This window comes from Colobus angolensis, unplaced genomic scaffold (genome assembly GCF_000951035.1).
Source record: "Colobus angolensis palliatus isolate OR3802 unplaced genomic scaffold, Cang.pa_1.0 Scaffold517, whole genome shotgun sequence".
NCBI classification, from domain to species: Eukaryota; Metazoa; Chordata; class Mammalia; order Primates; family Cercopithecidae; genus Colobus; species Colobus angolensis.
The window spans coordinates 1,574,669-1,646,757 of NW_012118677.1; the positions used below are offsets into that span (position 1 = coordinate 1,574,669).

Genomic DNA, 72,089 nt, shown 5'->3' on the forward strand with positions numbered 1-72,089 from the left:
ACTCAGCATAAACTGTTTTTAAATGACAAGGGAAAGTAATTCTGTCACGTATTTCAGGAATTCTGTCATAACTGCCATGGCTTGATAGGGTGAGTTTCTGCTTCCAAAAAAGGGCTTCCAGAGTAGGACCTAACATATAAATCTATAAATCCTTATAATATAAATCATGAACTACCCTGGGGGTTGCTTTTCTAACTTTGCTAAACAATACAGCCAAATTGAAGTGAAGCTGGTTTTGCTCACGACAAAAGTGACTGAAATTAATCTTCTAAAATCATTTTTAAAGTATATTCTGCAAGATTGTGGAGTGTGGGTACAGTGCTGGTATCTATTATTTTGTATTCTAAAGTAGGAGACAAGAAAAATGAACTACAAGCTTCTGTTAGTCTATCTTAGTTAATCATTAAATAAACGTCCAAATTCTACATGCAGGTACATAGAGTAAAGTGAACTGACAATAACCCAATAACCAGCCTGGGGCTGGAGAATAACATCTATAGGGAGAACCCGCACCAGCCATTGGACTAGCCATCTTCCTCCCACCAATTCCATGAAGTAGGTACTATTAAAATGAACAAAAAGAAAAAAAATAAAAGACTCAGTGGGATTCAATAACTCAACCAAGGGAGATTGCATCCCTGGCATGTGAAAGTGTTAAGTAATGATTAAAAGCACAAAATCAGGGCCGGGCATGGTGGCTCAAGCCTATAATTTCAGAACTTTGGGAAGCTGAGGCGGGTAGTTCACTTGAGGCCAAGAGTTCAAGACCAGCCTGGCCAACATGGTGAAACTCCATCTCTACTAAAAATACAAAAATTAGCCAGGCATGGTGGCCAGCACCTATAATCCCAGCTACGCTGGAGGCTGAGACAGGAGAATCGCTTGAACCCGGGAGGCGGAAGTTACAGTGAGCCAAGATCGCACCATGGCACTCCAGCCCGGGCAACAGAGCCAGACTCTGTCTCAAAAAATAAAAATAAAAATGGTGACTGGGGAGGGCTGTGGCCTGAGCTGACCTCACGGTGCTGCAAAATGCAGCCTCTCAGTCAGTACGCAGGCTTAGGACGATGAGTACATTGGTGATGCCACCCTGTTCGCACTCCAGGCAACATCTTCTGTATCTTGTTTCCTCCATCCAGTAAACACAAGTACCATCGCTCCCACATGCATTGTAATACATGTATTACAAGGATGAGGGAGAAGGGTTTGAAGAGCTACTGCCTCCTGCAACAGCTCCATTATGTCACTGTAGATACAGACTAATAAACTTAGTCTCTATTTTCTTAAAAAGGAAAGTAAAACCAGGTCAATGAAGTGATAACAAGAACTAATGACCACGAAGGTGTTTCTTGCTCATATCCCAAAGCAATAAGGGCAATTAAACTGATTTATGGCAACAATAATGATGCTACTGTTATCACAACTGACTTTGTCAGCAATGTCTTTATTTTTAAAAGACTAAGTCCTTTAGGTCCTACAAGTCTGCCTAGATTTCTGGGTGAAGGAACTCCGGGCGGGGGGGTGCGGAGCTGTTCCCTAAAACAAAGAAAGAACAAACTTGACTTTCAAGTTTTCTTAATAAAATATACTATCTCTATATTTGCACGACTTCCCGTTTGCCTCCTTTGAATTGTTTTGGAGAAGAATCAATAGTCATTAAAAGAAATCCTTGCTATTTGTGACCTTAGAGCTGTCGGTTGAGCACATAAGTAGAAGCTCGTTAACATTCCAATACCTAAAATTTGAAGCACCTGTGTATTTGAACGCTCTGCTGTTTCTCCCAATATCTAGGGCATCTGTTTGCTTATTGCAGAAATTGTCAACCTGTGCTATTCAGTAGAATCACATAGGGAGTTTTTAAAAACCATTAGTCCCCAGGTTATGCCCCTAGAGACTCTGATTCCATTGATCTGGAATGCAATCTGGGCATCAGGAATTTCAAAGACTCCGGAGTTATAGACAACCAAATATGGAAGTTGGTACTTAGTTGGCAGTCACATGGGTCTCTGGTCCTTCCTCAGTTTCAGCAGTTCTGGAGGATGGCTCCTTTATTTTGATGTCTCACTTGAGGTCCCTTCACTACCAAGTAAATTTTAATTTTCAATATGGCCCATGGTCCATATTTTATGTCAGACCATGCCAACCTGAGCCTTCAGGACAGGTCTCCTAAGTGGGCATGAATTAGTGAGAGTTACCTTTCTCACAATCTCAACAGAAATAAACCCTGATAGATACCCAAGTGTATCAGTTCATACTACATCAAATTACCATAGACTGGGTGGCTTAAACAGCGAAGTTTTATTTCTCACAGTTCTAAAGACTGGGAAGTCCAAGTCTGGTGAGGTCTCACTTTCCAGTTTCCAGATAGCCATTTTCTTCTTGTACCCTCACATGCTGAGAGAGAAAGCTCTGGTCCCTTCATCACCTTATAACAGCATTGATCCCATCCACGAGGGCTCCATCCCTTGACGCAATTACCTCTCAAAGACCTCACCTCCCAGTACCATCACATTAGGTGTTAAGATGTTAATATATGAATTTGGTTGGGGGGTCATTTGGGGAACATTTGGTCATAACACCCAGTAACAGAAATTAGCTGAATGAAGAAATAGTTTGAGTATAAACTTACAAAAAAAAAACATATTTCTGGTAGTGTATCTGTTTAAAAATTAAAATTATGTTCAATTCTGTTGTTTTTCTTTTGTATGGAATAAGCTAGAATTGTTACTTCAGTATAGTATGAAATACATAGTATGATTAAAGTTTATAATTTAGCTATAAAGCGGTGTACCTTTTTACTGTCACAGGAAAATTGAAATCAAATGGAAACTACCAACCAAAAAGAATATCTTATAAGATGATTGGACCAATGAGAAAGAATACTGAATTTAGCATTAAATTATTTTCACTTCACATAGACATTTATGAAGCATCTACTAGGTGGCTGGCACTGTGCTAAGGACTCAAGATTCAAAAATGCACCTTTTAGGGCTGACCATCTAGTGAGAGAACAGATCATTTCAATATATTGTGGTCAGTGCTCCACTAGAAAGAACAACAGAGCAGGAGCCTTGACCTCAAGCAGGAGAATAGTGAAGGGGTAGGGAAACCTAATGGAGGAAATGTCTTTGCTATATTTTAAAAGATTGTTATCCACATGCAGTGAAATGCTGGTGTTTAGGGGATAGAGCCTCAGTTAAAGAATGCTCCACCTTCCTCCAGGTTCTGAACTAACTCAGAAATGGACTCAGCTAGGGACTAAATTAGAAATCAAAATCTCAGCTTTATTATCGTTACCTTTGCATTAATCTAAGAGGAAGGATGGCTTTGCCAGGAGAGGAGGAAACAGTGATAGGGGAATCCTGTGATTTTCGGCTCCCTATCACAGTGTGCTTTCTGGAATCTACAGTTATATAAACAGAGGAGTTTGCTAAATATGTTCAAATTACTCATTATTGTTCACTGAGTGAGGCAGCTGCATCAGCGTCCTTAAAAGACCTATAAGGAGAATATACTTTTAGTTGTCACAAACTGTAATCGGGAAAAAAAAAAAAAACTGCTTTGTTTTTATTTGAACTTATATCAGAGTCAGTTCTAAGTTGTATAATCTATTTGGCATAGACTGATTTATGGACATTCATATTTATTATCAAATTTGGTCCTAAAAGCTAAATGGGAGATGTCCAGACTAGCTTCTTTTAGAGCCTAGAGTCCACAGTCATGCAATAAATTTTTTAAAACAATATTCCTGCAGGATTTATTTATACACACACACACACACATATATATATATAATATTGATCTCTATCAACCACCATGTAAATTTTTGTGGAGGGCAAGTTAGACTCAAAGGTAATAAAAGCCACAGTAAAGCCACCTCTACTAGAGTATCTAAAATTAGGAGCCATGAAATGTAGTCCCTTTTCCTGATTTCTACCTGGGAAGAAACAGTCACACAAAGCATTCATGTTTATAGTAGATTTTACTTAAAGTCTTGTGAGATAAATGTGGTATACATCACAATCCAACAGGTAATTTAAAACTGAGAAATGTATGTCCATGCCATTGAAATGACCTTCTGTCATGTATTGAAGTTGTCATTTCATAAAACTTTCAAACCTCCCCCCAGGTTTCTCAGTGCTCCTCTCCTTTCCCCTACCCTCCTCATAATGTGAGTATCCTAAAGTTATCTATACAAGCTGATGGCCTTCCAGAAAGCATTTTTCATGCTGTTTACTTTTTTATTAGTACAGATAATAACATTACATCTTACAAAATGGGTTTTCTAACCTTTACTAGTTATGTTATAATCAGTAGATACTAAAAATTTCAAGAAATAAACAACTTTTTTCTCCTTTCTATAACCTCTCTGATCTTTAAAACTTAACCTGATGGTTAATGTGCTGTAAATAGTTCCAACATCATCAGATTGTTTTTGTGTTTTGGATTTGCATGAAAGAACAATAATGATGAAACTCATTCCATTCATAATGTTTATGTTTAATACTGTGAAAAGTTGTACTTTTTATCAGCCCATTGAGCACTGAAGCTCAATTTTAGTGTACAGATCATACTATCAGACAAAATCATAACCTTTTAAATGTATTGCTATATACTATTAATGGCATTCTATTAAAATAACTTTGAACATCAGAGTAGATCAATCTACTTTGGAAGTATGGGCTGAAAATGTTTATAAAATGCTTTATTAAAATGATTAATAATGAAATATAAATAATTACAAATATTTTCATCGTTCTTTTTATACAGAAGATACACAGAAACTATGATGTAGATTGACTTAGATCAAGGCCATGCTATGTGTGTAATACAATGGTATTATGATATGGATATAAATAACTGTACTTAGTTTTGGTAGAGTGGTTGCCACGGAAATGTTTATCATTTTGTCAATGAAGGTCAACACATGAAGTTCTCATTTTTTAAATGGAGGTTGAGGTAATGTTATAAATGTGAATTTAAAAGACAACTTGATGGTCTGATAGGTTTAGATTGGGGAAGAAGATGTATCCAGCAGAGAACAAGCATAAGGAAAGCACAAGGCACATACTGGGAATTAGGTTTAATAGTTCAGGATACCTGTCCATTGGTAAATAGTGAAATGCAAGGCTAGAATTCTGGGGTAACCTGGCTTGATAACAAGATACAGATATATATAGATATAGATATAGATTTTTTTTTTTTGAGATGGAGTCTTGCTCTGTTGCCCAGGCTGGAGTGCAGTGGCACTCTCTCCACTCATTGCAACCTCCACCTCCCAGGTTCAAGTGGTTCTCCTGCCTCAGACTCCCGAGTAGCTGGGATTACAGGCACACACCACCATGCTCAGCTAATTTTTATATTTTTAGTTAGAGACGAAGTTTCACTCTGTCGGCCAAGCTGGTCTTGAACTCCTGACCTCAAGTGATCCGCCCACCTCGGCCTCCCAAAGTGCTGGGATTACAGACATGAGCCACGCACCCAGCCAATAATGATAATTATAAGGAGAAATGAACCTTTTAAAGGTTAAGAAAGAGTCACTGAAATATATGATAAATGAAACAAGGAGTCATTGGTTTGTTTCCAGTTTACCAGATTGGAAGTCAATAGGACTGTTGACATTGAGAAAAGGCCTAGTTATCTCATTACTAGTAGCATCAAAACACAGGGACTGCAGTTACTATAAGGAGAACTGGGGATCTTAATAGGAAGATAGGAGGTGATAAGTACAGAGCCTTTCTCTCTTCTCCCTCCTGCCCTTATGCCACTGCCAACCTTGTATACTAAATAACATCTCAACCTACCCGAGCAAGAATACATTGCTTTGGATATGGCACATTAAGAAAATGAGCACGCTTTTACAGCATGGGACACAATTCTTAACAGCATATATTAATTGCTGATGAATTTAATCACAGTTGAGAATTTTGTGTGTATTGCATTCCTTTTCAGTGATTGCATTCCTTTTCAGTAAACAAAACATTTCTCATTGATACAACCTCTATGACATCCAGGAACACACCCCATAGAACATCTTGTACATAAACCATAATGTTTCATTTCATTTTACATAAGCTTGAAGTATTTAAATGGATTCCACAACTTCTTTATAGTAAGAAAGTCTTTGTTTTCAACAAAAGAACAAAGGATTCAATAAATTCAACAATTCAGTAAACAGATTAAATATTTTAAAATAAAAATTTGTATAGTTACGTTAAACTCTCTATTAGCTCCTTTTTGTATTTTAAAACAATTTGCAATAAGCACTACTCAGGAACTTGTGGCATGTATTTGTTGATTGTCTTCACGTAGAAGTTAAGGAATAGGTCAGAGGTAAGGTTCAGATCAAACGCTTGGAATAGCTTAAAATAACTAATTCTCCCTTTAAAGACTTTTTGCTTAGTATCAATTTTCTAAAGTTAGACTTGGAAAGTTGTTCCTAAATGCAGTAATTTTGTCTTTAGATAGAAATACATTTCAAAAAACAAAAGCTAACAAGTGTTGGTGAGGTTGTGGAGAAATTGGAACCCTTGTACACTGCTGATGGAAATGTAAAATGGTGCAGCCTCTATGAAAAACAGTATGGAGCCTCCTCAAAAAGATTACAAAATAGAGCTGCCATATGATCCCGCAATCCTACCTCTGGTATATATTCAAAAGAATTGAAATCAGGATCTTTAAGAGGTGTCTGCATTCCCATGTTCATTGCAGCATTATTCACAATAGCCAAGATATGGCAACAACCCAATTGTTCATCAACAAATGAATGAATGAAGAAAATGTATATACAGTCATATGGCACTTAATGGGGATACATTTTGAGAAGTGCATTGTGAGGCGATTTTGTCATGTAAACATCATAGAGTATACTTACACAAACCTAGATGGTACAACCTTCCTATATTAAATGATATAGCCTATTGCTCCTGGATTACAAACCTGTACAGCATGTGACTGTACTGAATAATGTAGGCAATTGTAAGTATTTATATAACTAAACATAGAAAAGATACAGTAAAAATACGATATAATCTTATGGGACCACAGTCATATATGCAGTCTGTGGTTGACCAAAACATTGTTATGTGGCACATGACTGTACATACAATGAAATATTATTCAGCCCTAAAAAAGAAAAAAATCCTTCCATTTGCAACAACATCATGGACCTGGAAGACATTATGCTAAGTAAAATAAGTTACAAATACTGCATGATTCCTCTTACATGAAGCATCTAAAATAATCAAACATGTACTATAGAGGGAGACAATAGAATGGTAGTTACCCAGGGCTGTGAGGAAGAACATACGGGAGTTGTTCAATGGGTACAAAGTTATAGTTAAACAAGATGAGCTAGTTCCAGAGATATGCAGTACAACATAGTGTTTATAGTTAACAATAAGGTACTGTGCACTTAGAGTTGGGCATGGTGGCACATGCCTGTAGTCCCAGCTACTTAGGAGGCTGAGATAGGAGGATCACTTGAGCCCAGGAGTTCAAAACTAGATTGGACAACATAGAGAGATCCTGATTCAAAAATATATATATATCTCTTGTTGTGCGCTCTCCACACACAAAAAAAATAAAAATAAAAATAAACAAAAACCACAAAGCAACCTAAGGAAACTTTTGGAAGTGAGGGATATGTATATTGTCTTGGATGTAATGTTGGTAACAGAAGTATATACATATGTCCAAACTCACCAAATTGTATACCTTAATTACTTGCAGTTTGTTGTATACCAATTATATCTCAATAAAACTAGAAAAAAGAAATATATTTCAGTCAACGCTGACTGCCAAGTTACTGAACAAAGAGCAAAATATTTGCACCGAAGGGCATTTTATGTTATATAAACTCTAGATTGTAGATTATTTTTAGTCTTGAGGTTGTAAAATAGATTTTGGCTTACTGAATGTCTTCTAATAAGGCATGTCTGCTTGGAAGAAAGAATAGCAATCACCGGGGCATCCAACATATGGTGGGAACCCAATGAAAGGTGAAAGCTGACACCTTGGAGGAAAGGTTGTTACTATTATCTGTGAACTCTCAACATTAATAAAGAAGATATCATTTTTATTTTGTTTTTCTTTTTCTAGTTTTTTAAGCCCTCATCCATACGTGTTGTCAAGGTTGATCATTTTTTAAAGGAGATGGATGCAGTAGGGAGAAGAAGAAATGACTCGGTGACATAAGGCTAATAACCAGCTTTTATTCTTGTTTTGACTTCACTTTGTTTCTCTGCTATCCAGGCTATGCACTCAGTGAAATGTCTTTCACTGAGATATAAACTCCATGAGCGTAGATGCCATGTCTGGTTTGTTCAGGAGCATTACTCCAACATTGAGCACAGAACCAGGCACATAACTGACCTTCAATAAATATCTCCAGAAGTATATAAATGAACCATGCTGTTCAAAGATATTTTTAAAATGTAGTTTTCCTTGAAATTTTAAAGTAAAAATTTTGCCTTACACATATTATATATTTTGACCCAAAACATCTTAAGAAACAAGTTTGTTTTATTTGTAGAGAACAAATCAGTGTAACTGGGATATCCATGACTTTAAATATTTGTCTTTTCTTTGTGTTGGAACCATCCAAATTCTTTACATTTAGCTGTTGAAATATACAATAGGCCAGGCATGGTGCCTCATGTCTATAATCCCAGCACTTTGGGAGGCTGAGGTGGGAGGATCACTTGAGGCCAGAAGTTCAAGACCAACCTGCCCAACATAGCAAGATCCCATCTCTATTTTAAAAAAAGAAGAAGAAATATACAACGGGTTATTGTAAACTATAGTCACCCTACTGATCTATCAAACACTGAGCCTTATGTCATCCATCAAACTGTATCTCCCACCCATTTTCAACCAAAATGTTCAGATGATTTAAAGTGATCATTTATTAGGTCTGAATGATCTGCATAATGCCACAGGTTTTTATTTTTGTAGCCCCAGTATTGTTCTGAGATAGGCGCAAAGTGTTACTAAACACTTAAAAACAAAGCAGAATTTGGGAAGTAATTTTTTTATAAATATCTTCTAATTGCTTGTTGAAATTCTTTCTTCATGAGTCCTATGTAAGTCATTCATTTATTCACTAATTCAACAAATATTTATTGATACTCCATTAGGTCCCAGATGCTGTGCTAGATACTGGGAATACAGTTGGTAGTTTTAAATATATACCTATCACATGACCCAGCAATTTCACTTGTAGATGTTTACCCAAAACAAGTGAAAATCTATATCCCAAAAAGACTTATGCATTCATGCTCTTGGCAATTTTATAATTTTATCAAGTTGTGCATGAATGTCCTTGACAACCTCCAGCAGAAAACTGGAAACAACCGAAATGTCCAAAAGGTGAAACAAATTGTGGTATATCCATAGAATACAATACAAGACAACAATAAAAAGAAATGAACTATTGATGCATGTAACAAGATGTATAAATGTCAAAAACTTGCCAAATGAAACAAGTCAGATACAAAACAATACCTACAGTACATAATTTATTGTACCACTTATATGAAATTCTAAAACACTCAAAACTATGGTATGGCAAATTTATGTTATATATGTTTTACCACAATTTAAAATACGAAAAAAGTCTATAGTGATATTAATAAAAAGCAAACAAGTGGTTTCCTGGGGCCTAGAATTGACTGCAGAGGAACATGAGGAAAGTTTTTGGGGTGACAGAACTGTTCTATATCTTGATTATGGGATTGATTACATAGATGCATACACTTGTCAAAACTCATCAAAGTATACACTTAAAATAGGTACATTTTATTGTATGTAAATTATACCTCAGTAAAGGTACTTGGTGAGGGGAGAGTTGAAAACCTACCAATGGGTACCATGCTCAGTGCCCAAGTGATGGGTTCAATTGTACACCATACCTCAGCATCACACAATATATCCTTGTAAGAAACCTACACATGTACCCCCAAATCTAAAATAAAAGATGAATTTTTTTAAAAAAGAAATGCACTATCAAGACTTGAAAAGACATGGAAGAACCTTAAATGCGTATCACTAAGTGAAAGGAGCCCATCTGGAAAGGTAACATACTATATGATTCCAACCATATGACATTCTGTAGAAGGCAAAACTGAGGAGGCAGTAAAAAGATCTGTGGTTTCCACAAGTCTAGGGGGCAGAAGGCAGGGATGGATAGGTGGGGCACAGGGGATATTTTAAGACAGTGAAACTATTCTGTACAATGCAGTGGTGGTGGACACATGTCATGTCATTATGCATTTGTCAAAATCCATAGACTGTAAGAGAGAAAAATGTGAACCCTAATGCAAACTATGGATCTTGGTTAATAACTTATCTATATTAGTTCATAAACTATATAAAATGTACCCCACATTGCAAGATGCAAGATGCTAAGCATAGAGGAGAAACTGGGGTAGAAGAGGGGATACATGGAACTCTGTACTTTCTACTCAATTTTTATGTAAACCTAACACTTACCTAAAAAATAAAGTTATTTATTTATTTATTTAGAGTCAGAATCTTGCCCTTTCACCCAGGCTGGAGTGCAGTGACACAATCTCGGCTCTCTGCAACCTCTGTCTCCCAGGTTCAAATGATTCTTGTGCCTCAGCCTCCCAAGTAGCTGGAATTACAGGCATGAACCACCATGCCTGACTAAATTTTTTTTTATTATTTTTAGTAGAGACGGGGATTTGCCATGTTGGCCGGGCTGGTCTTGAACTCCTGACCTCAAATGATCCACCCACCTCGGCCTCCCAAAGTGCTGGAATTACAGGCGTGAGCCACCTTACCCATAAAGTATATTAATTTTTTTAAGTATGTGAAAGTCAGTTATATGCATATTGGTGAGTAATAGGTTGTCATTGTCTTCCCCTAGTCATTTCAAAAGTTCTACTGTGATGCTAGTATATTAACATTGCTGCACAGTAAATTATCACAATCTTAGAAGTTTAAAATACACAAACGTATCACCTCACAGTTTTTGTGGGTCAGGAGTACAGACTGGGTCTCTGCTCAAAGTCTCACCCAAAGTCAAGATTCAGCCAAGAATGTGATCTCATTAAACCCATTCAGGTTGCTGGCAGAATTCAGTTGCTTGTGGGTAAATGACTGGAGTTTCCGTTTTCTTGCAGTCTCTCAGCTCCTAGAGGCCACTCTCAGTTCCTAGCCATGTGACTCTCTCATAACATGGTTTCTATTTCATCAAAGCCAGCAGGAGACTCTCTTTTAAAGGCTCACCTGATAAGCTCAGGCCAGCAAGGATAATCTTTCTTTTGACTGCTTTAAAGGATATTAATCACATCTGCAAAACTACTTCATCTGTCACAAAACATAACCTAATCAGAGGACTGACATCCTATCATATTCACAGATTCTTCTGCACTCAAGAAGAGGGGATTATATAAGCCATGTACACCAGGAAATCAAGAATCTTAGGGGCTATTTAGAATTCTGCCTACCACAGTAGGCCCTTTGGCCTCCAACAATTTGTGTTTCTTCCAAAGGGAAAAAACTTCCTCCTTCCTGAGGTTTCCCCCATCTTCTTACAGCATCAGCTCAAAATCCAAACTCTCATCATCTGAATTATCTATATCTGGTGAAGATGAGGCTGGGTGTGATCCACTAAGCTCAGTTCTTCAAAGTACAATTCCTTTCTGTGGACCTGTGAAACTAGAGACAAGTCTGCTCCCAACACTCCATCATACAATGGTGGGACTGACATAGAATAACAGTTACAGACATATCAATACAAAAATGGGGAAAGGGAATAAGGAAATGGAAGGTAAAAATGAGTCACTGGTGTATAACAATTCTGTCATTCATCTGGACAAATGTTGGATTTTTATTGACTAAGTTTTAAGATCTGGGAATAATCTTCCTTGACTTTCAACCTACGCTTTGGGCTCTTGGTTCCATTGTGAGTCATTCTTGCTTTTTCATGGAAGGTAGCACATGTTTGATTAAGCTTATCAGCCTGCTTCCTACCAATAGGATTTTGCTAGCTCTAAAAGCTCCTGCTTGCTCACAAGTTCCAAAGCCAATTCCATGATTTGTCCTCCCCAAAGACAGGGTCTCTCTCTGTCACCCAGGCTGGATTGTGGTGGTGAAATCAATAGCTGACTGCAGCCTCAAAGTCCTGTGCTCAAGTGATCCTCCTGACTCAGCCTCCCAAGTACCTGGGACTACAGGTGCACACCAGCGCAACTGGCCCACATTTGTATTAGTGTTTTATTGCTCCAAATAACCACAAATTTAGCAGCTTAAAACAAAACAGTTATTATCTTATCATTTCTGTAGGCCAGAAGTCCAGGTGCAGCTTACCTGGGTTCTCTGCTTCAGGGTCTCACCAGACTGCAATTCAGATATTTCCTAAGGTTACATACAGCCTCATCAGAAGCTCAACCTGGAAAAGATCCACTTCCAAGTTCATTCAGATTGTTGGCAAATTTCAGTTCTTTGGACCTACAGGACGAAGGACAAATGTCTCTGTTATTAATTCATATCATAGCAGCTGGTTTTTTTTTTTTTTTTTTTTTTGAGACGGAGTTTCACTCTTGTCACCCAGGCTGGAGTGCAATGGCGCAAGCTCCACTCACTGCAACCTTCACCTCCTGTGTTAAAGCAATTATCCTGTCTCAGCCTCCTGAGTAGCTGGGATTACAGGCGCCTGCCACCACACCTGGCTAATTTTTATATTTTTCGAGGAGACAGGGTTTCACCATGTTGGCCAGGCTGATCTCGAACTGCTGACCTCAGGTGATCCGCCTGCCTTGCCCTCCCAAAGTGCTGGGATTACAGGCATGACCCACTGCACCCAGCCTAACAGCTGCCTTTTTCAAGGCAAGCGGGAAGGTCTTTCTCACTCCAGTTCGCTGAGACCAAGTCTTTTATAACATAATAGTCGTGGGAATGACATTTCATCACCTTTGCTATATTCTATCCACTAGAAGCAAATTCACAGGTTCCAACCACACTCATGGGGAGGAGATTATACAAGGACATGATTCATTGGAGTCCACCTTAGTATGTGTACACTCATTTTCCTTTGTCTCCATTACCCTCTTCAATCTGAGAAAAACACCTCGTGGCCTTTCACATTAGTATCCCTAGTATTTGGCATATAGCCTGACATACAGGAGCTCTAAGTAATAATTCAAAGCTGCAGTTATCAAAGTTTTGGTTTGGGGACCCCAGTATCCTCTTAAAAACATTATTGAGGACCTAAAAGAGCTTTTGTGTACATAGATTATATCTATTAATACTGAGGATTTTAAAACTTATTCATTCAAAAGTAACAATAACTCATTATGTGTTAACAGATATAGCATTTTTTAAAATAATTATATTTCCCAGAAAATTTGTAAGAACATTGCTTTACATTTTTGCAATTTTTTTTAATGCCTGGCTTGGTAAAAGGCAGCGGGATTCTCATACCTGCTTCCACATTCAATCATCATACCTGGGTATGGTGTCTCATGCCTATAATCCCAGTGCTTTGGGAGGCTAAAGCAGGAGGATCACTTGAGGCTACGAGTTCGAGACCAACCAGGGAAACACAGAGAGACCCTGTCTCTACAAATAAAAGGAAATAAAAAATTATCTAGGACTATGCCTGTAGTCCCAGCTACTCGGGAGGCTGAGGTGGGAGTATCACTGAAGCCCAGGAGCTTGAGATTACAGGGGGCTATGATCGCGCTACTGTACTCCAGCCTGGGTGACAGAATGAGCCCCTTTAAGACGACAACAACAACAAATCTCATATAGCCTCCGGAAAACTACTATACGCGAATGAGAGTTAAAAAGGCAAATAATGTCTTCACATTATTATGAATATAGTTTGACCTTGTGGGCCCCCTGTAGGGATCCAGATCAGTCTTTGTGAACCACTAATTTAAATACTTGTCATGCATTGAGAAAAGGGACTTTGATTCATTCAAGAAGTATTTACTGGGTCCTACTGTGTGCTGGGCATTGTTGAAAGCAGTCAACTAGATAGATCAGGTGTCTGTCCTCAGGTTGTTCACAGCAGGTGGTGTAGAAGGATCAGGGACAGCTGGAGTTGACATTTGAGCTGAGATTTTATTTGATTGGACTTTTTTTTAGAGCCAGAGTTTCGCTCTTGTTGCCCAGGCTGGAGTGCAGTGGTGTGATCTCGGCTCACTGCAACCTCCGCCTCCCGGGTTCAAGTGATTCTCCTGCCTCAGGCTCCCGAGTATGTGAGATTACAGACATTCGCCACTACGCCCAGTTAATTTTTTGTGTTTTTAGTAGAGATGGGGTTTCACCATGTTGGCCAGGCTGGTCTCGAAGTCCTGACCTCAGGTGATCCGCCCACCTCTGCTTCCCAAAGTGCTGGGATTACAGGTGTGAGCCACAGCGCCCAGCCTAAGCAGAGATTTAAGAGACAAAGGGCAGGCCTATGCAGAGGTCTGGGGAACCAGTGTTCCAGGCAAAGAAAGGAGGCCCTCCAAAGTCTCTGAGCCCTGTCTGGCAAGAAAGCAGCCAGAAGTGAGGGTGGTTTGAGGTTGCAGAAGTGGGTAGGGCCACATTGAGGGAGGCCCAGGTAAGGAATGTGAAGTTTTAACTCTAAATTTCTTTTTTTACCCTCATTCTAAAACCATCCCAATAAACTTTATAAAAGTAATCAGGGAAGAAAGTGTGGGGGAGGGGACAAAATAAACCAACGTGCTGCCAATTAGGCATTACTCATGAGGTCAGCTTCCTCTCTGACCTCCTTGCCCACAGCTGTTTGGTGCCTATTGTCCTAAAATCATGCAGGCCCTGTCACAAGATTATAGTTCTCTTCGATTGCTCTATAGAGAACAACTTGAACATTATGAAATACTAAGTTTTCCCTTTGAGATAGTCTTTCAGATCCTGCATACCAATGAAACTACTGCCTCAGCTGGCCTGAAGGATCCCACTGATGCCAGCTGGTCTGAGGAACCCCATAAGAAACTGATTCAGCAAAGAATGCAGTTTCCCTATCCTCATGATTTCATCTCCCTTACTCCGACCAATCAACGACCCCAATTTTCCAGCCCCTCGCCCTCTGTGATCCCCTTAAAAACCTCAGCCCAGAACTCTTGGGAAGATGGATCTGAGGATCTCTTCCCACCTCTTTGCTAGGTGCCCCGCAATCATGAAACCCGCGTTCCCTGCTGCAAACTCTGCTGTCTTCGTGTAATGGGTTTGTTACTGCACAGCAGGCATACGAACCTGTTGATCCTGTATCTCTATCACCAGGATGGAGGGCAGAGGCACGATCAGAGCTCCCAGCAGCCTCCACCTCTTGGGCTCAAGAGATCCTCCTGCCTCAGCCTCCTGAGTAGTTGAGACTACAGGCGTGCACCACCACCCCTGGTTAATTTTGGGTTTGTTTGTTTGTTTGTGTTCGTTGAGATGAAGTTTCACTATGTTGCTCAGACTAGTCTCGAATTCCTAGTCTCAAGTGATCCTCCAGCCTCGGCCTCCGAAAGTGCGGGGATTATAGGCAGAAGCCACCATGCCCGGCTAAAAACTGAAATCTCTTGAAGGCGAAGAGAAATAAGAAGAGGGGTATAATGACTAAAGGATGTCTGTTTGGAGGCAAGGAAGGTCGCCCATAGATCAGGCACGCTCCCTCCGCGGACACAGCTGGGCTTCTCAGAGCCTCCTAAACCCTACCTCGCATCTCAAATCGGCTTAAGTATGCGCAAGAGCTGGGCGACGCGCGCGCACTCTCGAGGAAGCTTGAGTCTCGGCGCCCGCCGTAGACGTCGTGACAGAGGCGGCCCGTTGCCTTGGAGCCAGAGGGACGCGGCTGGGCCTCCACGGCTGCGGAGACGGCCCGCCGCGGGCCTTGTTCACCATGTCGGTGCTGGATGCGCTTTGGGAGGACCGAGATGTCCGCTTCGACCTGTCCTCGCAGTGAGTCTCCAAGATTCCCTAGGGGTCTGCAACCCTGTAGAGGGCGCCGCGGTGCACGTTAGGGACCCGCGGGCGGAGTCTGCACCTCCTCAGCTCGCGGCCCTGGCGAGGGTGGGAGGGTTGCGCCGGTAGTCCGCGCTTCGAGGGACCCTAGGCTCTGGTTGGGCCACTGTGGCCCTCCCGAGGCGGGCGCCGCGGCAAGAGCGCGTCTGGATTACACAGTTTTGGTCCCATGCGACCTCCGGTCCCTCATCCTGGCCTGCGGGACGGATCAGGAATGTGAACCTGAGCACGACCGGGGCCACGCAGGGCTTGGCGTCCCGTATACACCCACGTGAGCTTGGAATTTCAGTTTCATGGAAGGAACGTAGGTCAGGAGCTCAGGAAACGAGGGTTCTAAAACTAGATGTGTAATATCGACACACAGTGTGGGCCCTTGGACGGAGGTCTTCATCATTCAAGCTAGAATCCTCAAGTCTGTAAAATAAGGGAGGTGGGAGTAGGCAGTCTTCAAAAATTCCTAACCACGCAAACTTTATGTCCTTGGTAAGCTTTCACTAGTTATTCATGTAAATCACCAACAAGAAGGAGCCTTCTTCTGCGGCCTGTTCTTAGAAATTATACTTTAAATAGAAGCCCTGTTTTTGTAAAGTATGGTTAAAGAGAAAGTGGATAGAAACCTCCTGCCCCAAAATCCAGGGCGGGAAATGGCGGTTGGAATACTAAGTGTTGAGAAACGCTAAAGCTAAGATTTCTGGATTAATTACATGGAGCTTCTTAGCTGCTGCTTATAGCTCCTTATCATGGACCTCCCCTCCTTAGATGGAATCGTCCCCTTATCATGGACCTCACCTCCTAAGATGGAAAAATGAAATATTGATACATTTTCCAGGTTAAATAGAGGCTAGATATCTAATGCTAACATGTGAGGCCTTGTAAGAAGAAGAAACAGAAAGGAATTCGTAAAATTACGGACTATAGTAACATTGCGCACATTCTATGACATTTTTGGTCTTTCTTGTAGGGTTCTTAATCCAAACAAAAGTCCGTTTCGTTAACATTAGTAAACATTTATCAGTGCTTACTATGTGCTAGTTACTGTGCCGATAGTTAGAGACAGAAAATAATGGGAAATGATACTCATATCCCCCCATTCTCGTGCAGGAGATACATATAGACAACTACTATAATAAATGTGGTAAGTACCATTCTGAAAAAAAAAAATGAACGAAAAACTGAGACTGATAGAAACAGAACAATTTATTCTGCCAGGTGAAGTCCTTGAAGAATAAATATTCATACTATTTAAGCTGGTCCCTGAAGAATGGGCAGAGCCTTGTCAGGGTAGACAGGAAGCGAGTATTCCAGAAAAGAAGAAAAGAATTAAGCGTTAGAAGCAGAGTCTTGGAGCTGTAACCTCATCGGGTAAAGGCAGGGTCTGCTGCAGAGAGAGGTTGGAGGTACAAATAGAGAGATAAATTAGCCAGATTGTGACATTTTTAGCCCAGGATTTTGGACTTAACAACTTCTAGGCACCGGGAGGATATAGAAGGCATTTAAGCAGGGAAATGATATGGTCATATGTGTATTTTCAATAGGTAATTGAGTTGACTCTATGAAGAATGTATTAGAAGGCTCTTTTAGATAGTTTGCTAGGTTTTTTGGACACTGTAGAATCTATTCTATCCGTCAGCAAGCTGCTCTTGTTTCCTTTTGTCACCTGTATCTATTTGCTAAGTTCCGAAGATGCCTTTCATACAGTTTTTTTCTTTTTTTTTTTTTTTTTTTGGAGATGGAGTCTCCCTCTATTGCCCAGGCTGGAGTGCAGTGGCATAATCTTGGCTCACTGCAACCTCTGCCTCCTGGGTTCAAGCGATTCTCCTGCCTCAGCCTCCTGAGTAGCTGGGACTACAGGTGCATGCCACCACACCTGGCTAATTTTTTTTTTTTTTGTATTTTTAGTAGAGACAGGGTTTCACCATACTGGCCAGGCTGGTCTCAAACTCCTGACCTCATGATCCGCCCGCCTTGGCCTCCCAAAGTGCTGGGACTACAGGCATGAACCACCACACCCAGCCCATACAAAATTAACCATTCCTTCCATAATTTTCTGATGTCCTTTCCTCTACTGAGAAACCTCTGAAGGTTCTCTCCTGTCCACAGGATAAGGCCTAAATCTATCAGACTGCCATTCTGAGTTCTCCATAGTCTGGTTCTTCCTTAGTTATCCAACAGTATTTCTCTCACTACCTCCCAATATGGTCCTTCTTTCCTAGCTTGACTAGCCTTCTCCCATGTCCTTACCATTTCTTATTCCTGGTCTTTAATCAGGACTCTCTTTTCTTTTCCTTTTATTTTTCAAAATTCAACACCTCCTGCCAATCTGGCTTACTCCAGATGGCTCTAATCACTCCAGGCCCCACTGATCTGCAGGTTCTTGAAGTTCTTGAAGACCTTATTTCTAAATGCATGAACGTTTGGTACAGTATTATTTATGCTGTTAGCTGTTTTATGTACATATGTCTTTTTTCTCCCTAAATAGATTGTAAGCAGGTATAGTTGTAGCCATAAAATTCAAACCTTTATATTCACCTTAGGCAAATGAAAACAAGATCTGGAGAAGTCCTTATTGATTGTTTAGATTCAGTTGAAGACACCAAAGGAAATAATGGAGATAGAGGTGAGTATATTTTTAAATGTATTTTATATTCCTGATTTAATTTACAAATGTTGAATCATATTAGCTGGAGAATATATGAAACAGCATCATTTGTCAGTGTAATTGTGAGAAGGGGAGAGTTAAATTCATATAAGACTTTTCTCAGATTTAAACAGAAGAAAGGATAGGTATTAAACATGTAGTTTGGTCATTCAGTAAGTCCCGGTTCTAACATCACGTTTATCCAACGTAACTGTTAAAACTCAAGTAGACCTGTTTGCAAGGGGCATTAGTTCTGACCATTGGATCTGTCTTTCCAAAAAAAGGATATAGGGTAGTGAAATATAAGTAGGTCATAGCTGTAGTACCTGGAGCCATGCTTCCTTTTTAAAAATTCAGGAGTAATGCACCATCAGTCACCTCTGGTTGTCACCTAGACATGGATATGTGGGGAGCAAATTTAGTCCTGCACTGTGAAATCTATTTGTAGGTCAAGTACTAGAAAATCCTGTGAGATTTCTCTGACTGTCACCAAGGACCAGCACAGCTGGACCCTAGAGCCCCTCCCAAACCAAATCTCCCCAAGGTTGGAACTTTTAAAAGTCCAGCCTGCCCATAGCAGCTGTCTGGAGCCAGTGACCAGTAGGTCTTGGAAGCATCATTACTTCCAAGGAAAAAAAAATAGAAGATGTGGAATGGCAGCTTAATGTATCCAGCATATGTTTTCGGGGGAGAAGTTTAGAGGGAGGGATGTAAACCTCTTATTAGAAAGGGGTAGGTGGGGAAATAGAGCAGACTTCATTCAGGAAAGGAGGAATCAATAAATCATAGAGAAGGAACGATAACCATTATTGGCAGAACATGCTTACTGTAGCCCTTTGAGTGGCTGCTTGCTTCCTGAGACTTTCTTCTGATCTGCTCTGGGGTGGCGTGTAGGCAGCAGGCCCTGTTATAAGCCTTTCTTCTCTGAGGGTGGTTTCCCTCAGAGACCTTATTTTTAAATGCATGAACTTTTGGTACAGTATTATTTATGCTGCTGGCTCTTTTATGTACATATGTCTCGAACTCCTGACTTCAAGTAACCCACCTACTTCAGCCTCCCAAAGTGCTGAGATTACAGGCATGAGCCACTGCTCCCGGCTAATGTACATATGTCTCTTAATAGAGACATGTTAGATAGTAAATATGTCCCTAATAGATGGTAAGCAGGTATAGTGGTAGGTATAAAATTCAGACCTTTATATTCATTTTAGGCAAATGAAAACAAGACCTGGAGATTTTATTGATTGTTTAGATTCAGTTGAAGACACCAAAGGAAATAATGGAGATAGAGGTGAGGGTGGTTCCCCTCAGAGAAGAAAGGCTTAGAAAGGGGCCTGCTGCCCACTTGCCACCACCTACAGGCAGATCCTTTTAGTGATTAGGACCTATCCTTAAAGTAATGCTTAGATCATACTTCTGAAATGCTTCCTGGTGTCTGTCGGGCTCAGATGAGAGTGGAGTATGAAGATCTAGCAGCAAACAAGAAGTCTTAGTTTGTGCTTTTGAGGGTGGAATAATAATCCCAGCTATCAAGATGGCTGTATTTTGACGAAATCTGAATTAACTTGAGAAAGCCAAGAGAAAGTCTCATACAGATTGGCAGGAACTCTTAATAGAACATTTTTTGATTCTTCAGATACTCATTGAGTGCGGAATCCTGTACTAATACTTTAGAGTAGGAAGGGCAGAAAGCCCGCCTGACCAGAAATCTCCAGTGCCTGAAATCCTACTATTAATAAAAATAGGCCAACTACACTGGCTCTTGCCTGTAATTCCAGTACTTTGGGAGGCCAAGATGGGAGGACTACTTAAGGCCAGGAGTTAGAGACCAGCCTGGGCAACATAAGAAGACCCTGTCTCTACAGAAAATAAAAAGAATTAGCCAGGTGTGGTGGCGTGTGCCTGTGACCTCAGCTACTGGGGAGGCTGAGGTGGGAGGATCACTTGAGCCCAGAAGGTTGAGGCTACAGTAAGCCATGTTCATGCCACTGCACTCCAACCTGGGTGATAGTGCAAGACCCTGTCTCAAAATAAAAGTAGAAATAACTGTGTGTGTGTGTGTGTGTGTGTGCGTGCGCGTGCGCGCGCCAGACTTCAAAAACCTTTAGAAATTTTACAGGAGTACGCAGCGCTTCTGGTCATTAAGGAGTTAAAAAATGGAAGGGGAATACTGCCTTCTAGCCATCTCCTTCCCCTCCCTTTCAGCAGTTTGAAAATGACCAAGTTAAGACATTGCCAAGGTCAAGAGCCCCCTATGTTAAAACTGTATCCCAGAAGATTAGCACATTTAATCCATTTTCAACTGTTAGTACCCTGACTTGAATTTATCAGATTAGCTTTGTATACTGCCCATAGCTCATAGCCCAGTTGTAGAGATAAAATGTTGCTTAGGTGTAAAATGGCATAAGGCAAACATAATGTATCATAATGTATCTATGATCAGAAAGTCAGTTATAGAAATGAGTTTGTAAAGGATTAAAATATTGTATTAAAAGGCTGTGTGAGAATAAAAGGGACAGCCATATTTCAGTGTTTGGGAGATTAGCAGAAACAGGGACAACTATATTTTGGTGTTAGGCAGGATAGAGAGGAAAGTCCATGTCTGGAACACTGGGTTTGGAGCTGTAGGCTGGGGTTCTTCAGCAGAAAAGAGGTAGCATTAAAAATCCTAGAGATTGTAGGAGATATACCAAGAGCAAAGAAAAAGGCAAACAGGTGGTTGGTGGTTTTATATGGCAAACCCTTCCCACTCCATAATTTCTCCTGGGACTGACATAAAAATGTAAAAGAATCCATAGATGTCCTGAGCCCATAGCACATTTGTAGAGATAAAATGTTGCCTAGGTAAAATGGCATAAGGAAAACCGGTGTATCTATATTTAAAAAAAAAAAAAAAAAGTCAAAAATGAGTTTGCAAAGGATTATTTTTTAAATAGCTGTTATTTAGGGAATGTTTATTGACAGTCACTGTTCTGAATCTTTTATATAAACATAATCTCATTTAACAATAATGAAAACAATAAAACAAAAAATTTAAAGTAGATGCAGTCATATTTATTTTCAAATGAGGAAACTGAGGAATAGAGAGATGAGTTTACTTTTCCAAGGTCACGTAGCTAGGTGATGAACCTAACTGCCTACATTGATTTCTAAACTGGTAGGGTCATTATTCTCTTCTCAAAAATTTTTAGTCCTCCGTAATTCCAATCCTCAACCTCACCCCCAACTCTACTACCTCCATTCCTAATAGATCTAAGTCTGAACTTATTTGTCTAGCATTGAAGAACTTCTAGTATATCCAAAAACAACTTTTATCACCTGTGCTGCTGTCTTCCATTTGTCCATCCAGGTCCAGCATTCTTCTCCACCCTGTTCCCCTTGCCCTGGAAAGATAACTGGTATAGAGTACATCTAAGGGTTCCTTGTACACTCTTGCTTCCAGTGGGAAGAGCCATGGCAGAAGATCAAAAGGAGGCAGGAGTATGAGGTCTGGGTATTTATTGCCCTGGTTCCTTCCCAATGAAGGGCTGGCTGTGTTTCTCCTCTCAAAGCAGTCAGCTCCATAGGACTCTTGTTTCTTCCAGATTTCATGAACTGCTGCTCCCTCTTTTGTAAATAAACCTCAGTTATCCTAACTTGAGTGTGCCATCTGTTTTCCACTGGACCAATAACTGAAGGATACTATACCTAGTCTTCTGTGATCTTGTGTGAACTTTATAATCCAGCTATGCTGGGTTACTTATTGTTTGTCAAACATATTCTGTAATTTTCCACAATCTCCCTTGAGAATGTGTTCATCTTTTTTAGAGCCACATTTGCTATCCAGTTTCACTCAAGTATTCATACAGACCTAGTTTCTCTGATTTTAGACATTGTAGAGGTTTTCAGAAATAGTATAATCTGGCTGGCTGTAGATTACTCATAAAAAGAATTTTATGATTGTAATTTGTTGGTGAAATAATCTGTTTAAACAAAGTGAGTCTTATTATTTCAGAATATCTCAAAGCTATGATAATATGCTAATTGTGTTGTACATCTCTAATACACCTAGTATGCCATTCTCAAATTTATTGTTTTTTTCTTGGAGCATCAGTAAGGGATCACTATTGTACAGGACACATTTTGAGAAATGAAGTATCTAACTTTGTACTTCAGTATATGAATATCAGTCTGATGCTAAGATCAAAAAGTATAAAACCTTAAATAGACTTCAGCCTGACCATAACTTCTTAGGAACAAAATAGTTTGCTCACAGCAAAATTATGTGTATAAATATATGGTTCATTTAAATGAGAACTGCTAAGAAAGTACTCATATAGCAAGGATTAGCATGTGTGTGAGAGTTCTTTGAAAAGTGTGATTTCAGTGAATAGCTGTGTAATTATCCTATATTCATTCTCAGTTGTACACATATGACTTGCTGGACCCCAGAACAGCTTCTACCAAGACAAAAAAACTAGTACACAATTCTTTCCTCAGTCAGTTTGAGTTAGAGCAAAGCTATTGGCAGAGAACATCTGTATCCCTCATATAACTGTCAAATTTTGTTTCTCTGGGATTCCAAATCATGTATTTTATACCTTATATAGGTTGGATGTACACAATATTTTCAGTTAATAAATACATGAAAAATATCTGAGTGTTGCTTCTGGTACTAGGCCAGAAGTTCCATAACCACCTCATTCAGTGCTGCAAAAATGAGTTCTTATTTAAGTTAACCTATTTTTTGTCTGTGTGCTTTTAGGTAGACTCTTGGTAACAAATTTAAGAATTCTCTGGCACTCTTTGGCATTATCAAGAGTCAATGTTTGTAAGTATCTTTGTTAGACAAGTCTGAAGAAAAAAAATCCTTTGTCAGGTGAATTTGCATGGTGCCTTTGATACCAAAGAAGTATGTAAAAATCTTAAGTTGATAAAAATAAAACACCTTCAGAAATCCTAGACATCATAATGCAAACGAAATTATCCATTATTATTTTTGTCCATTTTGTGTCTTGGACATATGTGAGATTAGGGCTTTGACCCTGGTTCTTGTTTTTTGATTATTTTTGAGAACATGCTATCCCTTGTTTTGATTAATCCCAAAGAAGGAAGAAGCTGTAATAAAAGTATAAGCTCTTCATTGTGTTAAATTTTGTTTCACTTATTTTTTAAAAGTATTTTAGATAATCCAGCTAGACTTGTTCTTTTTTAGTAGTAGTGCTAAAACTTTCAGTAAAGAATGCTGCAGAAGCTTTTAGGGATGAAGACTTCCTTTTTCCTGTGTTATATTTTTGTGTGTTCAAAGAGACAGAATTGACCCTCTAGTTTTTTTAATTATTTAAATTTATAGTTATTTCTGTAAAACTTTTAAAAGTTTATTTCTATATATGTTTAATTTTTTAAACTGTTAAAAGTTCTGTATATACCTATTTTTTTTTTTTTTAGAAAAGTATTTTTTCTCAGTGTGCCGTATCATGCTCTTTACATTCTTTGCTTTTGGATTTTAGCTGTCGGTTACAATTGCATATTGAATATTACAACAAGGACTGCTAACTCTGTAAGTCTAAAAAATCTTATTGAAATATATATATATTAAAGAAACTAGGTATTTGAGGTTGATGTTTGTTTTCACTATAAAGGAGAAATTGCTCTTAAAATCTGAACTTTTAAATAAATTTGTCCTTACAGAAATTACGAGGCCAAACTGAAGCTCTTTATATACTAACAAAATGTAACAGCACTCGTTTTGAATTTATATTTACAAATTTGGTTCCTGGAAGCCCTAGACTTTTTACTTCTGTGATGGCAGTACACAGGTATAGTAATACTTTATGGATTATTGAATATTTTTAGTTTATGGTTTTAGACTGCAACAGTCCCCAACCTTTTTGGCACCAGGGACCAGTTTCATGGAAGACAGTTTTTCCACGAATTGGGTGAGGGTATAGTTTCGAGATGATTCAAGTGTATTACATTTATTGTACTTTATTTATATCATTATTATGTACTCACCATAATGTAGAATCAGTGGGAGCCCTAAGCTTGTTTTCCTGCAACTAGATGGTCCCATCTGGGGTGATGGGAGACAGTGACAGATCATCAGGCATTAGATTCTCATAAGGAGGGCACAGTCTAGATCCCTCGCATGTGCAGTGCACAGTAGGGTTCGCATTCCTATGAAAATCTAATGCCGCAGCTGATCTGACAGGAGGCAGAGCTCAGCTTTCCTTGCTCACTCACTCCCTAACCACTCACCTCCTGCTGGGCAGCCTGGTTCCTAACAGGCCACTGACCAGTACCCCTTTATTGGTGGCCCGGGGGTTCGGGACCCCTGTTGTAGAGAATAAAGCTTAGAAGTGTGGTACCATCTTCCTCCAAGCTCTGTTGTAAACATCAGAAAGATATTGAGAAGAACATGTTTTATTATCATTTAATAAACACTTTGAAGGTATTTATAAAACACATAAAACTACTGAAGATTCATTAAAAACTTCTACCAGATTAAATTAGCTACCAAGGTAGGTAAAGTGAAATAAAGAATTCATTCAATATAGCTAAACAAGTTGCATAATTAATTAATTTAAAAGATTATTTTTCTAATCGGTAGAGTGTTTCTAATAGGTAGCATGTTTGAGTGTTTTCCCTGAAGAGTTTTATTGGTATTTTGGTTTGTTTTAGGTTTGTAGCCTTTTTTTTTTTTTAATAGAGGTAGTGTCCTGCTTTGTCACCCAGGCTGGAGTATAGTGGTGCAATCATAACTCACTGAAGCCTCAAACTCCTGAGCTCAAACGATCTTCCTGCACTAGCCTCCTGAGTAGCTAGAACTACAGGTGTGCACCACCCTGTTCTGCTAATTTTTTAAATGTTTTTCTAAAGCCGGACGTGGTGGCACATGCCCGTAATCCCACCACTTTGGGAGGCTCAGGCGGGTGAATCATTTGACGTCAGGAGTTAAAGACCAGCCCCACCAACGTGGTGAAACCCTGCCTCTACTAAAAATACAAAAAAATTAGCTGGGCATGGTGGTGCATGCCTGTAATCCCAGCTACTCAGGAGGCTGAGGCAGGAAAATCGCTTGAACCAGGGAGATGGAGGTTGCAGTGAGTTGAGATCACTGTACTGCACTCCAGCCTGGGCAACAGAGCGAGATTCTATCTCAAAAAAAGAAAAATTTTTTTTTTGTAGAGACCAGGTCTCACTTTGTTGTCTAGGCTGGTTTCCAACTCCTGGGCTCAAGTGATTCTCCTTTCTTGGTCTACCAGAGTGCTGGGATTACACATGTGAGCCACTTCACCCAGTCTGTTTTGTTTTTATATTTTTTCTTCTTCTTGTTTGCTAAATTCTTTTTACTACCTCGGCTTCTTTTCTTTTTTAAACCAGCCCTAAGTGCTATGTTTTTTTTTTTTCAAGCTTTGCTAAGATGACAGGATATACACACATATGTATGTGTATATATGTGTGTATATAATTGTGTATGTATGTGTATATATGTGTGTATTTGTTTAATTTGTATTTGCCAGTGAAGTTGACATTTTTCATATATTTTATGTATTTTTGGCTTCTTATAAATTTCTTAATTATGCCCTTAGCTGTCATATATATTGCAAATATTTAGTTTCCTAGTTTGTTATTTGATTTTTAATTTTATTGATGTTTTGATCTATATAATGGTTTAATTTTTAATTAAGATATAATTCACATAAAGTTTTACATAAAATTTACAATTTTAAAGTATACAGTTTGATAGTTTTAGTATATTCACAGTACTGTTCAACTATTGCCAAGATCCAATTCCAGAACATTGTCATCACTCCCAAAATGAGCCCCTTACCCATAGCAATCATTCCCCATTCCCTCCCCTCCACAGCCCCTGACAACCTCTAATTTATTTTGTGTCTCTTTGGATTTGCCTATTCTGGAAATTTCATTTACATGGAATCATATAACATGTGGCCTTTTATGTCTGACCTCTTTCACTTAGACAGTGTGTTCAAGGTCCATCCATGTTGTAGCATGTATCAGTAGTAGTAATAGTTCATTCCTTTTTGTAGCTAAAGAATATTCCATTGTATGGGCATACCACATTTTGTTTATCTGTTCATGAGTTGATGGACATTTGGGTTTTTTACTTTTTAGCCATTATGAATAATGTTACTATGAACATTTGTGTATAAGTTTTATGTCAGTGTATGTTTTCAGTTTTCTTGGGCATATACCTAAACCTTAGCTCTTTATTTCACTTAAAGAAGTACTGTGAAATGAAAAGTGCTAAATGGAATATGAAGGGAACAGAAGCTGCTTGTCTTTAATAGTATTAAAAACACTATGTGCTTCTCCAAAAATATAATTTATAGCATAAATAGTTTCCATTTCTTCCACTGGTTAAGTATTGAAGATAACAGCACTAAAGAAAATTAAGATTTACAAGCAGAGTGCTAAAATTCTGCTCTTTCACAATTTATATATTAAAAGATTAATTAAAATAAAAATTAGAAGTTCAACATTGAATATATGAATCTGTTGTTATTAAGGCTAAGAAAACTTTACTTTTGTTAAATAGGTAACTTAGCCTGTTTATGTGAAATATTAAAATTAATCAAAAGTTAATCAGGGTTTCTCTATTTATTATCAATAGACATTGAAAAAATTATAGGGATTTAATTCTCTTTCTCTCCCTCCCCCTCTCCTTTTTCCTCCCTCTTTCTCCCCCTCTCTCTCCCCGTTCTTCTCTTCCTCCTTCCCCCTTCTCCCTTTAGGGTCCCTTTTGGAATCAGTACAGATTCATTCTAGTTTTCTGTATAGAGGTAGATATGAGCATGTTTTCAGGTTGCAGTGAGAAAAAGTAATTGTTTTTGTTTTTGTTTTTGTTTTTGTTTTTGTTTTGAGACAGTGTCTCACTCTGTGGCCCAGGCTGGAGCGCAGTGGCGCAATCTCAGCTCACTGCAACGTCCGCCTCCTGGTTTCAAGCAATTCTTCTGCCTCAGCCTCCCAAGTAGATGGGACTACAAGTGCGCACCACCACGCCTGGCTAATTTTTGTATTTTTACTAGAGACAGGGTTTCACCATGTTGGCCAGGCTGTTCTCAAGCTCCTGACTTCAAGTGATCTGCCCAGCTCAGCCTCCCCAAGTGCTAGGATTACAGGTATGAACCACTGTGCCTGGCTGAGAAAAAGCATTAATAATTGGACACTTGTTTATGTCCTTTGAAAAACAAGGAAATGAAGAAAAGGTAGCATTTTGATAGAAAAAGCAATTTCCATATGTATTGAAAAATAGGGGCCAGGTGCGGTGGCTCATGCCTGTAATCCCAGCATTTTGGGAGGCTGAGGCGGGCAGATCACGAGGTCAAGAGATCGAGACCATCCTAGCCAACATGGTGAAACCCCATCTCTACTAAAAATACAAAAATTAGCCTGGCATGGTGGCATGCACCTGTCGTCCCAGCTACTCGGGAGGCTGAGGCAGGAGAATCACTTGAACCTAGAAGGCAGAGGTTGCAGTGAGCCAAGATTGCACCACTGCACTCCAGCCTGATGACAGAGTGAGACTCCATCTCAAAAAAAAAAAAAATAGGTTATTGAGATAAAATATGTAAATAATACACTAAAATGACAAATTCTACAAAAAACTGTAATTGCCAGACCTTATTAAAAAGAAAAACATAGCTGGGTGCAGTGGCACATGCCTATAGTCCCAGCTACTCTGGAAGCTGAGCCAGGAGTATCACTTGAGCCCAGGAGTTTGTGCCTGGCTTGGGCAAGGTATTGAGACTTTGTCTCTATAAAAACAATTTTTAAAAAGAAATAAAAATATTAAATTTATCATAATTATTTGAGTAATGTTCATAAATACTAACAACTGTATATTTTAGTAAGTAAGTAAACATAACCCAAGAAAATCACATTTTCAGTTCGGATTGTCTTTTGTTTGTTCTTTTTCACAGAGCGTATGAAACTTCTAAAATGTATCGTGATTTTAAATTAAGAAGTGCACTAATTCAGAACAAGCAACTAAGACTGTTACCACAAGAACATGTATATGATAAGATAAATGGAGTATGGAATTTATCCAGTGATCAGGTACTGTGTAAAGAACTCGTGAACCTTTTGGGAGAGTGTTTTGGTAATCATTTTTCCATTCATCGTTGGATTTATGTAGTCAGTTCTAATTGTTAAAATTAGCATTATAGGAAAGCATATTATTTTTCGATAAGTACAAGTTAGGCTGACAATAACATCCCTATTTTCAATTCAATACAATGAAATACCTGATAATCCTGGAATGTCTCCTTAATTAATGAATCAAAAACTCCTGGTGCTATGCTAGGTGGTAAAGATCTAACTATGGAACAGAGTAACTCCACTCCTACCCTTATAAAGAACACAATCTAATGTGGATTGTTGGGGGCTGTTACATATGTTTTGTTTCTCTCTCTTGCCACAACTCCTTTGCCTTAACCTGTCCAAGGTTTTGATTGATAATTTTAGTAAGGTCTAACATTTAGGCACTGTGCTAAGGGATTGATTTACATGGGATATTTAATCAGATCTCCATTTTACATTTGACAAAATACATCAAGAAGAAATTTCCCTGTGGTCAGACAGTTGGTAGGTACTAATAGTTTAATGATTAGGCAGCCTGACTTTAAGAGTCCAGGCTGTCAGTCATCTAATTGTACTGCCATCGATGAATGATGAAGTCATTGATACTCAATTTTGGTATTTCTTGCTGCTGTAAAAATAAGTTATTCTGGTGATTAGAAAATTAAGAACAGGTATTTTAAAAAATGATCATTTCTGTATCTCATTGCCGTCTTTTACAGGGCAATTTAGGAACCTTTTTTATTACCAATGTGAGAATTGTATGGCATGCAAATATGAATGACAGTTTTAATGTCAGTATACCATATCTGCAAATTGTAAGTACATACATTTTGATGACCTTATTTTAACATAAAATAAATATTTTTGTTCAATAGTTAATTGGACTTTTAGGATTAGATGAGTTCTCTCTCCCTTTTTTCAGTGGTAGCAGTTATTAGCTGAGAGCATATTTTAAAGATGTTGATAATTTACTATGAAATATTTCAATGTAGAAAAGATCCAATTGTACTACATTCCAGAGAAGCAGCACCATTATCAACTTGCTATTAGAATAGAAATATACTGGATTCTAAAAATTTAATAGTTATACAGAGTAAGGTGTCTTAGATTCCATCCAGAGGGCTTTAATTATTAAAGTTTTCTGTAACTTTTTCATGAGACAGGTGTGTGGTGCTTCCTTGGCATAGCTTTAGCACACTGATCCACAGTTTTTCTTGGCTCTCTTGTCACTTTCTGCTCTAAAGCTTTTAAAAGCCAGAAGGAATTTATTAATTCTGCAAATGAACTGCTTTCATTGTATTTAGATACAGAATGTAATACAAGCTGGATTCATACCACAGCTTTAGTGAAAGGAATCAAGATGATTTTTTGTGATAATACTTTCAGCTTAAGTTCAGTTAAAACTGTTAAAATCAGGCTAAGCATGGTGGCTCATTCCTGTAATCTCAGTACTTTGAGAGGCTGAGGCGGGAGGATTGCTCGAGGTCAGGAGTTCGAGACCAGCATGAGCAACATAGCTAGACCCCTTCTCTATTTTTTTAAAAAAAACAAAACTGTTAAAATTCAAAATAAGAACTGACTGTATCTGAGACCAGTTTGTTTGGGGAGTAGAGCTAAAGATAGTTCTTTGTACTCTGCTGCTGCTATGATAAATAAGTGACTCAGTGAAACGAACTGTAAACTTCAATCCACTAAATAATTTCATTTTATGTGAAGAAACTACTTACAGAATTCTAGAACAAATTAGATGGAACATAAAAATAGTTAATGAAAATCTCATGAGGTTATCCTGTGATAATTGCCCTTATTGTAGGATATATAGTCTTAAGACTAAAGAGTTTTATTAATATTTATTGAGTAGACAGAATGTATGTGATACCTGGAAAATACTATTTTTTTTTTTTTTTTTTTTGAGGCGGAGTCTCGATCTGTCGCCCAGACTGGAGTGCAGCGGCCGGATCTCAGCTCACTGCAAGCTCCGCCTCCCGGGTTTACGCCATTCTCCTGCCTCAGCCTCAGGAGTAGCTGGGACTACAGGCGCCCGCCACCTCGCCCGGCTAGTTTTTTTTTTGTATTTTTAGTAGAGACGGGGTTTCACCGTGTTAGCCAGGATGGTCTCGATCTCCTGACCTCGTGATCCGCCCGTCTCGGCCTCCCAAAGTGCTGGGATTACAGGCTTGAGCCACCGCGCCCGGCGCGGAAAATACTATTTTTAAGAAAAGAATTCCTGGTCCATGAGAAGACTAATTCTTTACAAAATATTCCCAGCCCTATCTTTGGCTAAATTATTTGATTTCTGAGTTTCTTTAAAATTTCTGATCATTCATTCATTTTTATGCCAAATTTTGAGTACCTACTCTGTGCCAGGTGCTAGAGACACAATCATGAAAATCATGAACCAGTATACAGTTCCTGCCATCAAGGGACTTTCAGTCTGATGGAGAAAAGCAACATATTAAACAGAAAGCCATAGAATCTCATAGGAAGAAAATTATTTCTTGCTATAAAAAGAAACATAAGAATTTATAATCAAGGCTGGGACAATGTAACAAAATCTACATAGGTATTTGACAAATTGGTGTTTGTATTTCTATTGCTTTTTTATATTGCATTAACGTGTTATAGCTTGCCTAACCTAACTTCTATTATGCTGAATAATTACTGAGTAGTAAACAACCTTGTGCTTTCTGTTCTTTTTGTTATTTAAGAATAGAATTGCCAAATATGGCCTCTGGAATGAATTCAAGCGGCCCAAACAACTTGCAATCTGATATCATCACAGTCTGTCACTGCAGCAGTCAGTCTAACTTCAGCTCTACACCTCAGCCATTACCCTGACCCCACTCCTATAGATATTTATATCAGCCTCTTGCCAGTTTCTGTCTTACCAGCCTGTGTCACCCACAGACACCTGGTTAGATTACCTATTGAAAGCCAGAATGCCAGTGTTCTGTGATTCTTTTTTTCTTTTTATAGACAGGGGTCTCCCTGTGTCACCCAGGCTAGAGTATAGTGGCATGGTCTTGGCTCACTGCAACCGCCACCTCCCAGGTTCAGGTGATCCTCTCACCTCAGCCTCCCGAACAGCTGGGATCACAGGCATGCACCGCCATACCTGGCTAATTTTTTTGTAATTTTTGTAGAGACGGGGTTTCGCCATGTTTCCCAGGCTGGTCTCAAACTCCTGGACTTAAGCAGTCTGCCCACCTCAGCCTTCCAAAGTGCTGGGATTATAGGCATGAGCCACCGCCCCTAGCCAGTGTCCTATGATTCTTACCTGGGATTGTATATACTCTTGGTGGGGTGTAAAGTAGCCCGGGTGAAAGGCCAGGTTTTCATAACAATTATCATCAAAGCCTTTCTTCTTTTTCTCAGTCTGTTTCTCAAAGTTGCCTGTCTGTCTAGAAGCATGGCATCCCATCATCACCTGCCAGATTAACCTTCTCTGGGCTTTCGGTCTCCTGGTCATAGTGTTAGGTCCTCCGTGGTTCTCCCGTACCCTGCCAGCAGGTACATTTTCTGTCACTTCTACAGGCCCTACCTGCCATTCTGTGTCTACTCTCCCCTTCTCCCAGGCCACTGGTGTCACCGCCTATCTTCCGCTGACCAAGCTTAGTCCTCACATCACATTTACCAGTTGATGTTAATGACACTTGATCTATCCCAACCTTCCTTGATGTCTAGTGATAAATAGTCAAACTTATTTTTAAAACTTAAATAGAATGGAGGTTCTTTTAAGAATGTAGCCACCTATGATGGAAGAAACAGAAGGCACATGTGACTTTAACAAACTCATCTAGCCTTAGGAGCTACAAAAGACACTGGCTTACCAAAACTGAAAGATTCCTAGTCTTTTGTTTGAAAGTTCAGACTGGGCACCGTGGCTTATGCTTATAACCCCAGCACTTCGGGAGACTGAGAAAGAAGGATTGCTTGGCTGGGCGCGGTGGCTCAAGCCTGTAATCCCAGCACTTTGGGAGGCCGAGACGGGCGGATCACGAGGTCAGGAGATCGAGACCATCCTGGCTAACATGGTGAAACCCCGTCTCTACTAAAAAATACAAAAAACTAGCCGGGCGAGGTGGCGGGCGACTGTAGTCCCAGCTACTCGTGAGGCTGAGGCAGGAGAATGGCGTAAACCCGGGAGGCGGAGCTTGCAGTGAGCTGAGATCTGGCTACTGCACTACATACAGCCTGGGCGACAGAGCGAGACTCCGTCTCAACAAAATAAAAAGGATTGCTTGAAGCCAGGAGTTCCAGACCAGCCTGGGCAGTGTAGTGAGACCCCTGTCTCTACAAAAAATTAAAAAGTAGCTGGGCATGGTGGCACATGCCTGTAGTCCTAGCTAATCGGGAGGCTGAGGTAGGAGGAGGATCCCTCAGCCCAGGAGTTTGAGGCTGTGGTGTGCTATGGTCACACCATTGCACTGTGGCCTGGGTGGCTGAATGAGACCTAATTAATTTAATTGTCTCTAATTTTAAAAAATGTTCACTCCCTGGAAGTGAGAAATATTTGAGTCAGGGAACTTTGTGCCTATTTCAGAGATGTCTTTCTTGTGTTGCCTCTTAAAAGTTTGCCACCTATTTTCAGTCTTGTTTCTTTTATTTGATCTCTGCGGGAGTTTAATGAAGGAAAGAGGAGAATTCTGTTTTTTAGATTATGAAAAGTAAATACTGTGTAAAGTTTAAAAACTGAGTTAAAGAGTCACTATTCAATTAATAAAAACTTGCATGTTTTTCTTTTTCATTTTGTATCTAGCGTTCAATAAAGATTAGAGATTCAAAATTTGGTTTAGCTCTTGTCATAGAAAGCTCTCAGCAGGTAAGATCTTGTTTATTTTTATTAATCTTTGATTTTTAAAACTATGTGACAGTCTAGATTTTTAGTTTTATTTGTATAGTAATCAGTTTACATCTGAGAAGAATATTAGCTTTAATATGAAGTTATATATGAAGTGTTTGAAGTCATACAGAAATTGTCCCCAGAGGAAGATGTCCCCAGAGGAAGAATCCTGCTTATGTTTTTTTGTTGGACAGACATGATAATTTGTGATCATCACTTATTAATGACAGAATCAAGTCATTGTGCTGAGGGCTTTTCATGCATTATCTCAATCTTTACACAACCCTACAATACAGCTACTATTTCTCCTCCATTTTATAGTCAAGGAACTGAGGCTTTGAGAAGTTAGGAACCTTACCCATGATCTCACAGCTAGTAAGTGATGGGGCTAAGCTGTGATCTCAAGTCTGACTGATTTACCAAGACTGTCTTTGAGAAACACAAACATATATTTGTGTACACACACACGATTTGAGGTCTTATATTCTCACACACACATTATATGCTATTTATAACCTGCTGTGCTCCATTATGCCAGGTTTTTGCAGAAATGCATTTAAATAAAACATGCTGGTCTCATGGTAGTAGTTTTGACTGGCTAAAATTTTAAATACATTCTTAAAAAGTGATTTATAAAATTACTTATCTACCTTCTAAATTTAAACATGAATGTCTGCTTATTCCTTTCCCCTGGCCTACAGCTGCCATTTATTGAGTATTTACTCTGTTCCAAGAACTGTACCAAATGTCATATATGTTTCTCTTATTTAATATGACAACTTGATAACCATTTTATGGTTAGAAAATTGAGGCTTAGAAAGGTTAAGGAAAGTTTCTAAGTATCCTACAGCTAGTGAATTAGTGGTAGAACCAGAATTTGAACATAAAAGCATGTGCTCTTAACCCAGAACATATACTCTCACCTATTACGGTATGCTACTTAGTTTTTTAACACTCCTCTCAAAACACTGTATCATGGCCCCGTTTCTTTCCTAATTCTTCAAGGAGATAGCCTCAGATGGCCCGTTTCCTTTCTTCTTTTCATGTAGTCTGTTCCTTTTCAAGGCCTAGTTCAAGAAAAACATAGTTCCCTTGGCCTTCACAGTCTACAGTGTATTTTTTAAATCTTGAAAGGTTACCTTTGATATTTCAGATGAACTTATATTTGGATATACTTCAAAATAAGCCTGTGTTGGGGGAAGAGGGGTTCAGGTGAGAGCGGGGTTACAGATGAAACAGAGTTGGCCACGTGTTGCTGCTTCTTGAAGCTGGATGATGGCTCCGTGGAGGCTCCCTTGTGCTCTTCTGTTTTTGTACATGTTTGAAATTTTTCGTAATAAAAAGTGTAATTGAAAAAGTGAACTTATGTATTATGCTCTAAAATAAGGACAATTTGAGCTATAATTTATCTTATACTGTGAATACTGTTCTTCAGACTTGTTGGGTTTTTTATTATTTTATCTTGTAGAGTGGTGGATATGTTCTTGGCTTTAAAATAGATCCTGTGGAAAAACTACAAGAATCAGTTAAGGAAATCAATTCACTTCACAAAGTCTATTCTGCCAGTCCCATATTTGGAGTTGATTATGAGATGGAAGAAAAGGTAATTTGTTGAGTATGTGAAATAAAGTTTGCATTGCTTTTATGCAATCTATAAAATTCAGTTGTAAATACCACTGTGCACCATTTAATTTTGAACTGTGTTTAAAATGGTGAATATACAGATTCTGCCCAAGTGGGCACAGCTCCTGGATTATCACTAATTGGTACCTACCACCTGTCTTCTAATTGGCTGCTTCATCATTCATTCCTGCCCTCCATACCTGCCCTTGTAGGTGGGCAGCCACCTAAGTAAATTTCCATGTGCAATGCTCCTCTGATACAGACAGACTTGAGTCTCTCACTCTGTCAGATTTTTATTTTACTTCAGCCCCCTGTGAGCATGGACAAACCTTATAGGCCTCATGAATACCATCTTCTTCCTTAGTACTCCATAATATAGCAACTCCAGGAGTAGGCTACATCAACACGGCCTGCATCCATTCCTGTTGATCTGGACTTCTGCCATATCAGTTATGAAATATGTTGCATCTCCTGCCCACATGTCTGCTCTTTGTCTTCTTCATGATTTCTTTCCCGGTTGCTGCTAGTATTCCCTGCTCTCCAGGTGCATGAGCTCTCTTTTGCCTTCACTTGTCTCTCCAGCTGGAACCCTCATCATCCAGTCTATCAGTTGTGTCCTCACTACCCACTCCATTAGAGGTGTCTTTTGTTACTTATGTTACTGTCCACTCTAGTACCCTTGCTAGAGGCGCTAGCTCTGATGTACTTGCTGTCCCCTCTATTGTTGGTGCCCCCCACTGTCTGCTCTATCACTGGGACAGTCACTGTCCAGTCTGTCAGAGGTGCCCTTGCCATTTGCTCCACTGCCATTGCCCTTGCTGTCCTCTCTGTCCTGGTCCCGTCACTGATCACTCGATTGTAGACTCCCTTGCTGTCTGTTCTTTTACTGGCACCCTCATTATGCACTCTATTGTTGGTGCCCTTGCCGCTTACTTTATGATCAGTGCCCCTGCTGGGGCTTCTTTGCATGCTGAGCCATGTCACAGCCATTAGTTGTATCTCTCCTTCTGCTCTTGGACTACAGCATGTGACTTTAGTGAGGCCTTTGTTGCCTGGTAGTGCTCCTTGTACTTAATTTTTTCCCTCCCTGTCAAATTCTATATATTTGTCCTTCTAGCTAAAACGTGCATCTGGGTTTCTGACATTGTATTACATACACTATGTATTTCATCATCTGAACCATCCTTTCTTTTTCTTCCCAACATGCTCTTCTTTGAGCAGTCTCCCTTTCACTCTGCCTTCTCTGTATATTCCTTGGTAATATCACCTGCTTATTCAGCTTCTTCAACTTGTACTTTTGTGGATGACTCTAGATCTTTCCTTCTGACCTTGACATATTCTTTCAGCTTATGGTTCCAAATACCCTTGAATATTTTCATATAGATGAGCATCCCAAATGATATTAGTGAAATTTCTTATTTCAGATTTATCTTAGTAATTTAAATAATTATGCAAGTCAATAAGATACACTAGGACTTGGATGAGCATCTCAAACTTGGCACACCTAAAACTGGCCTCCTCATCTTTTTCTCAAAAACAGCAACCTGCTTATTGATTTGTTTACTTATGTTTTTGGCACTGTCAAAGTCAGCTGCACTCAAAACTTTGAAGTATTCCTTCATTTTTCCCATTATCTTATTTTACACTTTCAGTTATACCAGTCTCTTCCCTGTTTCTAGCTATTATTCTTCTTTGTAAAATAATGTTGCAGAACAGGCATGGTCCTTAGAACCTGACTTTCAATCCCAGTTTCATCATTTATTTGTGATCCTAAGCAAATGTGAGCTTCGGTTTTCTCAGAATTGATATAGGGCTAGCCACAGTGGCTTAAGCTTATAATCCCAGCACTTTTGAGCAGCTAGGGGGGAGAATCACGTGAGGCCAGGAGTTTGAGACCAGCCTCAACATAGTAAGACAACATAGTGACACCCTGTCTCTAATTTTTTTTAAATTTTTAAATTTTTAAAATTTAATTTAAAATTTTAAAATTTTAGATTTTAAATTTAAAATTAAATTTAAAATAAAATTTAAATTTTAGATTTTAAATTTAAAATTAAATTTAAAATAAAATTTAAATTTTAAATTTTAAACTTAAAAAAAATTAAATTTTAAATTTTAAAAATTAACCAGGTGTGGTGGTGGCCCGCCTGTAGTCTTAAGTACTCAGGAGGCTGAGACGGGAGGACTGCTTGAGGTCCGGAGTTTGAGGCTGCAGTGAGCTATGATCATGCCATTGCACTGCAGCAGTGACCTATCTCTTAAAGCAAGACCCTCTCTCTTAAAAAAATAAAAGTGAAAAACAGACATAATCTTTCTTAGAAAGTTATTGATCATGTCCATTAAATGCCTGGCACATGGGAGATGCTTGTCAGGTTAGTTCCCCTACCCATTCTCTAAGTTTCATTTGTTCTCTTCCCCTGTTCTTTGACCCCAGTACGTAATAGCAGCTAGCCATAATAGCTCACTGTCTCACCCCATGTGACTCCCTGCTCAAGTGCCATCTCTTCAGGATCTTCCCTGACTGTTCTTCTAAAACAGTAATTCCCATCACTTTATTCTGCTTGCTTACTTTCTCTCTCTCTCCTTCCTCCCTTCCTTTCAGAATTAATCAGTCTCCTCCACTATAAGTGATCTCCATGAAGTCAGCAGTTTTTGTCTGTTTAATGGCTATATCTCCACCAGTCAAAACTAGCACATAATAGTGAATATTCATAGTTGTTGGATGACTGTGTTAAACATCTGCTGTTTGTCATTCACTGCCCTAAGCACTTTATATGCACCATCACATTTAATCTTCCCAACGATACTGTGAGGCGTATTATTATTATCTTTATCCCGCAGTTAAGGAGACTGAGGCTTAGTTAATTTACTTGCACATAGTCACACAACTCTGAACGTGGTTGAAACACTAAGGCTATCCTCAGCTTTGTTATAACTGCTTTTTGTAGGTTGAATCATATAATAGTGTTGATATTTTATCATTTTGATATAAAAAAGGGTAGTTTCTTACGGTTCAACATAATATTTAGTTATCGGTCATTGTGTTTTATCTTTTTCTCTACTCAGTAATTTATAAACCCTTTGTGTTTAAGGGTAGGATTTTATAACCCTTGTTAGTACTGGCATAGTACCTAATATAACAAAGGGGACATTCAAATATTTGAAAAATGAACAAATAAATAAGTATTAGTTCTACATTTTATTCTTTACCTTTAGAATATTCCATAAAAATATTAGTTCTTTTACTTTTCACAAATTCTATATAATGACTATTCTGAGGAAAATTGAACATTTGCTATTATGCAAAACTTAGTTTTTCTAAACAATGTGAAAGAAACTGAAAGTCAACTCAGAGTTTTTTCTTTAAAGATATCTGAGTATTAAGTATGTGTAAATTTCTCTCTCTAGTTCTTTTCATGATACTGACTTCAGATATGAAAGCTTAGGTTTACTTGATTAGTTTTATTACTCAAGTTAGTTTTTTAATAAAACAATGTGAATTATACCATGATTTTTATAGACTTTAGTAGTTTGTAACTGTTATTTTAAAAGTATTTACAGTTCTTATGGTACATTTAATATTGTCTCTGATGCATTTTAACATCTGCTGATTTTCAGCCCCAGCCACTTGAAGCTCTGACAGTCGAACAAATTCAAGATGATGTAGAAATAGACTCTGATGATCACACGGATGCTTTTGTGGTGAGCATCACAAAGGAGAGCATTAAATTTCTTAAGGATTTTATCTCAGTCTTGTTTAATAAAATAATAGTGTAAGTGTGTGAAACACCATATAACTTGAGATTTTGATGGTACTTATACCTGAGTTTGAAGATAATATTTTTAGTGAGGGATTTCTTTTGTGACAATAACTTTTAAATTACCAAAATCAGAAATACTTTGAGGCCAGGCACTGTGGCTTACACACGTGTAAGCCCAGCACTTTGGGAGGCCGAGGCAAGCGGATTGCTTGAGGATAGGAGTTCAAGAGCAGCCTGGCCAACACGGCAACATGGCAACATGGCAAAAATCCATTTCTATAAAAAAAGAAAAAAAAAAGGAAAGAAATACTTTGAAAACTTAGTTATTCAGAGGATTTTAGGATTTTAGATATGTAAAGTTTTTTCATACTGTGAATAGAACATGTTAAATATTGTTAATTAAATTAATTTAAAATCTATACTTTCATTAATTTTTGTGAAACGTTCATCTGTTATTTTATAGGGATCTTGTTTTGAAAAGGACATATATTTGAACAATAGCCTTCCTATTTCCAAATTGGTATCATTTAACTTATAGCCAAAATAATAGTGCTTTCTCCCTTCTATGGCTGTTAATCTGACTAGAATACCTGTCTGGTAACAAATACTTTGAAACAAAGGTGTGAAATTAGTATAAAATAATTATACTACTACCTCAAACTATATTCATTTGCTGACACATTGAAGTACTTGTTTTGCCAGTATCATCTTCTAAACCAAATGTAGGGAAGAAATTGTATAGCTTCTAAGTCATTCTTTTTTCTTTTCTTTTTTTCTCTTTTTTACCTGTTTCTTGCCATATGATGGTTAAGTCATTCTTTTTTATCTCCTTTCAAGTTAACAGTGCTAATCATACATTACAAAGCACATTTTTTACAACTTAAGGTATAACTCTTGTAAACGTTAACAGAGTGAATTCTGCTACTAGCATTGTAGAGATAGATGAAAAAAAATTACACAGTAACAGAATGTGAAATACATTTAGTTATAAAATCATTCTGCAAATTAAGTACCTTAGCCCACTGATCTATTAGAATATTATATGTCCAGTTTGTGAAATAGAATTTTCTTTGTCTTATAGGCTTATTTTGCTGATGGCAATAAGGTAAGGACATTTATTTTACCTACAGTATATGAAAAAAGTTTCTAAATTCCAACATTTCACATTCACAAACTTATGTGAAACCTATTTTTTTGTTTTTTTCCTCTTCCTTGCCCACCTTCTCTATTCCCATCTTATCCTCCTGTCTCCCAAAAAGCAACAAGATCGTGAACCAGTATTTTCAGAAGAACTGGGGCTTGCAATAGAGAAATTGAAGGATGGATTCACCCTACAGGGACTTTGGGAAGTAATGAGTTGATTGATCTTGAGTTGAGATGGATTTCTATTAAAGATATCTCTAGTTTAAAGATACTAGTCACCTGCCACAAGTCATGGAATAGTTTTTATATTTACAGCTTTTATATTTAAAACTTGTAAGAGTTTTTTTAATGATTGAGGAAAAAGTCATTTGGAAAACTTCAGTTTTCTAAAAATTATATTTAAAATTGTCATCAAAATGTACCTAGTTTATAAATGTTTATTTTGTACTTAATACCTGTAAAGTCTTAGTTTTCAGATATTAAGTGACTGTATCATGTTCAGTTTAATAAAGAATTTATGCAGCACCATTTAACGTTTTGAAAGTATTATTTAAAAGAAAAAGACTATTCTTATGGAATAATCAAAATTCTGCTTTCTTAATTGTAAAAATCTGGTTTAAATATCCCATGGCTCCTGGCCAGGTGTGGTGGCTTATGCCTGTAATCTCAACACTTTGGGAGGCCGAGGCAGGCAGATCACTTGAGTTCAGAAGTTTGAGACTAGCCTGGCCAACATGGTGAGACCTGTCTCTACTAAAAATATAAAAATTAGCTGGGCGTGTGGTGGGCACCTGTAGTCCCAGCTGCCTGGGAGGCTGAGGCACGAGAATCACTTGGACCTGGGAGGTGGAGGCTGCAGTGAGCTGAGGATTGCACCACTGCACTCCAGCTTGGGCAACAGAGCAAGACTCCGTCTCAATAAATAAATAAATAAATAAATAAATAGATAGATAGATAATCACATAGCTCCAAATGTAAACCAACTCTACCAACTCTAATACAAATTGTAATCCTTAAACTTGTCATTTTTGTAAAAACTAAAAATTACAACTAACTCTGGAATACATCAACACCCCTTTAAAGTGTTTTGGATGCTATTTTGTAAGAATTTCGATGTAGTTTTGGCAAGAATACATTTACTCTGTAAGAAAATAGTTTTGTTTATTAGCTTTCTCTTTGTATTTATTGAAACTTCTTTGAATTTTCAAGAATAGGATATTATTTTTCTCATTTCTTGGTTAGCTAAGACTTGCTGACCTCTAGCATCATTCATTGTTTTTGACCACTGTTTCCATGTAAAACACATTGTAAGGAATCTTTTTCAAATAATTGAAATTAGCCAAAGGAGCCCTCTTCTTCCAGAGGGAAAAGTTTGTAAAAACATTTAAAATAAGATGCAACTCTGTATACAACCATAGACATACAGTACAACCAAGTACTAACCTAAGTTTATTAAAAATCAACAAAAGCTACAAACTGGTTTCTTCAATTAAATGGAGAAGGATTTCTACATTTTAAGGGTTGGAATTATAATAAACTACCTTTGTGACGGGGGGGAAAGAGTGTATGAAAAAATTTGTACTGGTCACAGATAAAATGCTGCCATAACTATTGTTTAAATATTTTTTTTCAAGCAAAAGAGACTATAAAATTGCCAACTAGTAAGGAATAATCTCAGATGTCATATGATGTTTGTATCTGACTCATTAATCTTTTCAAATGTTAGATTTTACGTGTAGAGAGAAATGAGTCATTTATTGTTTAAACAAGGAAGCAGCTGTTAGTTTTTTCTAGTGTGTTAAAACCTTTAGTGGCATCTATAAATGGAAAAAGAGTCAATGAGCTCTTCTTTCAGCTGTTGTTTTAGCAGCTGACAGTACCATTGATTTCACTGTGATGTAAAATAAAAGGCCTTAACTCATGGATAGAAACCTTGAAGTTTAAAAACACATAATTCCTTGATCTGGGGCATTCATTCATTCAACAAATATTTATAAAGCACTCACAAAACCCCTAGGCTATAGCATTTGAAAAGAACAGACACTACTCCCACAATCCCTGTCTTCATGGAATTTGTTTTGGGGGACATGTGTAAGAATACCAACTTTTGAAATTACAGTTATTTCTACAGCCCTACTTGAGTTCAGATAATGTGACAATATGACTATGTAATAAAGTATTTAATGGGACAGGTGTGGTGGTTGACAACTGTAATCCCAGCACTTGGGGAGGCCGAGGTGGGCAGATCACGAGGTCAGCAGTTTGAGACCAGCCTGGCCAACATGGTGAAACCCCGTCTCTACTTAAAATACAAAAATTAGCCAGAGGTGGTGGTGGGTGCCTGTAATCCCAGCTACTCAGGACGCTGAGGCAGGAGAATTGCTTGAACCCAGGAGGCAGAGGTTGCAATGAACCAAGACCATGCCATGTACTCTAGCCTGGGTAACAGAGCAAGACTCCATCTCAAAAATAAATAAATAAAAGTATTTAATGAAATATATGATACCATCTATATATAAACAAAGGACCAAGTTTCTTTCAAATCATGACTTCTACATCCATAATTAATATGGTATCCTATTATAATCAACAACTTTCATTATGTCCCCAGTTATATACTCTTTTTAAAAAAAGGTGGGGGGGCTGTTCTCTATGAGTGTTGTGGGACTTCATCTTGATTTTGCTGTGTTCTAGTGACACCATTGTTCTCATGGGGTTATATCTGTTCTATTTTTTTAACCTTTAATGAATGATAATTTTTGACACTTTAAAAATTACAGATGGCCGGGCGCGGTGGCTCAAGCCTGTAATCCCAGCACTTTGGGAGGCCGAGACGGGTGGATCACGAGGTCAGGAGATCGAGACCATCCTGAGCTACACGGTGAAACCCCGTCTCTACTAAAAAATACAAAAACCAGCCGGGCGAGATGGCGGGCGCCTGTAGTCCCAGCTACTCGGGAGGCTGAGGCAGGAGAATGGTATAAACCCGGGAGGCGGAGCTTGCAGTGAGCCGAGATCGCGCCACTGCACTCCAGCCTGGGCGACAGAGCTAGACTCCGTCTCCAAAAAAAAAAAAAAAAAATACAGATTATCTTTTGTGATCTGATTTGCATGTGTGTGGGCTTTTTCATTCCCTTCCATTGACTTTTAATTATTTTTTCTGGCCCTGTGATTCCTTTTAACCTTTTGCTTTTATTTTACCGTGTTATAATTTGCCACATTAGATCCTTTGTACAACAAGGCAGGATATGAATAAATAATTTTATAATTTAATTCAGTATTAATTACAGTTTTTCCATGTAAGAATAAAGATAATTTGGAATGTTTTAGAAAATTAGCAATTCCTCTGCATTTCTTATTTCAATTATCATGGCCACATTAAAGGTTTTGTAAAACTAGTACATAAGTAACATCTTTAAGTTTACTACTTCTAAAAGAAATATCTATATCCTACTGTTTTGAGTAGAAAGTAAAAATTTGTAACAATTATTGGAAATGGGATCTTGCTTATGAGTATTCAAATGAACACATCTCATATTCTTGACCTTTGCATCATTAATTCAGACAGTCAAGTAGCTTGACACTAGAACATATTTGGAGGAGTGACTCATTTTTATGATTCATTTTTCTGTTAATTCAATAAACATTTTCTTGTAGTAGCCTTTATTAGTACATCTTCTGATGCGTTATTTTTAAGCTTTCAACTTCACTTAAATATCTTGTTTCTTAGCTGTTTCCTCAGTGACTAAATGTTCCAGTTGTTACTTTCAATCTGTAACAGCTGCAAGAACAACTCTTCTTTCCAAGCCAGCTCTCCTAAATTCCGGTTGTTAGAGTTGGTATCTATATTTAGCTGGTGGGATTAAATTGCAAAGGCTTCAAGCTGGGCAAAGCACACTGATCTGCCTTTTTACAGCTAGACCTGTGTGCTGCAAGGAGCTAAGGCCTTCAGTGTCCCCTTCCTTACCCAGGTTACTCACAGAATGGATTCCCAGCGGGAACTTGCAGAGGAACTGAGACTTTACCAATCCACCCTTCTTCAGGATGGTCTAAAAGATCTCCTGGATGAGAAAAAATTCATCGATTGCACCCTAAAAGCAGGTGACAAAAGTCTTCCTTGCCACAGATTGATTTTGTCAGCTTGTAGTCCTTACTTCCGTGAGTACTTTTTATCTGAAATTGATGAGGCGAAAAAAAAGGAGGTAGTGCTAGATAATGTGGATCCTGCTATACTTGATTTAATCATCAAATACCTGTACTCTGCCAGTATTGATCTCAATGATGGAAATGTGCAAGATATTTTTGCATTGGCCAGCCGCTTTCAGATCCCCTCTGTGTTTACTGTCTGCGTTTCTTATCTTCAGAAAAGACTTGCTCCTGGTAACTGTCTAGCCATCCTAAGATTAGGACTTCTCCTTGACTGCCCAAGACTCGCCATTTCTGCCCGTGAATTTGTGTCTGATCGCTTTGTACAGATTTGTAAGGAAGAGGACTTCATGCAGCTGTCTCCACAGGAACTGATCTCAGTCATTTCAAATGACAGCCTAAATGTGGAAAAAGAAGAAGCAGTATTTGAGGCAGTGATGAAATGGGTGCGAACAGACAAGGAAAACAGGGTTAAAAACCTTAGCGAAGTGTTTGATTGTATCCGTTTTCGCCTTATGACAGAAAAATATTTTAAGGATCATGTTGAGAAAGATGATATAATTAAAAGCAACCCAGACCTCCAGAAAAAAATCAAAGTTCTAAAAGATGCTTTCGCAGGTAAACTCCCAGAACCTAGCAAAAATGTGCAGAAGACTGGGGCTGGTGAGGTGAATGGTGACGTTGGGGATGAAGATTTACTTCCTGGTTACCTGAATGACATTCCCAGGCATGGAATGTTTGTAAAAGACCTCATCCTCTTGGTTAACGACACAGCAGCAGTGGCTTATGACCCCACAGAAAATGAATGCTACCTTACTGCACTGGCTGAGCAGATTCCCAGAAATCATTCCAGCATTGTTACCCAGCAAAATCAGATATATGTGGTAGGAGGACTATACGTGGATGAAGAAAACAAGGATCAACCTCTACAGTCATACTTCTTCCAGGTAAGAAGGACTTTTTATATACGTAGTTGCTTCAAGGGAAGGCTGTTACTCACCATCCAGTTAGCCAATTTGTGAATTATTCAGGCTGCTTGCATTTTACTCTAATTGATGTCCTATTCTAGTCCCTTGCACTTTTGCTGTATAGAGTGTTGACAGAAAAATATTTGACTGTTTTGTTAATGTGTAATAAAAAGTTTGATGAATAATGAGGTTCTAATTCATGTTTAATGACTTAAGATACTCTTTATACTATTTTTCCAAAAATGCCTTGTTTATAGATGATGGTGACTGTAATCCATCAAAGCCCAGTATTTTAGTAAAAACTAAATTTATTTTTTCTTAGCAGAGACGGACTTTCACTATGTTGCCCTGGCTGGTCTCGAACTCCTGGGCTCAAGCAATCCTCCCAATTACGCTTCCCAAAGTGCTGGGATTACCGGTGTGAGCCACCATCCCCTGCTGTAAAAACTAAATTTAATCTTGTATACTCTTACCTATTAAAAATAGGTTAATGTCTTTCCCCAAATAGTTGCCCTAAATCAAAGTTCTTGCACATTATAAAGAAGTAATAACTGGTCAGATTTTCTTTTTTAATTTTTTTCTTTTTCATCTGCTGGCAGCTCTAAATTGGTCAGATTTTCTACCTTCTTCCAAGTTACCCTGAACTCATTTGAAGTTCTTGGAGGTAGCACTTCATCTCTTATTTACAGTTACTGCCTAAAATACAATTTTGTTGAAAATGAAAAAACTTGTGTACATGTTCTACACACTTTGTATTATCTTCTAGGAAAAACTGTCTACACAAAAGTCGCTAATTTGAATTAATTTTATTACATCACATTTATTTGGATCAGAGATATACTTAGACATTATTAGAACTTAACAATCTGTTTTGTGAAACCACAGAATTTTCCAAGAAAATTAATTCTCCTAAACCAATAGACCCTTACTTGTTTGAAAGGAGTTTGTCTTACATTATCAATGTGTTATATTTTATCAGTTTATGAAGGAGTTGGCTTAGCCTTTGTCTTCAATAATGCCAATACTGAAACTTTGTAGCTTACAACTGGCTCAAAAGAGTTTGTTTAGGTCATAGCTAATCATGGCGTGGGGCTTACGGGCACTTTAGTTGGAAAGGCCAAAGATAAGCAAGTATACAATGTCATACCACAGTCCAGTATGCTCTCAAAAAGTGTGTGACATACTTTGCATTCACAAAATACTATTATACCTTTAATCAACTTTTTCTAATCTTGAAAAATGTACTTGTAATAATCCATATTAATCATGTTTCTTAATTTTCCAAGTTCCAGTGAAGAATGTTGTAAGTATTTGAATGTGGGCCAGAAATTAAAGTCAAATAAACTTCAAAAGGGCAAAGTCAATGAAAAAGGCTATAAATACATCCAGGAAGTAAGAATGTTATCAAAACACAGATAGATAGATGACAGACATAGAGGTAGATACCCACAAATGACAGATCCACAGAATAGTTGTTGCCATAGGATGACTCTCCAAAATTACTAGAGTTTTAAATTTCATTTCATATTTAATTTATCAAATATATCTACAACACAGTCCTTTTTACTTTCAAGTGTTCAGTTTAATCTTTATCCTTCTCTTCCAGCCTAATAAAACCCTTACTTTTACTGACAGAGCTTCTTATTTTTGGTTCAAGAAACCTACTTAATGTTCTTTATAACCACAATAACAGTTACACAAAGTTGGAAGGTCAGCTCCCTCTCACTGCAAATGCCTTGCTGCTTTTAAAAGGCACTAACAGAACGGTATGCCAGGATAAAAACACTTCACCATAAAAGAGGGTTGTGATTCATCATACAATATTTATATGAGAATTTCAGGTTTTATATTTTACTGCTTGGTCACATCTATTTAAAACGCATTAATTTAGAAGTAATTTGACCTTTGATTTATGCTGTAAATAGATTATGAGAATTTTTTACCTTGGTAAGAGAGGGTTTTTTCCCCCCATTCATTATTTTGATGAATTAATAAATTCATCAAATTTTTGAACAGGTCTTAAAGTAATCTAGGTCCAAACCCTAATTTTAACAATGAGGAAAGTTGAACTCAGAGAAGTTAAATAGCTTGATAGCTCCCCTATAAAAGAGACTGGCAGGTAGTCCACTGTTCCATCTGCTAGAGAAAGTGCCCTCTAACAGGTAATATCGGAAGGTAGACAGTACTGTACAGTGTGAGAGGTAAGCCCACAGGTATAGGATTATGGTGGCTGCTGTTCCATTTTTTAAAACCAACTATGGATGTAGATGGCTTGGATTTGAATATCACCTAAAAGCTCTGTGTATTTGGAAAATTATTTAATCTTCCTGTGCCTCAGTGTCCTCATCTGTAAAACGGGGATGATAGAAATGCCTATCCTAGAGAACTAAATGAGGTTACCTGTGTAAAGCATTTAGTTCAAAGCCTATGACCACAGTCAAAACCCCATAAATGTTCATTACTATTTCTACTATATTACACACCACATTCATGATCAAAGAATTTCTTTCAAAAGTGAAAACATAAAAGATCAAAATCTAGCTGTTGAAATTAGTGAATGCAAAGCTAACAATGCACATGTGGAGATTAAACCTCTCATGTCATCTAGTCTTAACTAGTGCTTTGTTTAACTGAGGTTACTAGACCACATATAGATAGGCTTCCACAGACACCCCTGTCTATACCACGGCCATCTGTATGCACATCTATTCTTAGTATCCAATGAAACTGGGTTTTATTCATTTTATTTTTGCAATCTAGAAGTGGCACCAGAGAGAACAACAAATCTGCAACTGTACTCTTGCAGAAAACAGTTTTCTTGTGCCTTAGTGTGCTAAAATGCAAAGTGTAAAATCTTTAAATTACCAAAAGTAAGTGTTGAAACAGATGCCACTATGCCAGAATCACCTACCCCAGAGGATGGGTACAAAGAGATTTTCTTCCTTGGGAAAATCTTAAGCTTGCAGAAGTGGTGGTGAGCAAAAATGAGCAGTTACTTATTAATATAAATCAAAAAAAAAATAGAGAAGAGTATTTCGAGTGACTCCCAACAACACACTAGGAAATTCACTTTAACACCTGCCTGTATCAGAAATAATAAAGCAAAACACAGAGAACCTAAAATGTTTTTAAAGAAAGAAAGAAAGATATTGCCCAACATCCCAGTTGTCTGTGGACTGACTGACAGGTCCAGCTGTCCCAGCTGCTGGCATGGGGAGCATGTTAAATATAGCATGCAGGGGTCATTCACATTCTGTGACCCTTCCTGCTCTGACAACATTTCTTTCCCCAGTGTCCTAAAAGTATTAGGATCTTGTATTTCAAAGCTGGACAAGGCAATATGGGAGAAAATTTGACAACAAACCTCACGGTTCTAATTAACCTCTGGTGATTCTATTGTATTTTATTTTTTCTTTTCTTGAAGTCTTGAAGATTTTGATATCTTTATCTGGTAGGCCAGGTAGATTTAATCATTCTTCTTGGTAATTGTGAGCTACAATGATACTTTGGGGTTGTAGTTTTATTTACTTGTGAGATATTTGACTATCTTGATGATTTCTAAACAACATATAAAGTATAACTTTTTTTGCTGTACTTGTAACATTTTTCTAACAAGCTCCACAATCCCTCATATATATTTTTTTCAGCTGGACAGCATAGCATCTGAATGGGTTGGACTTCCACCTCTGCCTTCAGCCAGGTGTCTCTTTGGTCTGGGAGAGGTAGATGATAAAATCTACGTAGTTGCAGGCAAAGACCTTCAAACAGAGGCTTCGCTGGATTCAGTATTATGCTATGATCCTGTGTAAGTTGGCATGATATTCCTGTTCCCTAAGCATTCAAGTGTATGCATGCCTATAACATATTCATATTTTCAGAACCTGGAATTTACTGGAAGTGTATAAATTCTGTCTCATTTAATTTTAGGTCTGCAAAATGGAATGAAGTAAAAAAACTTCCTATCAAAGTCTATGGCCATAATGTGATTTCACATAAAGGGATGATATATTGTCTAGGAGGAAAGACAGATGACAAGTAAGTACCCTGAACTCTCATGATTTATGTCCAAATGACTTTTTATTAGAAGGGTTTCTTCCTCTTTTCTTTTCTTTTTTTTTTTTGAGATGGAGTTTCGCTCTTGTTGCCCAGGCTGGTGTGCAATGGTACAATCTCGGCTCACTGCAATCTCCACCTCCTGGGTTCAAGCAATTCTCCTGTCTCAGCCTCCTGAGTAGCTGGAATTACAGGCATGCTCCATCATGCCCGGCTAATTTTGTATTTTTCGTAGAGATGGGGTTTCTCCATGTTGGTCAGACTGGTCTTGAACTCCTGACCTCAGGTGATCTGCCTGCCTCAGCCTCCCAAAGTGGGATTACAGGTATGAGCTACAGCACCCAGCCCTCTTCCTCTTTTCATTTGGATCTGCTCACTGAAATGGGACATGGTTCTCACCTATCATATTGTGGAGGGAAAATCTTAAAATTTCAACTCACTGAAGTAAACATGTAGATACTCAGTGTACTGCTAGGAATGAGCCTAATACCCCAATCATAAGCATCCTTACAGTCCAGGCAGCATCTAGGAGCATAATCAAGTCCCGTATTTCACTGATTTGTTATTGTATTTTACTACATTAAAACCAATGGGCTTTCTTATTCATTTAGCCGTAAGTAGATAAAAATGTAAATGTACTCTTTAATGTAGTATTTAAAATATATCTTCTAAGACAATTGTGCATAAAAAATATCATGGATTTGTACTTTACATTCATAAGAGGGACTTCAGATAGGTCAGTTTGAAAGAAAAGCGTAGTGATCGAAAAGATGGAAGTAAAAAAGACAAAGTAAAAACAAAAATTTAAGGCAGTTATTTCTTCAACAGTGTTCTTCCACATATTTACTCCCTGACAGAGGTAATATTCAAAATGGCTTCCAACTGTTCAAAACTGAGCTCCCAGTAGCACCCAGTATCTTGTGAGAAAACCAGGATGAGGTTTCATATATAAACCTTACTTGAGTTCTAGTCAATTCTCAGGGAACTGGTAATTGGGAAAGAGATCTTATAACCCAGAGAGTGGAGAAGTGAGCTCCAAATGCTTCAGAGACAGTCAAACCAGTATAGCCTGTCTAGTAAAATAAGCATTTTCAGTTTAGATGGTGAGAACTAATATTCTGCCCCTGAAAAATCTGCCTGATTTGGCTTGTCATCATTTGCTCAGGCCATTGAATTAATAGAGATGTCCAACCTTGAAAAGGGAGCCAAAATTAAGAATTGTAAGGGCAAAGCAGGAAAGGAGAGTAAAATATGGAAATGTGTTAGATGTCAAGAACTCTGTTCTGGAGTTAATGATTAATGGGTATTAGTCAATTAAAATGGTAAATGTAGCACAGAAAAGGCAATTTTAAAAAGCAATGGTTTTTAAACATCTACCTGTATTCAAAGATAACATATTCTAAAATTTTTATATCCTCCCTAATCCCAGCTATTCCTATCAAATGCAAAGGAAGGTATATTATATTCTCACCTGGTGTCAGATCTTATTTTGGGCATTTTTCCTGAGTAAATTGAATGGAAAATCACTACTAAAGAGCATTCTGAGTTTGGAAACACAGGAACCCTTCCAAATGATTTAAATTTTTTCCTTCAAGTAGCATTAGTAACTAGGAAATTGATATGTCAGTAAGAAGCATACAGTTCTTGTCAGTAGGAATATATTAATCTTGAGGATATGATTAATCTTGAGGATATGATTAATCTTGAGGATATGATTAATCTTGAGGATATGATTAACAACACTGCTTGACAAATGTCAAAGTCAAGAACTTTGAAATGAGTCATTATCTAAAAGTAAGAGCTGGGCCGGGTGCAGTGGCTCATGCCTGTAATCCCAGCACTTTGGGAGGCTGAGGCAGGCGGATCACCTGAGGTTGGGAGTTTGAGACCAGCCTGACCAACGTGGAGAAACCCCATCTCTACTAAAAATACAAAATTAACCAGGCGTGGTGACGTTCACCTGTAATCCCAGCTACTCGGGAGGCTGAGGCAGGAGAATCGCTTGAACCCAGGAGACAGAGTTTGCAGTGAGCCGAGATCACACCACTGCACTACAGTCTGGGCAACAAGAGTGAAATCCATCTCCAAAAATAAATAAACAAATAAAAGTAAATGCTGAATTTCACCAGTTCCCACTAATGAATTTGAAGAACATGATTTTGGATAACGTTCTTTTCAAGAAGTGTTCAAATGATACAAATAGTCAAATATTAGAGGAAATGCTTCTACTCCAGATAACTGATCTTTTACACAATTAAGAAAAAAATTGTCCTCACAAAAAAGTTGAGGTGCTTTTCATCACCACATGTATCCGGTTAATCAATTATTATTTGAAATTCTGAACTCCCATCAAATTATAGATAACTTCAAGAAACCATAAGAAACATACTAAGGACGGGGCACAGTGGCTCACACCTGTAATCCCAGCACTTTGGGAGGCCAAAGCTGGAGGATCACTTGAGCTCAGGAGTTCGAGACCAGCCTGACCAACATGGTGAAACCCTGTGTCTACTACCAAGCATACAAAAAATCAGCTAGGCGCAATGGTGCATGCCTGTGGTCCCAGCTACCTGGGAAGCTGAGATGGAAGGATCACTTGAGCCCTGGATGCAGAGGTTGCAGTGAACCAAGATCGCACCACTGCACTGCAGCCTGGGTGGCACAGTGAAAAATAATTCAGATGAGTCCAGGTCTTTCTGGTAGCATTTAGCATGTAAAACTGTTCTCATGATTCATCAGCTCAAATGATTCGTTGTCTAATTCATAGTCCCAGATTTCTTAAAATGCACTGCTATGTTAGTGCTAATATAAAATGATATATCATATAAAATTTAAAGTAGGTATATTTGCACCTAATTATTTTTTTAAGTTAACTTATTCATTCCTAGGATATTCAGATAATAAATAAACCTACCATTTGTTATTGAGGTGCAATAAAAGGTTTATGATTTTATTTTTTACTAAAATAGAGTAAAAAAACTTCAATTGAATTTAGTATATAACGATTAAAATCAGCTGTGCCTGGGCTTCTAAGCAGCTATCCAGAAGTAAAGGTACCCTATCTTCCAACAGTATAATTAAGTTATAGTTTTGGTCCCCACATTTGGGCTTGTCCTTTGCTTAGTGGCATATGTTCAAATTAAGAATTCTTTGTGGAGTTTTTCTGATCTTCTGCCTTACTACATATTTCTTATGACAAGCAAAGCCAAATTATTAGTGAAGGGGCTTTCAAAAAAAGAAGGTTCTAAAAGGAACATTTGTTTTTCTGTTTACAGAAAATGTACAAACAGAGTGTTTATCTTCAACCCCAAAAAAGGAGATTGGAAAGATCTGGCTCCAATGAAAACTCCTCGTTCCATGTTTGGAGTAGCAGTCCATAAAGGCAAAATTGTGATTGCAGGAGGTGTCACTGAAGATGGTCTTTCAGCTTCAGTTGAAGCTTTTGACCTTACAACCAATAAGTGAGTTGCCACATCTTAGTATATAGCATATGAACAACTCTACATTTTAATTGTTAACTTTGGATAGAAAGTAATCTTTCTAATTAGGATGTGGGGAGGGGAGGGTACAGAACCACAGATTACAGAGCAAGTATTTTCATCTGGATTTCTTTTGTTGTTACTGGATATAAATCTCCTCTAACATTCTGATGCATTACATGTTTGTAATTTGGAACATATGACCCTCAAGTTAGTGTTGTCATGCTCTATTTGTCCTTGTTATTAAATTTGTAAATTTAGAAATGCAAAGGTAATACTTGTGAATAATTTTAATTTTATTTTTAAGAGACAAAGTCTGGCTCTGTTGCCCAGACTGGAATGCAGTGGTACAATCATAGTTCACTGCTGCCTCAAACTCCTGGGCTCAGGTGATCTTCTTGCCTCAGGCTCCCGAGTAGCTAGGACTACAGATGCACACCACTATGCCCAGCTAATTTTTGTGGGTTTTTTTTGTTTTTCGTTATTTATTTATTTATTTTTTTGTACAGACAGGGTCTCACTATGTTGTCCAGGCTGGTCTTGAACTCCCGGCCTCAAATGATCCTCCCACCTTGGCCTCCCAAAGTGCTAGGATTCTAAGTGTGAGCCAGCACACCTGGCCCTGAATAATTGTCTAGGTGTAGATGGATATATATGTCTCTGTGGAATTATTTGATTTTAAATGTAGTTTCTTTAAATATGAAAAGATCTTCACTTGTTAATGATTGATATCTGTAAAGTATGAATGCTTGAGAAGTTTTCATTCCTTTATGCTGTTTATAATTTTATTAAAATTTTCATTTTTAAGCTTTTATTGACTTAATGTGAAAAGATATTTGACAGCTATTCATATAAATTGGTCTTTTAAACATTTTTGAGCTCACACATCTGGAGGAGTACATACCTTTTATATTTCTAGTTTAGCAATGAAGAAAAAAAGGTAACTATTATTAGTCTTTTTAGAAACATGTATGCCTGACTACAAAACAGACTTTAGTATCTGAAAATTACAAGGAACTTTTGTGGAATGTGATTTAAATTATCGTTAAAAATAATGTTTTTGAAGACTGTAATATGGGTAAACACTCATGATGTAAGTTAAGAAACAACACACAAAATTGTAAATATCTTCTTAGTTTCATCTATATGTATGGAAGCTTATATGTACATGCTTTTTAAAAAGATGACAAAATTACACCAAATTGTTCCAAATTGTTACTTGTGATTATGGAGATAGTTGCTTTCTTGTATACCTTTCTGTACTTTCCAGATCTCAAACTTTTTTTTTTTTTGAGACAGAGTCTCTCTGAGTCACACAGGCTGGAGTACAGATTTTCTATAATGTACATATATTATTTTTATAATTGGAAAAACAGATATGTAAAGAAAAACTATGGGGCCAGGCATGGTGGCTCACGCCTGTAATCCCAGCAGTTTGGGAGGCTGAGGCGGGCAGATCATGAGGTCAAGAGTTCGAGACCAGCCTGGCCAACATAGTGAAACCCTGTCTCTTCTAAAAATACAAAAATTAGCCGGATGTGGTGGCATGTGTCTGTAGTCCCAGCTACTCGGGAGACTGAGGCAGGAAAATCACTTGAACCCAGGAGGTGGAGGTTGCAGTGAGACCACGCCATTGCACTCCAGCCTGGGTGACAGAGTAAGACTCTGTCTCAAAAAAAAAAAAAAAAGAAAAAGAAAAGAAAAACTATGAAGTCTACTTTAATGCCAGAGTAACAGAATACCTACCAAAATGACTAAATCATTCTAGATTCTTGATACTTCCAACTAATTAGATTGATTTTATCTTTAGTTATCCTATTTCAGATAGCTGTCAACATTAAAAAGTTCCCTTAAATCCTTTATAAAAGTAATGAAAGTATAAATCATTAAAAAGAAAATTTGTATCCCTGGTTCCAATGCTATCCTTATGTGCCTTTATTGCAAAGGATTTGGAGTATTCAGATGAAATCCAACACAGTAGCAGGTTAGAGGTTTAGGAGCCCTAGAAGTGCCACAACCCCCGACTGTTTGTGACACACAGAGTTTGGTAACCACTGCTAACTGAAGTATTCTAGGGTTGACCTTTTTTTTTTTTTCTTTTTTTTTTGAGATAGAATTTTGTTCTTGTTGCCTGGGCTGGAGTGCAATGGCACTATCTTGGCTCACTGCAACATCCACCTCCCAGATTCAAATGATTCTCCTGCCTCAGCCTCCTGAGTAGCTAGGATTACAGGTGTGTGCCACCACACTCGGCTAATTTTTTGTGTTTTTAGTAGAGATGGGGTTTCACCATGTTGATCAGGCTGATCTCGAACTCCTGACCTCAGGTAATCCACCCACCTTGGCCTCCCAAAGTGTTAGGATAACAGGCATGAGCCACCGTGCCCAGCCTTAGGGCTGCCATATTGAAGACTTTATATTTAATGAAGTTACATCTTTCAAATATTTTCTAGTAGCAAACTTAGTTGTTTACTTGTAGATGCCTATGTACCTTGAATCCCACCCCCGCCCCTGCCGCCAAAGACAGGGTTTTGCTCTATCACCCAGGCTGGAATGCAGCAGTGAGATCGTAGCTCACCACAGCCTTGACCTCAAGGGCTCAAGAGATCCTCCCAAGTAGCTGGGACTATAGGGACATACCACCAGTCCTGGCTCTTTTTTTTTTTTGTAAAGACAGTCTCATTTTGTTGCCCAGGCTGATCTCATATTCCTTGGGCTCAAGCAGTCCTCCTGCCTCAGTCTCCCAAAGTGCTGGGATTACAGGCATAAGCCACTGCACCCGGCCACTATTTGAATATTTATTTATTTATTTATTTATTTATTTTATTTAGATGGAGCCTCGCTCTGTTGCCCAGGCTGGAGTGCAGTGGCGCAATCTCAGCTCACTGCAACCTCTGCCTCCCAGATTCAAGTGATTCTACTGCCTCAGCCTCCCAAATAGCTGAGATTACAAGTGTGTGTCACCATGCCTGGCTAATTTTTTGTATTTTTGGTAGAGATGGGGTTTCACCATGTTGGTCAGGCTGGTCTCAAACTCCTGACCTCAGGTCATCTACCCATCTCAGCCTCCCAAAGTGCTGGGATTACAGCCATGAGCCACCGTGCCTGGCTGCCTGGCCACTACTTGAATTTTTAAATTATGATTTCCTATAATTGTTCAGTAAGTACATCTGGCATTTCTTTAAGTTTTACATTGACTATATTTTTAATGATACCTAGATGGGATGTAATGACCGAATTTCCCCAAGAAAGAAGCTCCATCAGTTTGGTCAGCCTGGCTGGATCTCTGTATGCAATTGGTGGTTTTGCTATGATTCAACTGGAGTCTAAAGAATTTGCACCTACTGAAGTCAATGACATATGGAAGTAAGTTCTCATCATTTCAATTTTCAGAATCACATATTAAATCAGATGACTGATAAACTATTTTGTAGTAAATAATAAGCCAGATTTTCCCAACATGCAAGCTACTTCTCGGTGGTAGACTAAACACTTCAAACCTAATTGAACTTTTGTATATGCCACTTACTTGAACAAGTAACTACTTCTAGTTAGCTGTATATAAATGGGCAGTGATTCTCAACCTTAGCTATATGTTACAATCATCTGGGATGCTTTTAAAATGTGTCTGGGCCTTAACACAGACCAATTATATCAACATTTCTGGAGTTAGAGTTGAGCATCCCTAGTTCCTAAAACGTTCCCAGATGGGTTTTTTTTTTGGTGAAATAGAGTCTCACTCTGTCACCCAGGCTGTAGTGCAGTGGTACGATCTTGGCTCATTGCAACCTCCAGCTCCCGGGCTCAAGCGATTCTCCTACCTCAGCCTCTGGAGTAGCTGGGACTACAGGTGTGCACCACCACATCAGGCTAATTTTTGTATTTTTAGTAGAGATGGGGTTTCGCCATATTGGCCAGGCTGGTCTTGAACTCCTGACCTCAGGTGATCTGCCCGCTTCAGCCTCCCACAGTGCTGGGATTACAGGCGTGAGCCACTGAGCCCAGCCCCAGATTATTCTAATCAGCAGCCAGGGTTGAGAAACACTGATATTAAGTAATTGTGCTGTCAATCAGTGGAACCTCCCTGAAGCCCTCCTGGTTCCTAAGGGTTATCAAAAGCCATGCTGCCCCTGCAGGGAAGTTATAGGCAACAAAAGAAAGTACAGAATCTCCTGCTATAAAAGTGGCCCTGACATTGTTCAGGGGAACCTAAGAGAGGGATCCTCTCTGATTGTGGTTTACTTTGCGCTTAGGGCAGTGGTTCCCAAAGTTGCCTGCACAGTGGAATCACCAGGGTGCTTCAAAAAATACTAACACCTCTGTCCCACTCCTACTGACTGATTTAAGTGGTCTGAAGTGTGGCCTGGCCTTTGGAGATTTTAAAAGATCCCTGGATGTTTCTATATGTGTAGACAAGTTTGGGAACCACTGGATTGGGTAAAGAGAAGAGGGGAGCATTCATCACTATCTGCTTGGCTATTTTAAGACTGGTATTTTCTAATTTGGGGTAGGATCTGAAGCATGATTCTCAAACTTCGCTGCATATTAGAATCACTTGGGGAGCTTTAAAAAATCCTGATGCCCAGGCCACCCTTCATACCAATTTCAGATCATTTAAAACTATCTCTTCATTTGTTGCCCTGAATTTTATATAATTAAGGTTATTCCCTTTATTAGTAGCAAAATACTTTTTGTATTCTTTCCTGTACATAAAAATCACTCAGTGCATAGTACAATTGTTGAGAATTAATTTGGAACATTGATGACAGAGTCTTGCTCTGTCGCCCAGGCTGGAGTGCAAAGGGGCAATCTTGGCTCACTGCAACCTCCGCCTCCTGGGTTCAAGCAGTTCTCCTGAGTAGCTGGGATTACAGGCGCACACCACCATGCCCAGCTAATTTTTATATTTTCAGTAGAGATGGGGTTTTGCCATATTGGCCAGCTGGTCTCAAACTCCTGACCTGAGGTGATCCGCCCCCCCTCAGCCTTCCAAACTGCTGGGATCGCAAGCGTGAGCCACCACACCTGGCTGATTTGGGGTTAAGTCTTGTGCCAAGTCTTGACAACTTGTGGAAAGATATTAAGGTGGATAAATATATTATGTGTCCTCAGATGCCTTTGGGGCTTGAGGACATTGATATGGGGGGAAAACGAATGAAGGAGATTTAAAATAATTATTAAAAGTAGCTTGTACCTACATAAGAGATGCACTGACTTAATTTCATCAATGTTCCAAATTAATTCTCAACAATTGTACCACGCACTGAGTGATTTTTATGTAGAGGAAAGCATACAAAAAAATATTTTGCTACTAATAAAGGGAATAACCTTAATTATATAAAATTCAGGGCAACAAATTAAGAGATAAATAGTTTTAAATGATCTGAAGAAAGTAACCCCATTTAAACAATATGAGTGAAGTTAAGGTTAAATGAGGTTTTAAAATGTTTGCTTCCTGGCAGTTATATTTACTTTCAGCTTGGTCAATCTTAAATAGTAGAATGAAAATGGAGTGATAATTGCTATAATACCATATAAAGGATGATATGAGAAACAAAGAGAAAGCAACAAATTGTCTGAAGGAAGGTGAGAAAGGTTGCAGAGAGAAGGCAGCATTTAGAAGCTTCCCACACAAAACATTCCAGGCACCAGGCAGAGCAGACATGTTCGGCACACATGGTACAAGGGAATTCAAGTTGTCTGTATCTTTCTAACCTTGAATAGTCAGAGATGAAGACCAGTTCTTACCTAAGTCAAGTGCGAAATCTAAGAGTAGTCCTCAAACAGAACAATAAAGGGGAAGGGGAACAAATTTTCATAAGGTGACTGCTGTGTATCAGGTGCCATGCTAGGCACTGTGTATAGGAACAATTGAAGGCATAATTAAGGCTACAGATAGTCCCTGCTCTTCCCCAGTTCTTTCTCTTAAGCAAGAATCTGCTTACTTTGACTCAAAGTGACCAGCCATCTTCATCAGTTCAAAGGTGAATGTTTAACTGCTTAGCTATTTATTCCTCTTCTCTGCAGTCTTTGATTCCCAGAGAAGGCCGAACTGCCTAGGCATCCAGATTAAATACCGTGGCAGTAGCTCAGGCACATGCTCATCCAGACCATGCGTATTTCAGAGATATTCAAGTGCTATTCTACCAGGCAGGTGCATCTTCCTTCCTCTAAGTAAAAGCCACTAGGATTTTTGCAAAGGTCCACATTTGTATACTGAACACAGGGAAACCTATGGAACTAAAGCTGCTTATTGATTACTTTTTTTTCCTCCATCAGGTATGAAGATGATAAAAAAGAATGGGCTGGGATGTTGAAGGAAATACGCTATGCTTCAGGAGCTAGTTGCCTAGCAACACGTTTAAATCTCTTCAAACTGTCTAAACTATGAACAAGGTGACAAAACATAGATTGGGAGGTGGTTTGTTTGGTGAATGGGGCTTTAATTTATTCTGTTTTTTAAAAGCTTGTACAGACACTCATGTAGAAATTATTCAGGAAGTTATTGTCTAAGAGATGAGCAGTAGGTAACAAAACCTCAGTCATTGACTCTTCAATGTAATGATCAGAGATTAAAACCATTTTCTAATAAGAAATTAAATATTCAGTTGAACAAATTATTTTGTGAATCTGTTGCACTCAATGGATTGTAAAGGAGGCTCCTAAATTTGAGTTGTTAATCATTTCATTTGCATTGTTAGGGTGTCCTTACACTGATTTTCTACTACAATTTGAAGTGGAGAATATGTGCATCTACATTCAAAAAATGTTTAAAATATCAAAAACCTTTCCTCGTGCTTCAAAATGATAGGAATCCTGTGCATTATACTAAGAATTACATGCCATAAGATGATTTCAGAAATGGTACTTCAGAAGTTTAATAAATGGATGGGGAATTATTTGATGGGGAAAAGTCTCTTGTAAGTAAAAACAGTCAAATTCAAATGGTCTTTTTTCTCCATGCTTTTTGCGACACTGGCATATTATATTGTGGTTTCCAAATCAAATTTTAAAATTTTTAATTTAAAACCAGTAAATCACAGTCTTCAAGCCATTAACTACAGCATCTGTGGCAAGAGGGTGAGGGAGCACCCTTAGACAATGGATTGATTGTTTCTTTAAACTGCTGGGGCAGAACTTGGGGTCAGTGGGTGATGTGGAGGAGGATGTATATTCACTGGTTTAAATTTTGGCTACACTCTGTGAAAGGACTACCTATTTGCTAAATTTCTGATAGCAAGGAAGGTGACTGTATTATTTCATTTTCTGGGATGTGATATTCTCCATTCACTGTTTCTTCTTAGTGCATATAGTAAGTTGACTCCTCAGTCTGCTCATAACCATCACATTCAATCTATGCAAGTCCATCAATTAATCATCACTTTTAGCCACACACCAACTTATGAGTCTCACATAGCTTTCATAGACATGTATTTGACTTCCATCCTTACCCATATTATTTTCTGAAAAACCTGACTTGGGACTAATTTGGAATGTTCATGATTATTTGTCAAAGAGTTGCATAAAGAACAGATCTAAGTGTCCATACACCTTTTTTTCTCTACCATAAATATGAAAATATATTTAACAGAAACAAATTTTATTTTGGGTATTTAAAGTAGAATCCTGATTACTTTTCTTTTTTTTTTTTTTGAGACAGAGAGTCTCGATTTGTCGCCCGGGCTGGAGTGCAGTGGCCGGATCTCAGCTCACTGCAAGCTCCGCTTCCCGGGTTTACGCCATTCTCCTGCCTCAGCCTCCCGAGTAGCTGGGACTACAGGCGCCCACCACCTCGCCCGGCTAGTTTTTTGTATTTTTTAGTAGAGACGGGGTTTCACCGTGTTAGCCAGGATGGTCTCGATCTCCTGACCTCGTGATCCGCCCGTCTCGGCCTCCCAAAGTGCTGGGATTACAGGCTTGAGCCACCGCGCTGGGCCAAATCCTGATTACTTTTCTATATTGAAAAATACTTTTCTTAATTATAGCATGAATACAGAATCAAGAAATTCCCAAAGTGGAAAATCCTACAGGTTCTTCAACGAACAAACTGTTAGGAAGAGAAAGGGGCACTTATACAGACTCAAAAGGGTGGAGGAAGAGGGGGCCACAGGGATTATGGTGTCCAGAAATGTACATCTGGGTGTTAAAACTGTAAGAAGTACTTACTATAAAATCAGGATTGAGGTTACTTTTGGAGAGAGAATGCCAATCTATGTAGATGTAAAATTAAGTTTTAAAATAATGCTTCTTGCAGGGTTTGAGGATGATGATGTTCTGGAATCAGATATGGGTGATAGTTGCACAAATATACTAAAAACCACTGAATTATACACTTTTAAAGAGTGAATTTTATAGTATGGGAATTATATCTCAATGAAAAAATACTTTTGTTTATAACAATCTAAGTTATATAGATAGAAAAATCATCAACCAAAAATATAAGAGTATCTGTATAAAGAAAACCATTTGAATCAGATAGCCTAGAGCAAGGGTCCCCAAATGGGCCACACAGCAAGAGGCAAGCGGTGGGCAGGCGAGTGAGCATTACCACTTGAGCTCCACCTCCTGTCAGATCAGCAGCTACGTTAGATTCTCAAAGAGGGACGAACCCTATTGTGAACTGTACATGCAAGGGAACTAAGTTGCATGCTCCTTATGAGAATCTAACTAATGCCTGATGATCTGAGGTAGAACAGTTTCATCCTGAAACCATACCATCCCCCAACTGCTGTCTGTGGAAAAACTGTCTTCTGCAAAAATGGTCCCTGAGGCCAAAAAGGTTGGGGACTGCTGGCCTAGAGAGAGTAGGAGATGTGACAGGTAAAAAATTAGATCATGTGTAACAACTAGTGAAAGTATACCAGGGTTATTCAATCAAGATTTCCATGTACCTCAAGTATATAATGACTAAATTTTTAATTATTTATATCCAAAGGAAACCCTTTATAACCCACATAAGCCTAATCATTTTATTCTAAAATTGCATAGTCAAATATTTTAACCTATTCAAGGGTTTAGTTCTTGTTATCACTTGCTTGAGAAATAGAACACATTTCATAGAAATTAAACACTCTGAATTTAGCATTTCCACTAATATGAGTATGAGGAAATTCAGAAAGAGGAAGAGATAATGAGACATCTTTCACTTACTATTCTGATTTTGTTCTTCATAAAACGTTTTGTGAAGTTAATATTCCACAAAATCATTCAGTATTAGAGTTCAAATCATGCAGTAATTGGATATTTTAAACATGTACTTCAACTAAGCCTAAGCCAAATATAGTGAAGCAAATTACATGCAAGACACATATTTAAAGCTATGCTTATGATAGAAGGCGCTCCAGCTACCAACTTATTTTGAGATAGTGTGAATTGAGAGAGTCATGGAGTCAGAAGATAGCCACGTTTCAGATGGTCAATTACCTCCACCACCACCAGGTGGCCTAAGTGAGGGTAGTTAGGCTGTGGCTTGCTGAGCACAAAACATCACTCTTAGAGAAGGGTTGGGGATTTATATCACATAGTAGGCCCTTAGTAACCATTTTATTCAATCAATGTGTTGTAAGACAAGGAAAATCCATTATTCCCTCAACATGTGTAGGATTACATCAGGTCAAGATTGGTCCACTCAGCTACTACCCCATTTCTTTGCTTCCATTTAGGAGAAAACGTATCTCCTCTCATTTTCTCTTGAACCAGTCAGGCTTTCACATGCGCCACTTCAAAACAACTATTTTCAAAGTACGAATGATTTTCATATTGCTAAATTTAATAACCATTTCCCATTTCTCATCTTTCCTGACCTTTCAGCAGCATCTGATACAACTACTCACCTCCTCCTTGAAATGCTTTATCCACTTGGCTTCTAGAAGTATTACTACCTTCCTTCCTCCTACCTCATTGGCCATCCCTGCTCAGTCTCCTTTCCTAATTCCTCCTCTTCCTCTTAATCTTTTAATGTTGGAGCACCTGAAAACTCAGTCCTCAGACCTCTCCTCCATTCACACTCTTCTCTAATCTCATTTAAAAGACATCACAAACTCAACATATCTAAAGCAAACTTGTGATCAACCCTCACCACATGCCCCCCATCTTGCTCTTCCTGTAGACTCCCCCATCTTAGTTAATGCTAATGACATCCTCTGAGTTGCTTAGGACAAAAACTTAGATTTATCCTTGACTCCTATTTCTCTCATACCTTATATCCAATCAGCGAGCAAATTCTGTTGCCTTTACCTTCAAAATATATCCAAAAAATCTGACTACTTCTCATTACCTCCACTGCTACCACGCTCTCCAAGTCACCATCCATTCTTGCCTGGATTATTGCAATGACCTCATAGAGAGTTTTCTTTCTTACACATTTGCCTCATCGTAGTCTTTTCTTATCTCAACAAGGTAGCCAAAGTAATGCAGTTAAAATGTGAGTTCATATCATTCCTTGCTTGAAACCCTCCAATGGCTTCTCATCTCACTCAGAGTAGCCAAGAGGTTGTATTTGACTCTATTATCTCTTACCTTTTCTCTTATACACTCCCATCCCACTCCCCACTTGCTCTGCTCCAGCCACACTGGATCCTTTGTTATTCTGAAACATGCCAGGTATGTTCCCACCTTAGGACATTTGTACCTATTATTTTTTTTATTGAGACAGGCCACTTAATTAAAATAAGTCCAAATGTGACAAATGGTAACATTCACTTTAAATAAAACCTACAGTCATGACTTGACTTCTCCAAATATATGTTCTCTCAGGTAGTCCATCCGAGCATCCTTTGTTGACAATGCCATAGAGTTCCATTCGAACTGAGAAATCTGTAAAATAAGTAATATAGTTTGAATGAAAGTTTTAAAGCAACAACAAAAAACATTGAGGAAGACATATAAGCACTACTGATCAAAGCTGTAGGAATCCTATGAAATTAGTTTATGTAAGGATAGCCTGTGAACCCTTATTGGAAGTCAAGTGGGTCCTTCTGACATTGCATAGAAGACTTTTTTCTGCTCCTTTCATCCTCCTTTTCCTACAATGCCAATGATGGACATTTTTTCCTACATAGTCTTCTATATTCATACACTAGTTGTTTCCTCTGATAACTCTATCCATCTCTACAGTGCCTCTCTCTTTTATAAGATATAGAAATCATAAGATATAGATATTCTAAAGACAATAAAATAAATGACAACTTTTATTTATTTTTATGAGACAGGGTCTTGCTCTGTCACCCAGACTGGAGTGCAGTGGGACAATCACGGCTCACTGCAGCCTCAATCTCCTAAGATCAAGGAATCCTCCCACCTCAGCCACCCAAGTAGCCACAGGGATGAGCTATTGCACCTGGCCTGTTTGAGGGATACATTTTACAAAACATATTTAAAAAGGTAATTCTGGAACTTTCACATGAAAAGGAAGCACATGTACAGCTAGTATCTCTGGGCTTTTTAGAGGCTGAATTACATGAGTATTTCATACCTGAATTACACGATACCCCAGAATTTCCAAATGTCGTTTTTTCATAGCAGATTTTCCTTTCATGTGAGGGATATTTCTACAAAATGATTTTGAATCCAAAAATTCCAAAGCAATCCTATATAAGATAAAAAATATTTACTTCTAAAATCAAAATAAGAAACTGAATAATTATAAGCTTTTCAGAAACAAGACTGCATCTTTATAAACTAACAAAAGCCAATGAATATAAATGAGTATATCCAGTTATGTTTCTACTAAGAAATTAGTAATTAATGACAAACCTATTTAGTTACACAAAATAATTGTAAATATCTGTCTGCTTTCATCCATTTTTTTTGTCCAATATATATTTACACATGCCTACTATACATAAGCCACTGTGAGGGGTACAAAGATGAAGTGACACAGCTTATAGTCTAACAGAGAACACATGATGTATAGTAAGTTACTGTAATGCAGTGTAGGAAGTGGCTAAGTGCTATGAGAAAAGTAGAGAGGTATGGGAGCACAAAAGAAGATAATATTTTACTTCTAGTTGAGGACAATTCTTTTAGTACTTTAATTAGGGAGATTGCTAGGCTTTGGACAGAAGAAAGCAGAACATTAAAGCAGAAGGGACAGAAAAAGCAAAGTTACAAAGGTGGAATGCTTGACATACAAGGAACAGATTCTACTACCTTCAATCTTTGATCATTGACTTCAGTATAGTACTCCAAATTTAACATTTAGATATTAATACAACCTAAAACTAAGAGACAAATTACCTTTCAGCCCCTGGTGGCAGCCTTGATCCAACTATTTCAGTATTTGATTCCCAGGGCATTTCTGGTAGCTGTCCCCATGCTATATTATGGCTTCCATATGGAAGAGGTTTTTTTCTTTTATCCAAGATACACTCAAAATCTTAAGGAAGCATAGAAACTGGCAGTATGAATTAGGTAAAGTCTTACAGATAAAAGTTTTAAGACATATTTGAAATATATATGCACATATTTGTACACAAACACACTCACAAAAGAATGATGAACCTCTCAAATTATCCAAGTAATTTTTATAAGATCTGGTCCAATGGCACCTCTCTTTGGAAATCAATCAATAAAAAATCAACCAGAAGAATTACAAAACAATATTAAGTACCAGGATACATTTAGCACTGGGCTAGGCCAAATCACATTAAAGAGTTTTAATCTCTTTAAGGCTCTTGGTTACATTTGGAGGAAGCTAAACCAACTCATCTGAAAATTAATAAAGAAAAAGATTCAAGCATTTATCCTGTCTTTCCTACATGAATTGTACATAAGGGTAACTAAAGAGTTGATATGGGAAAGTCCTTTTTAGACAAATTCCAGCTAATAAATGTAGAAGGCATGATAGATGTAGAATATCGCTACTTTACCACCCCTCTGAATAATGGATTTAGGCAATGAGTGATCATTAATAACTACTAAAATCAGCAGTTGAAAAGCTGACAGGGGAACTTTCTGTTGAATGAATCAGCTGATAACATACAAACCCACTAATGAGTCTTAATATATAAAAGACAACCAGGCCAGGCACAGTGGCTCACACCTGTAATCCCAGCATTTTGGGAGGCCGAGGCAGGCAGAGTGCTTGAGCTCAAGAGTTCCAGACCAGCCTGGGGAACATGGCAAAACCCAGTCTCTACAAAAAATTTAAAAAATAAGCCAGGTGTAGTGGCAGCTAGTCAGACTGAGGAGGCTGAGGTGGGAGGATCCCTTGAACCTAGGATGTCAAGGCTGCAGTGAGCCGTGCTTATGCCACTGCACCTCAGCCTGGGCAACAGAGCCAGACTCTGTCTCCCCCCCCCAAAAAAAAGAAAAGAAAGAAAAAGAAAAAGAAACCAGCCTTGTGTGCCTCCTGATAGGAAGAAATAAGAAGTACAAACCACTAACGAAGTTTTTGGCCAAAAAGAAAAACCTAAAAAAAACCCTAAAATCTAATCAAGTCTCTAGATATCACTAATGGCTTACAGCAAACCCAGGTTTACAGTAAAAACATTAAAAACTATTAGATGACATATTAAATGTTATCACAGAGTTGCAATTAGAAAAGTTTGAAATGTGAAAAAAAAAATTATTCTCAGTTCAATTTTAAGTTAAAAAAAGGAGAAGTAGGAAAGGAAAGGTTGAACCAAAACCTGCAAACCAACCAAGTGGAATGTTAAGATCCCAATTTGAACAAATAAACTGTAAAATAAACATAAAAGACACTTAAAACAGGAAAAGCAAAGGTATAGGGGTGGAGTGCATGAGACGTATGAGGAATAGATTCCACTATCTTCAGTCCTTCATCATTGAGTTCATTATAGTACACCAAATCTAACATTTTGATAAAATGTTAAATTTTATCTAAAATTTCCCATATCTCTCTACTTATGTTAAATTTCACATACTGTTCTACATTTCTTAAAAAATATTAAATTATTATTAATGGTTATAGGATGATAAAGATGATATTGTTATGTTTTAAAAGTCATTCTTATCTTTTAGATATACATCCTGAAATGATGTCTGTGATTTGAAAAGAATCAGATGGAACTCTGGTGAAAAACTAAGGCACTGAACCATCTTTAAGTTAATTATGAAACATGAAATATATAGCTTTCTCATTAAGAGAATGAATTCTAGACCCAGAATGCCAAGCTCAAATCCTGGCTCTGTCATTTGCCAGGTATATAACCTTGGGCAATCAATAATGTTTGTGGGCTTCAGTCTCCTCATCTGTAAATAATTTACATATTTCATAGGGATATAATTTTACTATATGCATACACACACACAAGTACTTATAAAGTACTTAAAACAGTGTCTAACACATAATAAGCAATATATAAAGATATATCTATAATTGTTGTTATTTGAAATTGCAGCATTGTTTGACAGATGGACATACCAGCAAAAAAATCTTACAGATCGATCAAATCATAGCATACTCAACGAAATATGCAGTAACTAAAAAAGATGTTGTAAAAGCATATCTGTTGGCATAGAAAAATATTCACAACATATAAAGGTATAAAATTCTATGAACTTAATGTGTCCCCCAAAATTCATATGTTGAAACATAATCATCAATGTGTTAAAAATAATAGTGGGACCTTAGGCCAGGCATGGTATCTCACACCTGTTATCTAGTTTTTTGGGAGGCAGAGGCAGGAGGACTGCTTGAGCTCAGGAGTTTAAGACTAGCCTGTGCAACATGGTGAAACCCCATCTCTACAAAAAAATACAAAAATTAGCCTGGTGTCGTGGTGTGTGCCTGTAGACCCAGCTACTCAGGAAGCTGAGGTGGGAGAATCACTTGAGCTCTGGAAGCAGAGGATGCAATGCACTGTGATCATGCCACTGCACTCCTGCACTGCACTCCAACCTGGGTGACAGAACAAGACTCTTTCTCAAAAAAAAAAGAGGCAGCACCTTTAGGAGATGATTAAGTCATGAGGACAGAGCCCTCATTAATGAAATTAGTGACCCTATAAATGAGCATCTTTTGCCTTCCTGTCCCTTCTGCCATGGGAGGACACAGCATTGAAAGAACCATCTTGGAAGCAGAGGCCAGGTCCTCACTAGATACCAAACCTGTTGGTATCTCGAGCTTGGAATTGCTAGCCTCCAGAATTTCTGTTGTTTATAAATTAACCAGTCTCAGGTATTTTGTTGTAACAGCAGAAAAGGACTAAAACACAAACACTACAGAAGAAAACCATTTTTGTCTTTTTCTTCTTTAAGTTAGGAAAACAGACACCAAAAGCAAACAGTGGCTATATCATGGGTAATTTTTCTTTTTTGTTATCTTCCTTTCCTAGTTTTTCTATGCTAAGCATGTCTTGTGTAATTTTTTTAAGAGATGGGGTTATGTTCATATTGTTCTGAAGAAAAAAAGAACAATTTTAAAAAGAGATGGCATCTCACTATATTGCCCAGGCTGGTATCAAACTTCTGGGCTCAAGTGATCCTCCTACCTCTGTCTCTCAAAGTAGCTAGGATTACAGGCTTGCACTACCATGCCCAGCTTCAATGTTTATTTCTTGTTTTGTTTTGTTTTAGAGACACAGTCTTGCTCTGTCACTCAGGCTAGAGTGCAGTAGAGTGACTGTAACTCACTGTAGACTCCAATTCCTGGGTTCAAGAGATCCTCCCACCTCAGCCTCCTAATGGGACTACAGGGGCATGCCACCATGCCTGCTAATTATTTATTTATTTATTTAGAGACAGGGTCTCACTGTATTGCCCAGGCTGGTCTCAAACTCCTGAGCAATGGGACTAGAGGGGCATACCACTATGCCTGTTTTTTATTTTATTTATGTATGTATTTATTTATTTAGAGATAGGGTTTCAATATATTGCCCAGGCTGGTCTCAAACTCCTGAGCTCAAGCCGTCCTTCCACCTCAGCCTCCCAAAGTGCTGAAACTATGTGTATGAGCATGAGCCACTGTGCCCAGCCAATTTATGGATTTTTGTCACTCATACCCAACTCAATCCTGATTAATATAAAATCAAAGGAAACTTGCGTTTTGTAACACAAGATGAGAGTATTAATGATTATCTAGTTCACCTTCCTACCCAGTATAAAAATCACACACATCTATCATCTGAATATTCAGCCTCTGCCTCAACATTACTTCTTCAGAAAGCAGCCAATAATTCTCCTTATACCAAGTTAAATCTACTTTCTTTCATTTTTACCATTTTGTTCATCTTTGAGATAGAGATACCTAGTTCTCTACTTAACAATCCTTCAAACATTTTAAAAGATTATGGTCCCCATAAGACTTCTATTTTTCAGACTAAACATCCTTTCCCCCCCCCACCAAGTAAGATTTACTGGGCTGGGCACAGTGGCTCACACCTGTAATCCCAACACTCTGGGAGGCTGAGCTGAGGCAGGAGGATCGCTTGAGCCCAGGAGTTTGAGACCAGCCTGGGTAACATAGTGAGACCCTGTCTCTATAAAAAAATAAAAATAAAAATAAATGTATTGAGCACTTACTATGTTCCAAGGATAGGGTTAAATGCTTCACATGTAATATCTCAGTTAATCCTATCAAGTAGGCATTATTATCCCCATTTCACTGATGAAGAAGCTAATAAGGTTCGGAAGAACTTGCTCAAGGATTGAAATCCATGCAATCCTAGTCTTCTCTAGTTCTAAGATATGATTAGACAAGATCCTTCACTATCTGTCCTCCTTTGTTTCTAGACCCTACATGTCACTGTCTCTTAAAAAGGACAACATGAAAAAAAAAATACAGTATTAAGATGTCTGAAAAATAGAATACAATGGGATTACCAACTTTGTTGTTATTATTAACAATATAGTTTAAACAGTATTTGATTTTTGGCTACCATTTACGCTGTCAGTTTATACCAGTTTATAATCCTTTTAAATATCCTGTATATATGCAGAGGTTTTCTAAACCTAAATTTAGAAAGTTTACGTTAATTATCTTAAAATTTTATCTTTTTCATTTAAGATCACCATTTGAATACAGCAATATCTTTGAAAATTTTATATTGCCATCAACATAAGCTAGTACACTAGCTTTATGTAATCCACAATTCAATTAGAATGCATTCTACAACTAGACCAGTTGAGAAACAAGATTAATCAAGTTAACATCATGCACAGTATCTTTGGAAATCTTCATCCAGGCTGATAATCCAACTTAGTTTTTCAGATGAACTTAAAACAATGAAATAGAGATTAAAGAGTCATTTCCCTTGTTTTCACACACCGAATGGAGAGGACAGAATCTTTTGAAGATACAGAAACATTCAGTGAATCTGAATCTGGGTTTTTACTTAGAATTGGTGGAGGACTGACCTTAATTTTTTTTTTTTTTTTTCTAAAGAACAGAAAATGCTCCTGGTTATCAACAACGAGCCATGCAAACTTGAGGATTTATTCTATTGTTCTTTCTACCTCTGTTTGGAAATTTTAATAATAATAACAACTGGAAAAAAAACAAAAAACTTTTAAAAATTCCAACTGATGATTTTATTTATATTAGTTTGATTTTCTGAAAGTAACTAATAACCTACCAATAACTTACCTACTGTGTGGTAATAAGGCGTAAGAACCGAGGCTTTTACACGATTGATTCCTCCTAGTACCTCTGTTAACATTTTATAAATCTGCTGTTGTGCTCCACTCATGCCGCCAATACCTTTATAAAACATAAATAATGAGTCTACTTAATCTTTTTTTTTTTTTTGAGATGGAGTTTTCGCTCTTGTTGCCCAGGGTGGAATGCAATGGCACGATCTCGGCTCACTGCAACCTCCGTCTCCCCAGTTCAAGCGATTCTCCTGCCTCAGCCTCCCGAGTAGCTGGGATTACAAGTGTGCACCCCCACGCCCGGCTAATTTTGTATTTTTAGTAGAGATGGGGTTTCTCCATGTTGTTGGTCAGGCTGGTCTCGAACTCCTGACCTCAGTTGATCTGCCAGCCTTTCAGCCTCCCAAAGTGCTGGGATTACAGGCGTGAGCTACCGCACCCAGCCTTAATCAGTTTTTTAATGAAAATCATTCCAATTCTACAAATTGAAAAATAAAGATTAATATTTCCAATAAGAGCTTCAATGTAATGTCTTATGTAATGACACTAAATTCAATACAAGTTCTTTGCTCTCAACTGAAAGAGGGTTATGTCCCAAATATTAAGAAATTCTTATAATGTTTCATCTACAATATCGCATATAAAATATTAAACAGGTCATGGCACTCTTGGGAAGGCTCGTGTCATGTTTAAGTGTAACAAGATTAACAATGTACTACACAATAATTTACTTTAGAATTAAACTTTGCTGTCTGACTAAAAGAAAACTCAAACCTTTATTATATTGTTGACAGAAGCGGTCATGAAACCATGGAATCTGAAACTCAGGGCATTCCAAGCAGATTGATCTATTTAACTCCATAAGATGAAACTGGACTCTTGCACTTAGAGATGAAGATAAAACTGAAATTAATAAAACACTAATGAATTTTGAGAGCTGAGACCTAGGAAAGACAACCCATTTTTTTTCACATTCATTTATCCCCACTATTACTAGATGCTTTTATTCTAACAGTATTTAGAACTGTTTACATTTCTAATTTACAAATGTATGCTTTATATTTTTAAATTATTACATTCAGTGACATGATTAGGACCAACTCCTACACTGTTCTCATTAATCATGAATGTTAAAAGTACATTTGAGGCCAGGCGCGGTGGCTCAAGCCTGTAATCCCAGCACTTTGGGAGGCCGAGACGGGCGGATCACGAGGTCGGGAGATCGAGACCATCCTGGCTAACATGGTGAAACCCCGTCTCTACTAAAAAATACAAAAAACTAGCCGGGCGAGGTGGCGGGCGCCTGTAGTCCCAGCTACTCGGGAGGCTGAGGCAGGATAATGTCGTAAACCCGGGAGGCGAAGCTTGCAGTGAGCTGAGATCTGGCCACTGCACTCCAGCCCGGGCGACAGATCGAGACTCCATCTCAAAAAAAAAAAAAAAAAAGTACATTTGAAAAATACTCCTGGCAGGGCGCGGTGGCTCACACCTGTAATCCCAACACTTTGAGAGGCTGAGGTGGGTGGATCACCTGAGGTCAGGAGTTCAAGACCAGCCTGACCAACATGGAGAAACCCCATCTCTACTAAAAATACAAAATTAGCCGGGCATGGTGGCGCATGCCTGTAATCCCAGCTACTCGGGAGGCCAAGGCAGGAGAATTGCTTGAATCCAGAAGGTGGAGGTTTCAGATAGCCGAGATCATGCCATTGCACTCCAGCCTAGGCAACAAGCGCAAAACTCCATCTCAAAAAAAAAAAAAATACTCCCAAGAATTTTCATTCACCCAATATTCCATACTTAGGATTT

The 72,089-nt window shown here is 38.2% G+C and overlaps 3 protein-coding genes across 5 annotated transcripts in view; 2 read left to right on the forward strand and 1 right to left on the reverse strand.

Annotated features, from left to right (window-relative positions):
* Positions 1 to 15,490: 15,490 nt before the first annotated feature.
* On the forward strand, positions 15,491 to 40,352 carry BBS5 (Bardet-Biedl syndrome 5). Of its 2 annotated transcripts, XM_011960603.1 has the most exons (12): positions 15,491 to 15,924; positions 18,522 to 18,604; positions 23,370 to 23,435; positions 24,115 to 24,164; positions 24,296 to 24,423; positions 28,552 to 28,687; positions 29,431 to 29,526; positions 33,471 to 33,533; positions 35,023 to 35,157; positions 38,796 to 38,879; positions 40,020 to 40,043; positions 40,198 to 40,352. In XM_011960603.1, the coding sequence occupies exons 1-12, from the start codon at positions 15,866 to 15,868 to the stop codon at positions 40,297 to 40,299; spliced, it is 1,026 nt and encodes a 341-aa protein (XP_011815993.1). In that variant the 5' UTR covers positions 15,491 to 15,865; the 3' UTR covers positions 40,300 to 40,352. The 2 variants fall into 2 exon arrangements, with proteins under 2 accessions (XP_011815993.1, XP_011815995.1); XM_011960605.1 differs by lacking the exon at positions 33,471 to 33,533 and having other exon boundaries at positions 40,198 to 40,348.
* Positions 40,353 to 43,827: 3,475 nt separating this feature from the next.
* KLHL41 (kelch-like family member 41) lies at positions 43,828 to 59,672 on the forward strand. The gene is made up of 6 exons (XM_011960606.1): positions 43,828 to 45,174; positions 48,843 to 49,000; positions 49,123 to 49,230; positions 52,524 to 52,709; positions 55,947 to 56,093; positions 59,007 to 59,672. The coding sequence occupies exons 1-6, from the start codon at positions 44,065 to 44,067 to the stop codon at positions 59,116 to 59,118; spliced, it is 1,821 nt and encodes a 606-aa protein (XP_011815996.1). The 5' UTR covers positions 43,828 to 44,064; the 3' UTR covers positions 59,119 to 59,672.
* Positions 59,673 to 63,371: 3,699 nt separating this feature from the next.
* FASTKD1 (FAST kinase domains 1) overlaps positions 63,372 to 72,089 on the reverse strand; it is a 46,303-nt gene continuing 37,585 nt past the window's right edge. Inside the window, exons 9-13 of one of the 2 annotated variants that reach the window (XM_011960607.1) lie at positions 71,055 to 71,183; positions 70,276 to 70,389; positions 64,965 to 65,103; positions 64,201 to 64,315; positions 63,372 to 63,542 (exon numbers count right to left, since the gene is read on the reverse strand). In XM_011960607.1, coding sequence (XP_011815997.1) covers positions 63,447 to 63,542; positions 64,201 to 64,315; positions 64,965 to 65,103; positions 70,276 to 70,389; positions 71,055 to 71,183 — 593 coding nt within the window. In that variant the 3' untranslated portion in view covers positions 63,372 to 63,446. The remainder of the gene's footprint in view (positions 63,543 to 64,200; positions 64,316 to 64,964; positions 65,104 to 70,275; positions 70,390 to 71,054; positions 71,184 to 72,089) is intronic. The other variant, XM_011960608.1, reaches the window with a different exon arrangement.

What these genes read in the sequence shown, in the direction of transcription:
- BBS5 (XM_011960603.1), top strand. Translation starts at nt 15,866, where the DNA reads ATGTCGGTGCTGGATGCGCTTTGGGAGGACCGAGATGTCCGCTTCGAC. An exon ending in AGGAAATAATGGAGATAGAG is followed by an intron (nt 18,605 to 23,369) that starts GTGAGTATATTT and finishes GTGTGCTTTTAG; the next exon opens with GTAGACTCTTGGTAACAAAT. An exon ending in ATCACACGGATGCTTTTGTG is followed by an intron (nt 38,880 to 40,019) that starts GTGAGCATCACA and finishes TTTGTCTTATAG; the next exon opens with GCTTATTTTGCTGATGGCAA.
- KLHL41 (XM_011960606.1), top strand. Translation starts at nt 44,065, where the DNA reads ATGGATTCCCAGCGGGAACTTGCAGAGGAACTGAGACTTTACCAATCC. An exon ending in GTATTATGCTATGATCCTGT is followed by an intron (nt 49,001 to 49,122) that starts GTAAGTTGGCAT and finishes ATTTAATTTTAG; the next exon opens with GTCTGCAAAATGGAATGAAG. An exon ending in TTTGACCTTACAACCAATAA is followed by an intron (nt 52,710 to 55,946) that starts GTGAGTTGCCAC and finishes AATGATACCTAG; the next exon opens with ATGGGATGTAATGACCGAAT.